This window comes from Mus musculus, chromosome 6 (assembly GCF_000001635.26).
Source record: "Mus musculus strain C57BL/6J chromosome 6, GRCm38.p6 C57BL/6J".
Lineage (NCBI taxonomy): Eukaryota > Metazoa > Chordata > Mammalia > Rodentia > Muridae > Mus > Mus musculus.
Window position 1 is genome coordinate 130,155,632 of NC_000072.6, and position 72,089 is coordinate 130,227,720.

Sequence of the window (72,089 nt, forward strand, 5' to 3'; positions counted from 1 at the left end):
AAACTTATTATTTTCTGGTATTGTTTTATCAGCGGAATGTATTTATTAAATCTGTGTTTAAAAAAAAAGAGGTAAAATCTCATAGGTCTCAGAAAGTAGAATTCTATAATGCCCAAACACCCCTGCACACTCAGGCATGATCTAGACAACATTGTTCATACCACTAGAGATCTAGAAATATTTCCTGTGTCAATCATGGATGAATCGTTAGAGAAAATGAAGCACATACACACAAAAATATTGCTTATCCTTTAAAGGAAAATGAATCAGCTTGACAGGATGATTTATGCCTATGACATGAGAACTCCTCAGAGAAAGACAGGAAGATCACTAACAGTTTGAGGCCTTCTTTGCCTAAACAATGACTTTCATGTCAGTCTTCTCTACATTGTGAGTTCCCAGTCATCCTGGGCTACAGAATGACATCATGTCTCACAACAAATCCAAAAGCAAGATGCTGACCTATGTGACAAACATCACTGAACTTGAGGATGGCTTGCAAAGTGAAACACACTGGGCATAGGGCCACATAATATGATTCCATGGAGATCTGTTTTTTTGTTTGTTTGTTTGTTTAAAAAACAAAAAACAAAAAACCGTAAAACAAGTTCTGTGAAGCAGAGGCATGGGAGATACCAGGGGGCAGAGCCAGACAATGAGAACTTGCTACTCAGAGGCAGTTAAACTCCTGACAGAATTCTAGATATGGAACACTCAACCACACACTTGTATATGCTTAGCATTGTGTCAAAGTCTGTGTTAAATTCTTTTATCTTAAGAGAAATAAGAGATAAATGAGAATGGTTTTGGTGTTGAAAGTCTGTTCTCCTCATTATGTTGATTCCACCAGTGTTGTGCCCACATGCCCAAATGTTCAAAGTTGAATACATTAAAATGTGTGCAGTTTGTTTTGCAAGATCCTCTCAATATGAATGTTTTGTTTAGAGAGTTGCTGGAAATGGCCATGCTTTATTAGGTAAGTTTATTTCCAACCTTCACTTTTCTGTGAAGAGGTATCAATGTGTAGCTCAGGTTGGCCTTGAAACTTCTGGGATGACCTTTTATTACTGAAAGTTATAATCCTCCTCCTTCAACCTCACAGTCATAGCGATTACATCACTATGCTATCCTATACAGGTAGTTAAGTTATTTTAAAGTAATGCCACAAAAGTTTTTCGATGGGTCTAGAATACTTCAAGGATTGTTTTGGAGCTTTTTTTTTTCCTATCACAGATTTTATTATGTAACAGTTTTAAATATATTAATCCTCACATAATGAGAACCATCCCATCCTACTGTCACAGAGTGGTGAGATTATATACAAGAGCACTTTGTTACAAATCATGAAAAAGTAGTTAATGATAATTGATAAACTGTGTCAGAAAAATGACCAGTCACTCGCATGGGCAAGAAAGGTTCTTTGTGACTCTTGATGTTTTCATTTTTCCAGTCTCATTCACTGTGTCAGTGGCAGACTTGCAACCTTTAAACACCATGGTTAAATTCCCTTGTCTGCCCCAGGGAGGGTCCCTTTTACAAATGGTACAGATCTCTCAAAACCTGTCAGATGGGAAACACACATGCACACACACAAAAAATATCTTCTAATAACTTCATCCATGTAAATGCTCTAAGTCCATTTTAGCATAAAAATTCATAAATATACTCTTACTAAAACCTTCCATATTCTGTCAGCAACAAAGTTGTAGACTTAGATTTTATGCTAGATATAAACAATCAAAATTATCAAAGGTACCAATTTGTAATTCCCTCCCCAGGGGGCAGTAGGAGTGCCAAACAGAACTTTCCTTCTAGAAACTATAAGGTTCTCCTAAACCAAATATGGATTTCTGAGTTTCCATATCTCTACATGAAGTAAGGAACCCCCAAATGATTAACCCACAGATCACAAGCATCTGAAGCTGCTGGATGTACTTCAAATCTTCCAGAGAAGAAATAATAGATAATAATGCAATTCTGTACTCATGGTATTCCTCTGCTACATACCTGTGTCTCGTGAAGAATCTGAAACACTCTTGGTTTCACTGTCCCATCTCTCCTGTTCTCTGTTGATGTATTCCAGAAGTTCATTGCTTGGCCTACAATCTATAGACTTATTTGTCGACATTTCTTCCTTTAAGTTGAAATCCCTTTGCATGTTGCTGCAGTTATGGTGGTGGTTGAGAGTTTCATGGATTTCTTGTTTGTGTTGACTATACTGAAAAACGAAATTAATCACAGATATAAAATAAAAATGCTTAAGAGAAATGCATATCAATATTTAATGTTAGAGGATAGGCTTCACGTGGAGAGCCAACACATATCATTATTTCCTTGGTATTTAACATTTATAAATTATTACTTCAATTAACTCATTATAGAAAGAGATACTTCAATTTTCTCTAAGTTAAATTTACTGTAAAATAAATTAACAGAGCTGAATAAAATTATGGTGGAACTAACTTCCATTCACTTCAATTTTACAGCACAAATTTGCAGATAATTACCTAAGTAAAATAATCAGTGAATATTTAGCAAACTATGAAAATGTGAACTAAAAAGAAAAAAAAAATCAAAAAGACAAAAAACAAAACAAAACAAAAAAACACAAACAAACAAAACAAACAAACAAACAAAAACTCACGTAAAAAATGGCACAATTCTTCTTTGAGCATATGGTTTGTAATATATTCACATACATAGTTATGTTTTGGCATAGCCTGAAACTGATTGACTTTGTTAATATAGAGAAATCCAATTAAACTTACCTTATTGTCTCTGTCAGATTAAATCTTTTTACGTATGCATAAAATATACTTTGAAGAAATATAAAAACAAGGCCATTGATTCTTTGCACAGATGTTTCTCAAAAAATGTTTATTTTAGATGCTTAATCATCTGAGCTGAGAAATTAAATGATCATCAAGTCCTCAGAAGGAACATGATCAAAAATGAGACTGAAAGGGCGAACTGTCAACAGTCCCAGAGTTAACAGATTAAGTATGAAAAGAAGAGTACACTGCAGTTATTCAGGAAAAAATATCATAACTCCAGAGATTCTGACGCATCCCCTCCTGATTATAGACAGAACAATGTACAGCATGTATTACGGCATAGTTCATGTCTAAAGCTATTCTCTAGGTGGAAGCTCAAAGAAGGTGCATCTCAGTTACTTACTCTTTGCCACAAACCCTGCAACAATTACCAGCCGAAAGGAACAGAGGATTCCAAGAGCTATCACAATGAGCTGCCAAGGGACTGAACACACTTAAATCAGCAAAACAAAACAATAAAAATCTCTATTAATAGAGTAGATCTCAATACTAATTACAATTTGTGTAGCATGGAAACAAGGAAATCTTTGCACAAGTCTATTATATGAACTGACTGAAAATGTACCCTCAAGATTGTAGATTTCTACCTAAAATGTAAGGATTTTAGAAATTTTACAGGTGTTCACAAAATTTTGAACAAGGCCTGAGCCTTACACAGTGAATCCTCCTGACTCAGATTAGAAGGAGCTAGATGACAGGCATGTGCACTCACCCAATTCTATAGAGAAAAAAAGTGCAATCTACAGATGGCATTCAAGGCATAGGTACTATCCAAGTACAAGGTATCAAGCTGAGGCATGCAGCCTACCAAGAGAGATAACTGAGGATGGGGAGGAAGGAAAGAGGGATGGATCTTTTTGAGAAATGGTAGGAAACCACAGTTGTTCTAGACATGATCTGTATGCATCACCATCCTTGAAAGTGCCTGTAATTCAAGAATCACTTTTTTCCTGTAAGTTCAAAATTGCTCCATATAATACTAAATATTTGGGTGTATCTAAGGTGTTGGGAATATGAAACACATGCCTGTGACTACCATTAATAAAAAAAAAAAGATAAAAATTGCAGATTGGAGTACAGCTGTACCAATGTGTATAGAGTAAATAAAAAGAATAGAAATTGAGATTTTCTCAATTTCAGTAATAAACAAAATTATTCTTTGATTTTTTTTTCAGGAAGTCCCCATGGGGTTTACTTATTCCTACATGGACGAATCCTCTCGTCCCCTCTCTCTGCATCTGCAACTTTTTCTCTAGAGAAAATGTCCTTTTCTGATGGACAATTGTTTTTTGCAAAGTGGCATTATATATTTGGATGTTTATGACAATTAAAACATGTTCTTCAAGAGTGAAAATATTGTTTCTAATGCATAGGCTTCATTTCCTTAGGATTTTGCTTCCCTATAAAATTGGTTTTTTTCTCCAGACCCTAGTTTGTCTGCCAGTATTAAAGTTTAGATGTTTATGACAATTAAAACACTTTCTTCATGTATGAAAATATTTTTTCTTTTGGGGGAGTTTGAGAAAGGTTTTCTCTGTTTTGCCTGGCTGTCCTGAAACTCACCCTGTAGATCAGGCTGGCGTCAATCCCAGATATTCACCTGTCTCTGCCTCCCAATTAAAGGGATGAAAGGCATGCTCCACCACTGCCAGGGAAAAGTATTTTTTTCTAATGCATAAGCTACATTTCTTTAGGAGTTTGTTGCTCTAGAACATTTCTTTACATAAAAAAAACTCTTTTTTTTTAATGTTAGTTTTGAAGTTTTCAGAATTCTTCTTGACTAGACTAAAGGAAAAAAAACCCTCCTAATAGTTTTTTACTTCTTGTTTCCCAAGAAATGTTTTCTTACTGATTACCATTGTTCTAATCAGCCCATCTGATTTATTCCCTTATTAGCAAACATCTAAAAGGTAGAAGGGTTATATATTTCTTTCTGTTTGATTTTTTAATTTTAAAACTTGATTGCTTTATTTTTAAACTTAATTTTGTACAATTTTGTACATAATAACCCTCCAACTAATACTATTTTCTTCTCTCACCCTTGTGTATAATTAAGCCCAGATGAAATGGAACATTTTACTTTTCAATAAAAGCCAGTAGGATATTTTCAAACTACTAAATATTTAAAATACATCTTTTAAAAAGTGATTTTAGACACTTAAAACACTTACCTCTTAGGCCAGCTTTTCTAGATCTCTGAGTCCCCTCAAGTCTCACCTGGCTGTTCAACCCTGAAGACTTGTGGAATCTCATAGTTGGGAAAGTGACCTCCTGCTCACTCATCTTGGGAATACGTAGAGTATGTTCTTTTAAAAAATATGTCCTTGAGTGATTCATAAAGAAAACATTAAAATGCCAACCTATTGGAAGGTACCTGGATCTAGTGATACAGAAGGTTGAGAAAGGGTGGGGTTTGACTAACTCACTTAATCATCCAAAAACCCTCAAATTCCATTACAGGTGAGAAACCTTTGCAGACTTGCATTAAAATTGTTTTTATTTCTAATGATAACAGCAGTTTATAGGAAATATAGAAGTATTAATGCCACAGCCCGTTTGTTCAAAATATCTAGCACATAAAAATGGTAGGTAAAAGTGCTACCACTGAAAACCATTGAAAAAAAATTAAACAATCTATTCAAATAACAAAGAGTCAAAGATTTAGGAATAAATAAAAATGATGCTTTAAAATTATTTACACATTTTGATATACACATGAATGCTAAATGATCTTTCAGTCATATATATATATATATGTATATATTATATATATATATATGTATATATTATATATATATATATACACACACACACACACACACATATATATGTGTGTGTGTGTGTGTGTGTGTGTGCGTGTATGTGTGTGTGTGTGTGTGTGTGTGTGTGTGTATCAGACTTTCCCAGACACTACTGCAGGTGACTCAAGAGACAGAAATATCTCTCTTAATGAAGCTCCAATCAGCTGAGATATCCTACCTCTCAACACAGCCTCAGTCTACACATTCCTCCGTATGGTTGGACCAGGTAAGTGGATACAACCAGAAAAGATCTTACTGAGTGTGATAATTCATGCCCAGAAAGCCAATACTGAATATTTTCTCTTATCTGAGGTTTCTGCTTCAGTCTTCAGAAAAGATTTGTTATCTTTAGTAACTGAAACAACTAGAAAAGTAGAAAGGGACCTTGCCCATGGAGTATGGGAGCAACAGGAAACAGCATAGAGAATAAAATACACATTTTCAATTTTAAGACCTTCCATCTAAATAGTCATGACACATATAACATACTCATACATAATGTTGCAAGAGGAGGTTATATGAAATTGTCAGTATGAAGCACACATGATCTAATGCCCATAAAAGATACAATGTGATGATAGATATCAATGTACTAGGAAACACTAAACATTTGTAACTGGCATTACCCTTACATTAATAACTGAGCTAAGAGCCAGCAGATAGGAAAGACAAGCTGCATGTGTGATAGCTTTCTTTTCTACTTTTTTAATTTATGAAGTTTTCTGAAGAGATTCACTGTCTTATTTCTTGACAAAAAAATTCTTCAATTACAGAATTTTTTTACAAATTTTTATTAATTAGTAGTGCTCTTCGGGTGATTGTATTCAAGCCAATGTGCATGTGTCCAGAAGACCATTTTACAAGGTGAGTTCTCCCTCTCCTCTTTCCTTTTAGGTACAAGGATCAAACTTGGGTATTCAGGGTATTCAGTAGCAAGCACATTTACACACTGACACATTTTACATAGATACTATTATCACAACTTTCAGATGGATAATATATAAACATTTAACCAAACTAAAGAGTCATGAACTCCATAGATTCCTCTACCTTAAATTCTTAGCACACAATACAAGTCCCAGCATACTCCAAAAGAAAATCACCAGTGCAGAATAACAGTTTTCACATGCTACCAGATTTAACCTGATATAACACAGCCAAAAGGTCTCTCAGCAATCCTGTTCTCATGTGACACCGCGTGAAATTCTCTAGAGTATATTTTATCATTTGTTAGAAAAACAATAAAAGCAGCTATTTTTACCTGTGTCTCCACCCTGAAGTGATGCCGGTAGAAAGAATGGATGCCTGAATTGGGGTAATGTGGTCCTTTACTTGTCTGTATCCCCTAAGAGGCTCCCAGAAGAAAGGCAGAACTAAATTTCCTCCAAGTGATACTTCATGTTTTTCTGCCCCTCCTCTCGACCAAACTGAAAAGAGGAAATTGCTTTTGAAAGCTGAGTCTGAGAGAAAATTAAAGGAGTAAAATATTGGGTCAGATTCTGCAAAGGAAACATCTATAAATGATATTTGAAGACAGAGAAGATGAGCACTCCTGCAGACAGAGCAAAACATGTGTCCCCAGCAAATCAAATGGGAAAAAGAGGGACTGAAGATTCTCTGCTCCCAATTTTTAAATTTAGTGCTGGGAATCATTTGTGCTTCTATTTTTTAATACTTACTTCTTGGTTTTAAATCATGCTAATTGCATCTAATTATGTATTAGAAATGCCGTTAGAACACATTTCCACTGGTAAAGTATTCCTTTACACTATTCAAGCTTTTTAATCATAGGTAATATAGACTGTGAACATTCAAGTCATTCCACACAGAGTGGTCTCCTGCTGGGGTTTTCATGGTGCTGGAATATCAAATCTAAGGCAGTGGACATGCTCAGCAAATACTCTTTCCCTAGGCTACAGACTCGTGCCTCAGTTTGGTTTTCTTCTGGTGTTTAGTTTTTGGTTTGATTTTGTGGTTGTTGTTACTTGGAGACAGTTTTTGTACCTTGCTATCACAAGCTGCTCTCACTTCACAGTCCTCTGACCTCATTCTTTTCTGTCTTTACATTAGAGCTACACAGTTTACTCCATCAAGTTACTCCATATTTCTGATATTAATTTTTCTAGTAAATAGTAAGCAGTTCTTAATTTTATATGCAATTATCTCAATATGATTAAAGCAATATGTATTTATTAATCGCTTACATAAAACAGAAATCAATTAGAAAACGATCCACTATTTAACATTCTAGTTCTTTTATAGTAGTTTGTTGTTTTTACTTTTAAAAGTACATGGAACATACTTTAGAAAATCATAAGAGAAATATTTTATGAATGAAGTCATGGGATTCAAGGAGAAATATATTTATAAACTCTAATATAGATTATCACATGGCATCTAGTTCATTTACAAACTTCCAGTTGCCATGAAAATATTCACAACTGATTTTTAGAGATGAGATGAGGTGATTTTTCTTCTGTGAATTTTGCCATTGGGTTTTTCATGAGAATTCCTGGAAAGAAGGTATTTCAGCCAGCTGATTTAAAGTATAGAGAGGTGAGGACAATGTCATTCTATGGGTTGAGGGACTATTTACCTTACCAGAGGCTAGCTCTAGCCTTTTAAGTAACCTGTGTCAGAACTAACATCCTGTGATTAATAGATAAAAGTTTCATGAAATCTATGAACAGAGCTGACCACTAACATCCATTTACCTGAAGGTTTAGAATGTCTTCTGATGACTTATAGAATCTTCTATTTTGCTGAAATCACCTCTCTGATGTACCCACCAATGTGTAATGAAATTGTCTTTCTTTATGATTTTCTACATTTAAAAATTCAAAACTTTATGAAACTGCTTCTACATTGGGGCATGGAACCATGGTCTCTCAAAATGTTTCCAGAAAACACTGTCTTTTATTCCGTTTAAGGTGAAAGCTGGATTTTGCATCAGTAGACCTTATTTGAAAGCCCTTGCTGTGCAAACATTGCTAGTGAGGTTGCACATTTTAGTGATGATTCACATGCTGGATACATTAGACACATCACTGGAATTGAGGGCACGGTTCACGGTAGGGCATGTACACAGTCTTGACCTCATACAACACAGTAATCATAATAGCAACAATAATAATACAAATGATGATGATAGTAACAAAAACAATGATAATAATAACAGAATAAAGAGAGGAGGTAAAAGATTATTTGACTTCAACAGTCTGTTGCTATGAGCTCACCCTTTTGGTAATATGTTTACATCTCTCACTAAATTTTACTTTCATTTGATTTTGTTTTTTCCAACTGGCTGGCTTGTTTTTGTTGAAAAAAATTTAAATTGTTCTTTAAATCAAGAGACAGTGATTAACCATGAACTGGGAAATGTGGATGGCTCAAGACTAGAAGAGGAACTGAAGATACACTGTCAAGCCTGATTGCTAGTAGAGTAGGTCAGAGCAGACCCCCTGATTCTCTCTTCCATTACTAAATTCCAGCCATCCTTAAATTATGACTACTCAGTGGCTTCTTTAGTTCTTTCTTTCACTCAACTTCCAATGTTTTCTCATACTTTACAAATTACCCATTTGCTTATCAATAGACAGTCCTGCCTGTTTCTTATATGAACAGAGTCTGTCTCCTTAAATTGTTTATTTTTTAGATGTATGAGAAGAACTTTTATATTGATCATTATTCCTTCATGTGTGTATGTTTACGAATGCTTAAGTGCAAACAAGCCATGTGGTATACAGAGGAAAACTTTGGGGGTTAGTTCTTTTCTTCTACGGAGAACTCACTGGAACATTTTTTTTTTCTGTCATCAGGCTATGCTGTAGTGCTTTTACCCACTGGAACAATTCAAATTCCAGTTTTTGATACTTTAACCCAAATATGTATGAGTTGACACTCAAGTCTGGCATTATCATGCACCTGACCTTCACTGAAACAGATGACAGACTTTACATCATCTCAACAGTGTAATAAAAGTTTCATGGATGCAGTATGTATGATTTCCTAATACCTCCAGCTAGTCACTTTTGTCTGTAACCACTAACCCTTGGGGAATCATTCTATTTATAAACTACACACACACACACACACACACACACACACACACACACACACACACACACACACACATGCACCCGCACATATACATACACACACACATACACATACACACAGCGGAGATGGGAGGTGGGGAAGAGAAGCAGCAGTGTTGAACGAAGTGGTCTCAGTGTCTCAGTGCAGACAGATGCTTGTGCTGTCTCAGCTTTCTTCAGAAAAGTTTCTGAAGAAGTCAGCTGACTGACTTAAGGACACTATGAATCTATACTCCAAATACATCATTAATTCATGCATGGAACATGGATATGATTGACACTTAAAAGGGCCTGGGTTTTAGCTTCCCATTAAGCATGAGTCTGCCAGCTGAGTGTCATGTGTGGAAACAACAAACCAAGCACTTGTGAATTCATGTGAGTCCCATCATTCACAGATTCTTTCACCACAGTACATCAGAAGTCCTGTTTCTTTATATGTTGCTGTGAAGGTTTAATAAGATACACAAATAGCATTTTGTTTTCTTGTGTGTGAGACAAGTCCTCACTATTTAGCCCTATCTGGGCTGGACTTTACCATATAGAACAGGTTGGCCTCAAAATCACACAGATTGAATGATTCCTTCTCCCAGGTGCTGGGATTAAATCTACTAATCACCATTTTTAGCTTCAAATAATGTTTTTAATCATAACCTGGCGAATGAATAGTAAGTTGCATTCAATATCAAACATTACCTGGGGGGCAACACTCCAGTCTTTGCTTACCATATTGATATGATCAAAAGACTGATACTTTATGCTTATGTTTTCATGTGGTCATCAAGATTGGATCACCTCCTTCTAAGGTTTAGAGTAACTGTAATCTGGAACACTGAAAGAACCTGGTAGATTTCAAGAGAAAGTTCTTTTTTCTCTTGAATTTTTTTCAGCATTTTAGTTTCCAGAAGCTTCTCTAAGACACAAATAGGCTAGATTTTCTAAGGGTGCTGGTGTTTGGAAGGACGGGATGGGGGGGTACATGAGCAAAATTGAGAAACTGACAATCTACAGCCTTGAGCTATTGCGGCTCTAGAAAACCCACATTCCTCCCTCCTCTGAGAGGTTTATGTCACCTTGCACACAGAAATATTAATGGTGCTTAGACCTTGCATCCTTATCTCTGCTAAGAGGGTGTCATCTTTAACACAGAGGCTAACCACATGCTCAGGGAACACTTCTTTGTGATTTCTGCATATTGTTTGCCTCTTTTAACATCATGCAAAGTCTGTGAGCAAGTGGGTCTCTAGTTGCATATATAGCAGAGGATGGTCTAATCGGCCATCAATGGGAGGAGAGGCCCTTGGTATTTCAAAGATCATATGCCCCAGTACAGAATATGCCAAGGCCAGGAAGGGAGCAGGAGTGAGTGGACTGGGTAGCAGGGTGGGGGGAGGGCATAGGGGGCTTTGGGGATAGCATTTGAAATGTAGATGAAGGACATCTGGGTTCTTTCCAACTTCTGCCTATTATAAATAAGGCTGCTATGAAAATAGTGGAGCATGTGTCCTTAATTACCAGTTGGAACATCTTCTAGGTATATGCCCCGGAGAGATATTGCTGGATCCTCTGGTAGTATTATGTCCAGTTTTCTCAGCAACCACCGGATTGATTTCCAGGGTGGTTGTACAAGCTTGTAATCCCATCAGCAATGGAGGAGTTTTCCTCTTTCTCCACATCCTCAAGAGCATCTGCTGTCACCTGAATTTTTAATCCTAGCCATTCTGACTGGTGTGAGGTAGAATCTCAACTGTTGTTTTGATTTGCATTTCCCTGATGATTAAGAATGTAGAAAATTTTTTCAGGTGCTTCTCAGCCCTTCGATATTCCTCACTTGAGAATTCTTTGTTAACTCTGTACCCCATGTTTAATGGGGTTATTTAAATTTCTGTAGTCCAACTTCTTGAGCTCTTTATACATATATTGGATATTAATCCCCTACCAGATTTAGGATTGGTTAAAATCCTTTCCCGATCTTTTGGTGGACTTTTTGTCTTATTGACAGTGTCATTTGCCTTACAGAAGCTTTTCCAATTTGATAAGGTCCCATTTGTTTATTCTTGATCTTACAGCACAAGCCATTGCTCTTGTGTTTAGGAAATTTTCCACAGTGCCCATGTCTTCGAGGCTTTTCCCCACTTTCTCCTCTATAAATTTCAGTGTCTCTGATTTTATGAGGAGTTCTTTGATCCACTTAGTCTTGAGCTTTGTAAAAGGAGATAAAAATGGATCTTCTACATCATAACAGCCAGTTGTGCCAGCACCATTTGTTGAAACTGCTGTCTTTTTTCCATTGGACGGTTTTAGCTTCCTTGTCAAAGATCAAGTGATCATAGGTGTGAGGATTTATTTCTGGGTCTTCAATTTTATTCCATCGATCTACAAATGTGGTACACTTACACAATGGAGTACTTCTCAGCTATTAAAAACAAAGATTTATGACATTCTTGGGAAATGGAGGTATCTGTAGGATATCATCCTTAATGAGGTAACCCAATCACAAAAGTAGTCATTAGATATTCACTCACCGATAAGTTTATATTAGTCCAGAAACTTAGAATACCCAAGATACAATTTGCCAAAAACAAGAAAATCAAGAAGAGGAAAGACCAATGTGTGGATACTTCATTCCTCCTTAGAATAGGGAACAGAATACCCATGAAAGGAGTTATAGAGACAAAGTTTGGAGATAAGGTGAAAGGATGGACTATTCAGAGACTACCCCACCTGTGGATCAATCCCATAATCAGCCACCAAACCCAGACACTATTGCATATGCCAGCAAGATTTTGCTGACATGACCATGATATAGCTGTGTCATGTGAGGGTATGCCAGTGCCTGGTAAATACAGAAGTGGATACTCACAGTCATCTATAGGATGGAACACAGGTCCCCCAATGTTAGAGCTAGAGAAAGTATATAAAGACCTGAACGGGTCTGCAACCCTATGGGTGGAACAAAAATATGAACTAACCAGTACCCCTAGAGCTCATGTCTCTAGCTGCATATGTAGGAGAAGATGGCTTAGTCTGCTCTTGCGAGCACCAGTTTGGCCAGCAAGAACAATGCTGCAACAGGATCTTTCCACACACATTTATTGGGAGAGCTTGATTGCAGAGGTGAAGAGACCCCAAGCCCAGAACTGGTGCTGCTTATATAGGCCTAGGAGAGGCGTGTCTCACACCTGGATTGGTTGTGCTTTGGTTATGCTTACCACCTTATTTGCATGCCTACATCTGATTGGTTAACTTCTCTCTCATCTGATTGTTTAACTTCCCTCTCATCTAATTGGTTAACTTGTCTCTCATCTGATTGGTTAACTTGTCTCTCATCTGATTGGTTAATTTCGGTTAATTCTCAAAACCTCATCTTGGCAAAAAAAAAAAAAAACCTTTATTGCCTATGTATGCATAGTGTCCAGCGGTGGCCAGCGCCACCCTGCAACAGCACATGTGTCTTCCCACAGTCTGCCATCATTGGGAAGAGACGCCCCTTGGTCTTGCAAACTTTATTTGTCATATATACAGGCCCAAAAAGTTTAAGTGGGTTGATAGAGGACCAGGGCAGGGTGAGGTTGTGATAGCCTTTGAAATGTAAATAAAGAAAATATATTAAAAAAAAGAAAAAAAAAAGAAAAAGAAATAGAAAAAGAAAAAGAAAAAGAAAAAAGAAAAAGAAAAAAGAAACAGCTTTAGGAGAGGTCCTTGGTATTGCAAAGATCATAGGCCCCAGTATAGGGGAAAGCCAGGGCCAAGAAAGGAGAGTGAGCAGGTTGGAGAACAGGGCAGGGGGGAGGGTTTAGGGGACTTTGGGGATAGCATTTGAATTGTAAATGAAGAAAATATTTAATGAAAATGCCTTAAAATAAAATTTAAAAAATAATAATAAAAAAATAAAAAAAGAAGAACTTTAGAGCTGGTAGCTCATTATAGTGGCCATAGTATTAATGAAAGATGAGTAGCTTACCAGTGTACTTGAGGAAGGAGGAATGTTATTAAGAGAGACTGAACACACAGTGGGTGTTTCTTTTTTGTTTGTTTGTTTGGACAGATAAGAGCATGCCTATAACTGTAAAGCCAAAGAGCCACATCTTTCTCTAAGCTTTGTACATTTGCGCTCTAAATTTATAGAAGAATGAAAACTGTTAGGAGGCACAATTAACATTGAATAGTGACTACCAATGGCATAGACTTGATTAACAGTTCAGTTTTGTTTCTTGAACCAAAGTGCAGCATAAACCATGACATACCAAACTCCCATCTCACATGACCATGTAATAAATCTTTGAAGTGAAAAACTAGAAGAAATATTTGTTTCCTGGAGCTTTATCTTTAAATTTATTGTAAAAAAAACAAAAACAAAAACAAAAAATAAAAACATTCATAAGCACACACACACACATACTCATACGCGCACACACACACACACACACACACACACACACACACACACACACACACATGTTCCTTTGCTGTAAAAGCCTTTATTTGTGAAAACACAATTGCACATTCCTATGTGTTGAGATAGACACAATCAGAATTCCACATTCAAACCTTCCAATCAGACCCTCAGGCCTCAGTTCTATCATTGCACAGCTGCAAGCCTCTCTTTCTGTGCCATGCTGAGGTGAGGGATACCTGGAGTAGTAACCAGACCACAGCAAAGGATGTCCTGATATCTTGCTTCACAGGGAGGACTGGTTTATACTGCCCAGCATCTCAACTCTTGATGATGTCTTTTCTGGTAGAATTTTAACTACTGTAGAATATCATAAATTTACAGGTCTTAAGAAAAGACAAAACTTCTATTTCGAGATTTCCTGTTTGTATTCACCCTGGGCGTTTGTACTCATAGCTGTTTTAACACTCTGCTTAATCTGCCTACATACATCGTCCTTGATAGAATCAAGCACTGAGAACAAGAAAATGAGAAAGATGATTCAGGAACGTAATAAGAATGATAAAAAGGGATCAGATAGGGTTTCCTGTGGATATCTGGGCTCCTGAATACCTAAAGATACAAATTACTGTTGGAGAAGTTAGGCAACAATCTGTAAGAAATTTGCCTCTTCAGAGCAGACTCTAATCCAGCTCCACTGAATTCTTTGTGGGGTCTGTGAGCTCAGCTCATCCTCCTTTAGCACTCTTTTAAGTTTATTTCTTTTTCTTTATTTTTATAATATGTGGTTTCATATAGTTCAGGATATCCCAGAATTAATATTTAGCTGAAACTGCCCTAAACACTTGATCTTATTCCTTCTAACTTTTGAGTTCCAAAATTTCAGGGTGATCTGCCATATGCAGCTATCATATCATTCTTTTACTTTTCATTTTGTGCTTACTTTGGTGTTCCTTCTACTTGAATTTCATGTATTTTGGGAACTGTATTTTGGGTACTCCTAGTTATTGGGTTAATATCCACTTATCAGTGAGCGCATATCATGTGTGTTCTTTTGTGATTGGGTTACCTCACTCAGGATGATATACTCCAGACCCATCCAATTGTCCAAGAATTTCATGAAATCATTGCTTGTAATAGTTGAGTAGTATTCCTTTGTATAAATGTACCACACTTTCTGTATCCATTTCTCTGTTTAGGGTCATCTGGGTTCTTTAAAGTTTCTGCCTATTATAAAGATAGCTTCTATGAATATAGTGGAGCATGTGTCCTTATTACATGTTGGAGCATCTTCTGGGTATACGCCCAGGAATGGTATTTCTGGAACAGGTAGTACTATATTCAATTTTCTGAGGACTGTGAAACTGATTTCCAGAGTGGTTGTACCAGCTTGCAATCCCACCAGTAATGGAAGAGTGTTCCTCTCTCTCCATATTCTTGCCAGCATCTGCTGTCACCTGAGTTTTTGATTGTAGCCATTCTTACTTTTCTTAGGTGGAATCTCAGTGTTGTTTTGATTTGCATTTCCCTGATGATTAAGGATGTTTAACCTTTTTTAATGGTTCTTCTCAGCCATTTGTATTCCTTAGTGAGAATTGTTTGTTTAGCTCTGCACCCCATTTTTAATAGGGTTATTTGGTTTTCTGGAGTCTAACTTCTTGAGTTCTCTGTATATATTGGATATTAACCCTATATTGGCTTTAGGATTGGTAAAGATCTTTTCCCAATATGTTGATTGCCTTTTTGTCTTACTGACAGTGTCCTTTGCCTTACAGAAGCTTTACAATTTTATGAGATCCTATTTGACAATTCTTAGAGCATACACCTTTGCTGTCCTGTTCAGGAAATTTCCCCCTGTGCACCTGTATTGGAGGCTTTTACTCAAAATCTATTCTACTATTTTTAACACCACTTCATGGTAAAAGTCATTGAAAGATTAGGACTCCAAGGCCCATACCTAAACATAGTAAAAACAATATACACAAACCAGTGGCCAACAATAAACTTAATGGAAAAAAAAAAACATGAAGCAATCCCACTAAAATCAGGAATAAGACAAGGCTGCCCACTCTTTCCTATCTATTTAACATAGTACTTAAATTCCTATCCAGACCAATTAGACAACAAAAGGAGATTAAAGGGATACAAATAGCACTGTAAACTGTTAAGAAGCTCAATATACAATTGTTAACTGTGTAGCTCGTGCACAGAACTAATAAATCTTTATATATGTTGTCTTAGAGTTACTAGTTTGAAAACAAATAGTATTCATACACCCCTTCAAGGTTCATAACCCTTTATAGTTAATAGCATTTACAGATGCCCTCATTGAGTCTTGGATGTCTCCCTTAACCCAGGTCTCTGTCTTATTCTGGACACTAAACCAAACAAACTTAGGAAGAAATGTATTATTTCATTTCACATGTTACTTCTGAATATTAAAGGAATATGGAATAAGAATGTAGGTGAAGGTTCAAAGCTGAAACTACAGAGGAACTATTTTCTAGATTTGAAACATAGCTCAGGTTTAGCTATTTTTTCATTTCTTCCTTTTTTAAATAATTTATTTATATATTCACCACTCTCTTCTCCTGCCATTCCTAGGCTCACATGTCCCTACCCCTATTAACCCTTTGCCATTTCCTCAGAGAAGGGGAAACCTATCATGTGTAAGAACAAAATACTCATAGGAGGGAGGGGCTTGGGAGTGAGGGAGGAGGGCAATGTGGAAAAAGGGTGACAGGATCAGGTGTTGGATGAGACTGGAGTGATGTACAACAGATCAGGAAATTAAACAGAGGTGTGTAGCAGTGGGGGATTGGGAAATGGGGGAAGCCACCAGAAAGTCCTAGATCCCAGAAAAGCAAGAGGCTCCCAGGACTGAAAAAGAATATTAGCTGAAATATCCAACAAAGGGCAGAGAGAACCTTTAGTGACCATATCCAGTGGTTAGATGTGGCCCCTAGTTGAGGGATGAGTCCACCCATTGTGAGTGCCCAACTTGCCAGCAAAGCAGATGCCACAACAGGATCCTTCAGCAACAAGTTTATTGGGAGAGCATTTACTGAGTAGGCAAGAAGACCCCTGAGCCCAGAACTGGTGCTGCTTATATAGGCCTAGGAGAGGCATGTCTCACACCCAGATTGTTTATGCATTCTACCTCATTTGCATGTTCCTCATCTGATTGGTTATTCTCTCTCAGTACCTCACTGAGCCTCATTATCATACCTCATTTGCATGTCTCTCATCTGATTGGTTATTCTCTCTCAGTACCTCACTGAGCCTCATTATCATACCTCATTTGCATGTCTCTCATCTGATTGGTTATTCTCTCTCAGTACCTCACTGAGCCTCACTATCATGCCCGGGCCAGGCAATCACTTGGTGAAAAACTTTGCTGTATATATGCACATTGGTTGTTTACCCAGACTTATGCATGGTGGCCAGCGGTTCCAGTGCCACCTTGTAATGGCATATGTGGCTTCCCACAACCCACCAATTGACAAAATTTTAGCCCAGAATTGGTTCTGTATAAAGGAAATACAGGGACAAATAATGGATCAGAGATTGAAGAAAATTCCATTCAGAAACTACTCCTTCGAGATGTGGATCCATGCCATATGCAGTCATCAAACCCAGATACTATTGCTTATGCCAAGAAGCGCTTGCTGACAGGATCCTGCTATAGCTGTCTCCTGAGAGATTCTGCCTGGGCCTGAACAATACAGATGCTAATTCTTCCAGCAAACCCACAGACTACAAATCATGGGGAGCAAAATGGAGGAGTTAGGGTAAGGACTGAAGGAACTGAAGGGATTTAAATCCCCATAGGAAGAACAATAATATCACCAACCATAACCCCATAGTTCTCAAACCAAAAACTACACATGCAGGGACCGTTGGCTCCACCTACATATGTAGCAGAGGATGGCCTTATCTGGCATCTATGGGTTCAGAAACCCTTTATTCTGTAATTCCCTACCATAGGGAAATGCTCTGATGGTAAGTGGTGAGGCAGAAGTGGGCATATGGGTGGGGGAGCACCCTCATAGGGTGTACAAGGAAGGAGAAATGGGGGATAGGAAAAAGGGTTTGCTAATGGGAAACTGGTAAGAAGATAAAGTGTGAAAAGTATATAGAGTATCAAATAAAAATAACAAATAATATAAAAACATAATAATTCATAAAAAAGAACCTGACCTGGCACCTCTAATTACAACACACACATCCTCTACCACTAAAGCCAAACAAGGCAGTCCAGATTGAGGAAGAGGATCCAAGGTAAGCAACAGAGCAACAACAGCCTTGCAGGGCCATGGCTATGGGGGAAAGAGGGGAGTGGGAGAGAACCTGTGTCCTGCCAGTGTTCAGGTGCTCTGTGTGGGCAGAGAACTGCACACTATACACATAGCCCTGTGTGGGTGTGTGGATGTGTAAAGCCACTGATCCCATCTAGGTGGGTGGTGGAAAAGGGGCAGCCCTAGCTACCAGGTTCTCAGCCTCTAACATCCTACCCTAGATACAGCAGAGGAACTGAGAACAGAATAGGGGCTTTGGAGTGACACTCAGGCCCAGGGATGAAGGGAAGGGAGGGCAGGGGTAGAGGGGGCACTGAATACTCCCCACATGGGTGAGAGTCTTTTGACAGGTCTGTGGCTAGATCACAGGTTGGCTTTCTAGCAGGAGGTAAGATGCTGCTCATTAGGGGAAAGCCTAACCCATCCTTCAAGCATGGCTGGACTTGATGAGCAGAGACAATCTATGGTTTTAGAGCTTTATTGTAGAAAGGCAGGGAGAAAGGAGAGAAAGTGGAAAGAGAGAGACTGGCCATGGCCATGTGGAGAGAAGAGGGAAGGGAAAGAGAGAAAGAGGTCTAGAGAGCAAGAAAGGTGAGAGATAAAGAGAGATATAAGGTGACAAGCAGCCCCTCTTATAGAGCATTGAGCTATCTTGCTGTTGCCAGGTAACTGTGGGGAGAAGTATATCTGGCTATAGTCAGATGACTGTGGTGGTGGAGTCTAGCCAGAATGCCAGAAGCTTGGGGCATTGCAAGACTGATAGTCATAGAATTATGGACAGGCACTTGATTCTGGGAACATGGTTCTCTTTTCCTTCCTTTGTAGATTTCTCTATTGGTTCACTGGAGCAAGCAACACTCAACAAAAATAGTCTGCCTAACACAGTCCCACCAGTCTCTTCTCTGATTCTTAGGGTACCCATATCAAAACCAAGCTGTATATCTGTTGAAAAATGTGTAGGGATCATAGATTCAGCCCTTGCATACACTTTGGTTGGTGGTCCAGTTTCTATGTTTACCCATATGTCCAGGTCAGTTGCCTCTGTAGGACTTCCTTTGGTGTCCTTGACCTCACAGGTTCTCTAATTTCTATCACCCTCTGTTCCAGAAGATTCCCTGAGTGTTGCCTAATATTTGACAGGGGGGACTCTCCATCTGTTTCCATCAGATGAATGAATGGCTGAAGATTTCTTCCCTTCATTCAGGAGACAGCTGTGCTAGGTCTCAGTCTGCTAGCACAGGAGAGTATCATTAATCTTGTTATAGTTTGAGTCTTTCCCAAGAAATGGGTATCAAGTTGGAGCAGTCATTTGTGGTCCATTCCTACCATTTCTGCTCCATCTTAATTCAAGTGAATCTTGTTGGCTGGACATAATTTGACTCAAGGTATTGTGTCCATTTCCCTCCAATGGAAGTCCCACTTGGCTACAGGAGGTCTCCACTTCAGTCTCCATATCTCCAGCTGCCAGGAGTTTCAACAAGGATGAACCACATAAACACTAGGAGCTTCCCCCACCCAAGGTCTCAGGCTATTCCCAGAGATGCCCTCTATTGGTTTCCTTTCTCTGACTTAGCCTTTTCCTGAACCCTCACACCCATCACACTGGATCCCCATCCCTATTCCTCTCTTCATCCACTTTCTTACCTAGTTAACTCCATTTATCCATCTCTCATGCATATTTTCTTTCTCCATCTGTGTGAGATATAAGCTTCTTGACTTGAGTCCTCCTTGTGACTTAGATTCTTTGACTCTGTGGACTGTAGCATGGGTATCCTGTACTTTATAGCTAATGTTCACTTAAAAATGAGTAATATGTTCGTGTCATATTTGGTCAGGATTACCTCACATGAGTTTATATTTTATGGTTCATTTTACTGTAAATTTCCTGATGTTATTGTTTTGAATGGCTATATTGTTTTCTATTGTTTAGATTTACGACATTTTCTTTATCCATTCTTTAGGTGAGGGACATCTAACTTGTTTCACATGTTTTGCTAGTACAAATAAAGCCTCCATAAAATATTTGGGAAGCCTTGTGATATATTGGAGCATATTTTAGTAAATGCTATGTATTTTCATTTGATTTTCTGACCATATATACTTCTTTCCTATCTCATTAATTACCTGATCCTGCCCCATTTTTCCCACCACCGCCTGTCTCCCTCTCAGGTTGCCCATCTCTCCCTCCTTCCCTCCCTCCCTCTCTCCCTATATCTTCTGTGATTTTTTTGTTCCCCCATCTATGTAGAATTGAAGTATGCATGCTTTGGTCTTACATCTTCTTCAGCTCCATATGGTATGTGGGGTGTATTATGGGTATTCTCAGACTTAGGGCTAATACACAATTATCATTGAGTAGGGACCATATGTGTTCTCTTTTGCCTGGGTTCCCTCATTCAGGATGGTATTTTCTACTTCCATCTATTTGTCTGTGCTTTTCATGAACTAACTGATAGCTTTATAGTATTCCATTGTACAAATGTACCACACTTTCTGTATCCATTTCTCTGTTGAGGGACATCTGGGTTGTTTCCATTTTCTGTCTATGATGAAAAGTCTGCTATAAACTTAGAGCAGCATGAGTACTTGTTATATGTTGGAGTATGTTTTGGGTATATGCCCAGTAGTGGTATAGCTGGGTCTTCAGGTAGAACTATTTCCAATTACATGAGGAACTTCCAGATTGTTTTCCAAAGTTGTTTTAACAATTTCTGCAGCACATATATAAAATTGGAATGATACAGAAAAGATTAGCATGGCCCCTGTGCAAGGGGGGTCTATTTTTTTTGTACTTCATTGTCTCACTTCTAAAGTTCATTTACAAAATATTAAGGTTTAAAAAAATCAACAAGCACACCTTTACCTCATCACTCAGGAGGCAGAAGCAAAGTAATCTGAGTTCCTCTCAGTCCTACAGAACGAGCTCCAGAGCAGCTAGGGTAGCACAAAGAAAAGCTGTCTCAGAAAAAACAAACAAAAACATCCAAAACAAAAAAAAAAACCAACACCCCAGAAAACATTAAAAAATTTTCAGGACAAAAAGACCTTAAAATGGCACCATCACTGAGTGCACCTGAACCTGAACATGGAGGAAACTCCTAGCATGACAGTATCCAGTCAGTGGAGAGGTACACGGCTCCCAGATTAAAAGAAGTTACTGCATCAATACTAACTGTCCTGAGTTTGATCATTTGGATACAGTTGTATAATATAAATTATTGTCCCTCGAATGAAATGAGGAACATGTGTGCCTCAATTTTGTTTGTTTGTTTTGGTTCTATGACCTAGGCTCTTGCTATATTCTTTTTTCAACAATTGTGTCTTGGCCTATTATTTGCCAGAATCACAGTGTAATCTACTACATTTAGCAAATTTCAAGTATTACCACCTTTTTTATAAGACCTAAAATTGTATATAAATTAAATTGGGAAGATAGGACAACATACGAGTTGGGCAAAAATAATCCAGATTCTTTGACCTACACTTGCAACTGTTCACCAAATTTGATATTATATTTTATGGACAAAGGAAACATTTATAGCATTGAAAAAAAGTTACACATGAAACAAAAATCAAAACAAAATTGTAATCAGCTAACATGAGAAATCAAAGACATTTCTTCTCTTAATTGTACTTTCTTTCTTTCTTTTTCTCTTTTTTTATTACATATTTTCTTCAATTACATTTCCAATGCTATCCCAAAAGCCCCCCCACACACTCCCCTACCCACCCATTCCCATTTTTTTGGCCCTGGCATTCCCCTGTACTGGGGCATATAATGTTTGCCTGACCAATGGGCCTCTCTTTCCAGTGATGGCCGACTAGGTCATCTTTTGATACATATGCAGCTAGAGTCAAGAGCTCTGGGGTACTGGTTAGTTCATAATGTTGTTCCTCCGTTAGGGTTGCAGATCTCTTTAGCTCCTTGGATACTTTCTCTAGATCCTCCATTGGGGGCCCTGTGATCCATCCAATAGTTGACTGTGAGCATCCACTTCTGTGTTTGCTAGGCCCCGGCCTAATCTCACAAAGGGACAGCTATATCACTGTCCTTGCAACAAAGGCTTGCAAGTGTATGCAATGGTGTCATCGCTTGGAGGCTAATTATGTGGTGGATCCCTGGATATGGCAGTCTCTAGATGGACCATCCTTTTGTCTCAGCTCCAAACTTTGTCTCTGTAATTCCTTCCATGGGTGATTGTTTCCAATTCTAAGAATGAGCAAAGTGTCCACACTTTGGTCTTCGTTCTTCTTCAGTTTCATATGTTTTACATATTGTACCTTATATCTCACTATACTAAGTTTCTGGGTTAATATCCACTTATCAGTGAGTACATTTCATTTGAGTTCTTTTGTGATTGGGTTACCTCACTCAGGATGATGCCCTCCAGGCCCAACCAAGACAGTTTGTCTTGCCTGGCAGTGGTGGCACATGCCTTCGATCCCAGCACTTGGGAGGCAGAGACAGGCAGATTTCAGAGTTTGAGGCCAGCCTGGTCTTCAAAGAGATTTCTAGGACAGTCAGGGCTACACATAGCAACCCTGTCTCAGACAAAAAAACAAGCAAATGAACAAACAAACAAAAACAATTTGTCATAACATTAATGGAAATTCAGGCTGTTATTTTAGGGAGGACTCTTTATTCAGTTTTATGGGAGTTTAAGAAATCAGAAAGAACACAATTCTGAAGGCTTTAGGGCAAAGCGAGCCCATTCACCCGAGTAGATGCGTCCTCTCTCCAACAGGATAGAAAATGACCTCTGTTCTGTCAAGATAGATAGGAGAGTACAGTCCCAATGTTCTTGCAGCTTTGTTTCTCTTCACAGCAGACTTTGTTCTGTAATCAAAATACTTGTTTGTTGGAGTCATGAATTATTACAAGAAACGAATAAGGATCAACTCATTCCATTTTTACCTTTAACTCTGGTTGGAAAGTTAATCAGGGAATTTATCCAGTTTCTTCCCACAAATACAGTAGTAGGGAATATTACAGTCAGTATCTTCTATTCTTGCTTTAGATAAAAATACACATCCTCTAGACTTAAAGTTCATTTTCCTTGTTTTCATGTCACTGAAGAGCAAAGACAAGAGTGGGCAACGAGTAAATTTTGAACATTCACTGAAAAAAATCATGATTTTAAAAATTCTATTGGCCAAAGTATACAGAATATATAGCCTAAGTTTAGCCTAAGTTCATCATGAAAATATTTTCTTCTAAGTTCATTATAAAGAAATGGTCTCTTATCACACCAAAACTCTAGATCACATTTAACACTCACAAGTGTTTAATCAGTGGTTAAATCTGATTTTCAATATTTTCAAAGAATTATTTTACCAATCTTGCTTTCCCATTTATATTTTGTCAATAAGAATGCTAGGACAATAGTAAAGCAGATGTGTTTGGCATACAAAACAAGGTTTTATAGGTTTGTGTTTTAAGGAGAAAGGGCATATTTGAAATATAGTCACAGATGAGTGCTTGTAACTAATATTTTTGCATTGTTTCCCTTTATTCCTAAGCACACCATAGCTAACGGGTCTTCACAGACACATAGTAATCTACTGAATTCCCTGTCTGCAACAGAACTCTAATTTCTGCAGGATGATATTTTAGGGACCATAACTATCTTTCTGTTAAAAAAAAAGTCAGCTATATAAAAAAGTAAATTATAACACAGACAAATTACCACAAAAACAGGAGCACTGTGCATTCTGGGACACATGGGCTACATAGCAAAATGAAGTAAAAAGGTAATTATTTAATAATTGATAATTAAGATTATCTTGTATAAATCAACAGAAATGAGATTTCTCCTCAAGTTGAGGTGTTAGGAGGAATTGGACAAATCTCAGATGGTCAGGGAAGCACTGTTGCTAGTTTTTCCCAAAAAGCAGAACTAAGGAATGTACTCAAAACGAAGATCCTCAATAATAAATTCAGCCATGCATTGTGGGACACAATCCATCATCCCAGTTGTGAGGAGATGACGGTAGATGGATCACAGTTCAAGGTTAACCTTCAATACAGAGGTAGTTTGAGGCTATCCTGGGTTAATGAGACTCTGTCACATGAGAGAAAGAGTGTGAAATCCACTGAAACCACATGGAACTGCCAAAGGATGAGTCGTTAGCAAAATAAAACATTTTGGAATTTTGGATTTAGGATGAAGAAAAATAGAATATTCATATTCATCAAATTTAGGAATGGTGAAAAAAAGAAATAATCAGATAAAATGAAAAATATATGTTTTGGATTCTGAGTGTTCAAAGACAAAGGAAGATTGTGAACTGGAAAATAGGTAATGGGAAAGAATAAAGGATGTGTAAACTTAAACCAAGTGTGTATATAGGCTTTAAGGAAAACCACTACTTAGTAAACTTATAGTTGACCAAGACCAACAGACTCCATATTTCTTTGGTGGTTTAGAGTCTTGTGTGTGTGTGTGTGTGTGTGTAATTTTTTGCGTGTATGCTTGTTTGTTTTGGAGGGGTAAATTTTGTCTTATTGTGATTTTGATTTGTGTTTTTACTTGCTTGATTTTATTTTACTTTTGTTGTTGGTTTTTTTTTTCAGAGATAGAAATAACATGATGTTGAGTCTGTAGTAAGGTAGGGAGCAATAAGGCATATTCAGTATGAAGGGAAATAGATCAAAATATAAAATGTAACTATAAAAGTTACATATTCTATAAAAATGTAACTATAAAAGTTACATTTTCTATAAAAATGTAACTAATATGAGAATTAAAATTTAGAAAAGCATTACAATTACAGAAGATATTAGTTTTTAAAGAGAAACCAAAGTACAAGGCAAAGGATACCTACAGAGAAATTACTGCCTGGTCAGGTAGATGACAGAGTTCTCCCAAACAGCACAGGCTATTGCTCCTGCCCTTGGGTTTCATAACTATGTGATAAGGCCTTGTTTCTGAAGATACTCCTCATTTTGATATCAGGAACCAAGAATTCAATTTCAAACCAATTTGGAAATAACTTCCCCTAGGAAGGCTTTCAAGGGGTTAGTAAGTTATCTAAAGATTTTAGGGGAGAAAAGGTATGAGTAGTCCTATCCTGCACTGGACCTTGTATGCTACAATGGTGACCTGCTAGATAAGACATGTTATAGGATCAATAAATGTATTCTTATTGGAAATGAGGCCATTACCATGGGAGGCAAGCATGCTTCGTATTGTAAACTAAATCAGAAATCCAATATTGGGAAGGTCCAATGCCCCACGTTCAAACTTGCTATAATCTCTCTGCTAAGTGAGCAGTGGTTAACATTTACACATATAGCCTAGACTTGTGATGCTCTCAACCTTCATCAGAGAAGCTTCTTTATTCGGTGAGGCAGAGTCCATGAAGTGTGTCAGACTTGGCCAAACTGCTTTGGAGAAGTGTTTATGTGCTGAGCCCTAAAGGAGACATCTATATCAACGTCTTCCTTTCCATGCCACCAGCAAGTCTCAGGGAATAGCAGGGAAGAGAAAATAAAAAAGGTAGCACCAGAGAAGAAGGAAGGCTTTGTTAAATTCTGCCTTCTAGACTTCTAGACAAGATTAATTTTTTTTTAGAATTTAGTTCATTTTAGAAACCATTATTAGGTGACAGCTGCTGAAAAAGTGAGATTCACTTCTTTATTGAGTGTGTGGCTATTGTTGGATTTTCTGGTTCCAGTGCATGGCCTACAACCATGCACCTGTGGACAGTTAATTAGTAAGGTAAGAAGTTATCATGGGACATGTTAGAGATTTGAGTAGCAGTAGGGGCAGATATGTTCATATATTATTTGATGTATATATGGTACTAAAGAAAAAGTCATATTATTAAGAAAGTTAATCAGTAAACAGATTTCTACCAGAGTGTAGATAAAAATTAACTTGAGATTCACACAACACACCTTTAAATGGAAGGAAAGCATTCATATGTATGTATATATAAACATGTACTTATATTTTAAATAACTGAAAATAATATAAGCTAACTACAATAAAAATGTTAAATGAATATCTGTTATACTCAGACTCATTGTATCTGTCATGACCATTCCATCACATTACACCATCTTAAGTTGTTGATGGTCTAGTGCCCTTCCCATGTTAGAACACACCATCCTTAGATGTATGCAATACTAAGGCACTTTTGGTCAACTCCTCAACTATATATCTTCCTTTTGTAACACTTGATCAGGAACTGCCTTATACAACTTGTCCTTACTTCTGAGCTCCATAGAAAATGAGGAAAACCATGAGAAGTAAAGAAAAGCCTTTGCAGACAACCCTCTCAATCCCCAAGGGATGGTTAGAGTCTGAAGGGATCAGAAACTCACAGTTTAGATTGGCCATTGTCAATCCATGCCCATTCCTTTTTTTTCTTATCATAAGACAATCCAATCCAGTAACTCTCTGGAATAACATGGCGTTGAAGGAATTTCTGTATAGGAAACAATGTAGCTTATCATGAAATTTCTCTATGTTGGATGAGAGAACAAGTAGGAAGAGTTCCTACCACCCGTATCTCACTCTCTGCTGTCCTATTCTCCCACCACTCAGTCTCATCATATTCATTTTCTAAATTGACTTCCTATTTATATCAAATTGAGGTCAGTTCAATAAACTATTTAAAATAAAAACTTCAAGTGTCCTCGGTTCATGATTTGATTTGGGACTGTGTTTATTACTGAGTCTCAGAATTTAAACAAGGTTGCTCTTGAACTCAAAATATTCCTACTTAATGCTGGATTTTTTTAGATTTATCATTTTTTGACTGATGCATAGATTCCTTTTATTGCATCTAAAATGTGTGAGCTAAGCAGAGAATTCTCAACAGAGAAATATTGAATGCCCAAGAAGCACATTAACAAACATTCAAAGTTCTTAGCCACTAGGGAAATGCTAGTCAAAACAAACCTGAGATCATGTCTTACCCCAATAGGAATGGCTAAGTTAAAAAAGTTAGTGATAGCACATGCTGACAAGGATATGAAGAAAGGGGAACACTACTACAGTGATGATGGGGGGACCACTTGTAGAAATCAATTTGGTGGTTTCTTAGGATACTGGTAATAGTTCTATCTCAAGAAACAGTTATACTACTCCAGGGCATATACTCAAAGATTCTCCACCATTCCAAAAAGACTCATTGTCAGATATGTTCATAGCATTTTTATTCATAACACCCAGAAATTGGAAACATCTTAGACGTCCCTTCACTGAAAAATGGATAAAGAAAATGTGCTACATCTATGCAATGGAGTACTCTTTAGCTATGAAAAAAATCATCATGAATTTTGAAGGCAAATTGATGGAACTTAAGAATATCATCCTAAATGAGGTAACCAAATCCTAAAATGACATTCATAGTATGTATTCACTTATCAGTTGATACTATACATAAAATGCAAGTGTACATGATACCCTCCACAGAACCCAGTGGCTGGAAAAAAGAATGCCAGAAGTAAGAATGCTTGAGTCTCAATTGGAATCAGGAATGGAATAATCATAGAAGGTAGATGGAGGGAGGGAACTGAGTGAAAAATTAGATCAAGGGATCAATTACGGTTCAGAAACTGTTGTGCTTCAGGGAGAGATGATGGCCTGATGGGAATGAGAATGAATGGAAATATGAAAATGATAGGGGGTGGATGGGGACATCTCCCAGAAAAGATGGATATCAGTGATAGGGAAAGTACACAAGAGTCAATGGGGGTGTCCTTAGCTGTATCTCTATATAACATGGGTAGGCTGCCTCCTGTGGCCAATAAAGAATTCCTGAGGTGTGACAGGGAAACAACATACCCGCAAAACTTCCTTCCTAAACTTACCCCTTCTACAAGAAATACAGGGATTGGGATTGGATGAAAGTCTAAGGGAATAAACAACCAATAACCAGCTTAACTTGAGTCACATCCCATGGAGAATCATCAATCCCTGACCCAACTAATGATACACAGCTATGCTTGCAAACAGGATTATAGCATTGCTGTCTTTTGTGAAGCTTTGTTCACAATCTGAGTCGTACATACACAAACAACCATAGCCAAACAGTGAATGGATCTTGAGGACTCTTAGGGGAGAACAAGTGGAAGGATTGTAGGCTCTGAATGGAATAGGATCTCCATAATAAGACCAAGAGTATCAACTAACCAAGACCCTTGGGGTTCTCAGAAATGGAACCACACACACACACACACAAAAAAAAAAAAAAAAAAAAAAAAAAAAAAAAAAAAAAACCCATACATGGGGTAGGAACTCACCCTAGCTGCTTGTGTGCAGTTTGGCCTTCAGTGTAAGTTATGAACAAGTGGAGTAGGCACTATCCCAAAGAGTGTTGCCTGTACAAGGGTTAAGTTCTTGTAACTGGGCTGTATTGTCTAGCTTCAGTGGGAGCACATTCACCTAACCTCATGGAAATATATTGTCCTTGGTTGTGGGGATACCTAGGGGCCCCCATCCAATCAGAGGAGAAGGGTGGTTAGCGATGGATTATGGATCAGGATTTAAAATGAATAAATAAATGACAACTATACTACTAGTACTACTACTAGTACTACTACTACTACTACTACTACTACTACTACTACTACTCTACTACTACTGCTACTACTCATCTACTACTACTACTAAGGCTGCTGCTGATAATATTAATAATAAATTTTAAAAATTGGTTAGGTTTCCTATATCAAAAGGAAAATTACACTAATTTTGACATCAATATCCATTTAGAATGTCATTTAAACACCATTAACTTGATGTATAAATATCATACCATATTATAAATAAAAAAAATTTGCAAAGTGATCCTGCAATTATTTTTCTAGAAAAATCTAGTCTTCATATTTGAAAAGATTTCATAAGCAATAATTTAAAGAGGGAATGACAGAATCGTGGAAACTTTATTTTATTTTAAATAGTCATTTCTAAAATGAATATCTTTTTTACAGGACATAAAAATAATATGCAGTAAGTATTGAGAACAGTTTCAGTGGAAATCACTAAGGAGTTAACTGGTCAACCATTTAATTCTACATTTCTCATATCATTTCATTTTGCAGACAGGACCAGAGCAAAACTGCTTTCCCTGTTGTCATCTGATTACTTATCTCAGGCAGCCTCATTTCTAGGTTCCAAAGAGCAAATCCTAAAAACAGGGGTTTACTTGGCACTATATGGAGATAAATGACTGTCAGTAACTGGATATGCTATACCAAAATATTAAACTTCATCTGGGAAAGAAATGCTTTCTGAAGGATTCTCTTGTACACTCCTGAGAAAGGTAGGAGACTGAAAGATACAAATGTCTTTGTAGTAATGAGTCTGCACTTAACAGACTTGTGTCCCACAGTTCACATTACAGGAAAAATCATTTACAAATGAAAAAAAATTATCTGGTACCTCATTATTCAGGGTTAGTGACAGAATCTAAGAAAATAAGGGGCAAGTAAGCCTCCACAGTACCAGTTCATCTTCATCTTCTATCTTCACAATGGGAACGCTGTAATGCTGGCAGTTCGCTTTACATCCACTCCATGTAGTTTTGTTCATGATGAAATAATAACATTTAGTACCATAGCAGAACCAGTGTTTAACACCTCTGCCTACAACAGAGAAGGTAAATGGTTAACCTTTCTATTTTCTGGTATTGTGTGATCATCAGAATATATTTGTTAGCCTGTGCTTTTTTTAAAAAGGTAGTAAAATCTCATAGTTCTCAGAAAGTGAAATTCTATAATGCCCAAACTCCCCTGCACATCCATGATCTATGCAACATTTTTAATACAACTACAGATCTAGAAATATTTCCCATGTCAATCATGGATGAATCAATAGAGAAAATGATGCACATACACACAAAAAAAAGTTGTTTATCCTTTAATGGAAAGTGAATCAGCTTGACAGGATGATTTATGCCTATGACATGAGAACTCCAAAGAGAAAGACAGGAAGATCACTAACAGTTTGAGGCCTTCCTTTCCTAAACAATGACTTTCATGTCAGTCTTCTCTACATTGTGTGTTCCAAGTCATCCTGGGCTATAGAATAACATGTCTCACAACAAACCCAAAAGCAAGATGCTGACCTATGTGACAAACATCACTTGAGGATGGTTTGGAAAGTGAAACCCACCGGGCATAGGACCACACAAAATGATTCTATGAAGATCAGGTTTTTTTAAAAAGCCTAGTTCTATGGAGCAGAGGCTTGTGAGATACCAGGGGCCAGAGACAGACAATGAGCACTTGCTACTCAGAGGCAGTTAAACTGCTGACAGAATTCTAGATATGCAGTAATTCGTTGTGCCCACACTTGTCTATACACGTGTATGCACTTAGCATTGTGCCAAGATCTGTGATAAGTGATATTACCTTAACAGAAATAAGAGACATCAAATGCCAGGTGGGGTGGCAAATGCCTTTATTCTAAGCCCTTTGGAGGCACAGGCAGGCAGATTTCTGAGTTCGGGTCCAGCCTGGTCGAGAAAGTGAGTTCCAGTACAGCTAAGGCTACACAGAGAAACCCTGTCTCAAAAAACCAAAGAGAGAGATAGAGATGATAGAGAGAGAGAGAGAGAGAGAGAGAGAGAGAGAGAGAGAGAGAGAGGGAGGGAGGGAGGGAGGGAGGGAGGGAGGGAGGGAGGGAGGGAGGGAGGGAGGGAGAGAGAGAGAGAGAGAGAGAGAGAGAGAGAGAGAGAGAGAGAGAGAGAGAGAGAGAAAGTGAGAAAGAGAGAACAAGAGAGATTTTGGTGTTGAAAGTCTGTTCTCCTGATTATGTTGATTCCATCAGTGTTGTGCCCATATGCCCAAATGTTTAAAGTTGAATACATTAAAATGTGTGCAGTTTGTTTTGCAAGATCCTCTCAATATGAATGTTGTATTTAGAGAGTTGCTGGGAATGCCCATGCTCTATTAGGTAAGTTTATTTCCAACCAATACTTTTCTGTGAAGAGGTACCAATGTGTAGCTCAGGCTGGACTTGAAATTTCTGGGATGACCTTATATTACTTAAGTTATAATCCTCCTCCCTCAACCTCAGAATCATAGGGATTACAACATTATGTTGTCCTAGACAGCTAATTAAGTTATTTTAAAGTAATGGCACAACGTCTCTTCTATAGTTTGGAATACTACAAAGATTTTTTGGAGCTTTTTTCTTTGTTTGTTTCCTGTCACAAATTGTAATTTATTCATTTTTTACATCTTTTTATTAGATATTTTCTTCATTTACATTTCAAATGTTATTCCCAAAGTCCCTTATACCCTTCCCCCTCCCTGCTTCCCAACTCACCCACTGCTTCCTGGCCCTGGCATTACCCTGTTTTGGGGCATATGATCTTCGCAAGATCAAGGTCCTCTCCTCCCATAGATGGCCAACTAGGCCATCCTCTTCTACATATGCAGCTAGAGACACAGTTTTGTGGGGTACTGGTTAGTTCATATTGTTGATCCTCCTATAGGGTTGCTGACACCTTTTCCTCCTTGGTTACTTTCTCTAGCTCCTTCATTAGGGGAACTGTGTTCCATCCAATAGATGACTATGAGCATCCACTTCTGTATTTGCCAGGCACTGGCATAGCCTCACAAGAGAGAGCTATATCAGGGTCCTGTCAGCAAAATCTTGCTGGCATATGCAATATTGTCTGGGTTTGGTAGTTGTATATGGAATGGATCCCCAGGTGGGGCAGTCTATGGATGGTCCTTTCTACTGTCTCAGCTGTGAACTTTTTCTCTGTAACTCCTTCCATGGGTATTTTGGTCCCCATTCTAAGAAGGAACGAAATATCCACATTTTGGTCTTCCTTCTTCTTGTATAATGTAACAGTTTTAAATCTATTAATCCGGAAATAATGAGAATCATCACATTCTATTGCCACAGAGTGGTGAGATTGTATATAAGAGCTCTTTGTTACAAATCTTGAAAAAATAGTTGGTGATGATTTATAAACTGTGTCAGTAAAAATGAAAAATCACATGAAAGTTTAAGACAGGTTCCCTGTGACTCTTGATCTTTTCATTTTCCCAGCCTCATTCACCGTGACACTGACAGAATTGCAACATTTACACACAATGGTGAAACTCCCTTGTCTGCTACAGGGAGGGTCCCTTTTTACAAACAATCCAGCTCTCTCAAAATAATGTCAAATAGAAAACACACTTACACAAACAAAAAAATGCTTCTTTTAACTGCATCTATCCAAATGCTCTAAGTCCACATTAGCATAAAAAGTTTATAAGTACACTCTTACTAAAATCTTCCATGTTCTGTCAGCAATAAAGTTGAAGACTCAGATTATCCTGTAGACCAAAACAATCAAAATTCTCAAGGGTACTGATTTGTAATTCTGTCCCTAGCAGGCAGTAGGAGTGCCAAAGAGAACTTTCCTTCTAGAAATTATAAGATTCTCCTAATCCAAATATGGATTTCTGAGTTTTCATGTCACTACAGGAAGTAAGGAACCCCCAAATGATTAACCCAAAGATCACAAACATCTTAAGCTGATGGATGTACTTCAAAGCTTCAGAGAAGAAATAATAGATAATAATGCAATTCTGTACTCATGGTATTCCTCTGCTACATACCTGTGTCCCGTGAGGAATCTAAAACCGTCTTGGTTTCACTGTTCCATCTGTCCTGTTCTCTTTTGATGTAATCCAGAAGTTCATTGCTTGGCCTACAATCTATAGACTTATTTGTCAACATTTCTTCCTTTAAGTTGAAATCACTTTGCATGTTGCTGCAGTTATGGTAGTGGTTGAGAGTTTCATTGATTTCTTGTTTGTGTTGACTATACTGAAAAACTAAATTAATCACAGATATAAAATCTAAATGCTTATAAAAATACATATCAAAATTTAAGTTAGAGAAAAGGCTTCATGTGGAGAGCCAACACATATCATTATGTTCATTGGTATTTTAACATTTATAAATTAGCTCTTCAATTAACTCATTATAGAAACAGATACTTCAATTTTTCTCTAAGTTAAGTTTACTGTAAAATAAATAAGAAAGTTGAATAAAATTATGGTTGAAGCAACTTCCATTCACTTCAACTTTACAGCACAAATTTACAGATAAATACCTAAATTAAATATTCAGTGAATACTTAACACACTATTAAAATATGCCCTAAAAACACGTTAAGAAATCTCACAATTCTTCTTGGAGCATATGAAGTATAATATATCACATGCATAGTTATGTTTCAGCACAGCCTGAAAGTGATTCCCTGTGTTAATATAGAGAAATCCAGTTAATTTTAACTTTAATGTCTCTGTACAGATGACCTCAGTATACATTGAAGAAATATAAAAAAAAGGAAGTCATCAATTCTTTGCACAGGTGTTTCTCAAAAAAAATGTTTACATTAGATCCATAATCACCTGAGCTCAAAAAGTAGACTATCACCCATTCCTCAGAAGGAACATGACCAAAAATGACAGAACAGGGGAACTCTCAGCAGCCCAAGAGCCAACAGATTAAGTATGATAGAGAACAGAACACTCCACTTTATTGGTAAAAAATATAACACCAGAGATTTTGACTCATTCCCTGATTATAGGTAGAATCATGGACAGTGTGTATAGCTGCATAGTTCATGTCTAAAGCTTTAGGCAGAAGGAAAAGAAACATATCCCTCAATTACTCACTCTTTATCGTCAACACTGCAACTATTACCAGAAGAAGGAAACAGAGGATTCCAAGAGCTTTCACAATGAGTTGCCAGGATACTGAACACTCTTAAATTAAAAAAAAAAAAAAAAAAAAAAAAGAGCACATCTCAGTACTAATTATAATATTTTGTAGCATGGAAACAAGGGGAAATTTTGCACAAGTGAATGATACAAACAGACTTAAAACATGCTCTCAATATTTTGATTTCTACCTAAAATGCACCCATTGTAGAAATCCTATGTGTGTGAATTTCCAGAAAATTTTGAACTTATTTCAGGCTTGACCTTGTTTTGTGAATCCTCTTGACTCATCCTAGAATAAGCTGGTAGCAGGCATGTATCCTCACCCAGTTCTACATAAAGAAAGGTACATTCCATAGGAGGCAAGAAGGCATAGATACAATTTAAGTACAAGATGCCAAACTGGAGCATGCAGTCCACAAAGAACAATAACTGAGGATGGAGAGGAAGAAAGAGCAATGGATGTTCTTGAGAAGTGGTAGGGAACCATAGGTGCTCTGGACCTGGATACATCCTGATCCTTGAAAGGGCCTATAAGTCAACTATCTCTGTCCATTTATGTGTGTTTTTGCTCACTGTAATAGTAATATTTTGTTTTATGTAAGGCATTTGGAATCTGAAAGTCCTGCCTTTTGTTACCACTACATCAATGAAGAAAAAGATGTCAGCTTGGAGCACACATGGTATAGTGTAAAACGAGTAAAAAAAAAAAAAAACATTAAAAAGTGAGATTTCTGCTTTTCCTTGATAAATGATATTTTCTTCGACATTTTCATGAACTATCACTGGGATTTACTGATTTCCATCCCCACAATCTTGCCATCTCCTCTTTTGTCATCTGAAACTAATTCCAGTAGGAGATTTCTTGTTTGGATAGACAACTGTTGTTGCCTGGGGCATTAGATGTTGGGGATATTTTAACAAGTTCCTTTGAGAGGGGAAAAATTGCAAAAGCTTTCTTGCCTTGGGAATTTGTTTCTCTAGAACATTTGGTGTATTTCCAAACTCTACTTTTTCTGATAGATTTAAATTTTTCAAAATTCTTCTTGACTACTATAAATAATAAAATACCTCCTAATGGTTTTTCATTTCTTCTTGATTCTCAAGAAATTTTTTTTCTTACATATCTCCATTATTCTTCTCTATCCATTTTATTTCTTTTGTAGCTGGCTACAACTAAATGTAGAAGTGGGGCCATACATTATTGTTTCTTTTTAAAAATTGAAACCTGATTGTTTTTTTTTTATAAAACTTATATTTGAACAATTTTGTAGAGGATTACCATCCAACTAATGCTCTTTTCTTCCCTCCCATCCTTGTGCATAACCAAGCCCCGATGAGATGGATCAATATAGTTTTAGCTAGAAACTAAGAATATTTCTAATTTTTAAAAGTTTAAAATACATTTTAAAAAATACATGTGATATTAGATACTTTAAATACTTACTTCTGTTGCCAGCTTCTCTGGGCCCTTGAGTCTCCTCATGCCTTACTAATTTCTGCAACCCTGAAGACTTATGAAGTCTCACAGTTGAGTAAGTGACCTCCGGCTCATTCATCGTGGGAGTACAAGAAGTCTGTTCTCTGGTAAAATGGAGATTTCAGTGAATTTTAAGAAAAATGATAAAATGTTCACCTATGAGAACATAACTGGATATGATGATACAGAGAGATTAAAAAGGGTAGAGTCTGAAAAACTCACTTAATAATACAAAAACCCTGACATGGACTGATCCCAATTTCCATCACAGGTAAGAACTCATGGTAGATTTCTGTTAAGTTTATCTTTCTAATGGTAATAGCAATTATTCCTAAGAAATATGAAAAAGATTAAAACTTTACTAAATCACTCTACCATTGATAAAGCCTATTTGTTCAAACTATTCAGCACAGAAAAACACTAAAAAAGTTATTGAAATATGTTTAAACAATCATTTCAAATAAAGACTCAAATTTTAGGAATAAATAAAAATGTTGTTTTAGAGTTATTTATATATTTTGATAATACATAAATATTAATTTTTCAGTATTTTTATTTATGCATTACTCTCAGAGTTTCCCAAAAATTAATTGAAGATTAATACTGCAGGTGATCCAAGGCACATAAATATCTATTGGCTTGAAGCCCCAGTCAGCTGAGATGTCCAACAACTTCAACCAGCCATATTCTATACATTCTTATCCATGGTTGGACCTAGTAAGTGAATTCAACCAGATAAGTTCCTAATGAGTGGGATAAAACAGACTCAGAAAGAAAAATGAGGTATATTCTAACTCATCTGAGACTCTTGGCTCAAAGTTGTCACAAATGTTTTGTAAATTTTAGTAACTGCAGCAAACAGAAAGGTCATAAACGGGCATTGCCAGCTAGGGTCTGGGAGCAACAGAGAGAGCTTTAGAGGATACAATGTGAACTTTTAATCTCACATCATTGTATGTACATGCCATGTCACATATAATAAATACTCACATGATGTTGCAAGAGGAGGTTATATAAAAATAAATTTTGCCTCTATGCAGTACACATTGGCTGATGCCCATGGATAACGTCTGATAGTAGACATCAATTTATTTGTAAATGCTATTTATAACTGATATTACCCATTACCCTTACATTAAAAACTGAGCTGAGGGCAGCAGATAAATACAAGATGCACATGTGAGAACATACTTATCTAGTTTTTCAATTTATGAAGTTTTTATAATTGATTCACAATTTGCTTTGACAAACCAAGAATCCTTCCATTACAGAATATTTTTTTTGAAAATTCTCATTTATTATTATTGCTCTTCTGTTGGGTGAACTGAGGTGCACATGTCCTGAAGACAATTTTATTAAGTGAGTCCTCCCACTCCACCTTCATGTGAAGTCCAGGGATCACATTAGGTGGTCAGTCAGCCTTGTGTAGCAAGTACATTTACACACTGACCCATTTTATCTGGATACTATTATTACATATTTCAGATGGATAATATATGAACATTTGATGCAGTAATAGAGTAATTAACTTCAGAGATTCCTCTACCTTAATTTCTTAGCTCACAAGTCACAGTATAGTCCTAAGAAAACAATTAGTGCAGAATAGCAGTTGTCACATTCTGCCAGAGTTAACCTGATCTAACACAACCAAAAGTGCTTCCCCATCAATCCAGCTCTCACATCACACCACCTGAAAGTCTCTTGAGTATATTTGATCATTTAGTAGAAAAATAAAAAGGCAGATACTTTTACCTGTGTCTCTACCGGAGTGATTCTGGTGGAGGGAAAATTTGTCTGAAAAGTTGGCGTTTTTCTGGTCTATATCTCCTATGAGTTTCAAAATTGAAAGACAGAGCTAAATTTCCACCGAGTGATACTCAACCTCGTGATTTTCTGCCCCTCCTTGTCAACAAAGCAAAAAGAGGAAATTGCTTATTGCAATCTGAAACAACATATAGTATTGGATGGACAAAACAAATGTGAATAATTTATATTTGAAGATAGAGAAGACACACTCCTGCAGAGAGGGGAAAACATTGTCTTTACCAAAACAAATAGGAAAAAGAGGTACTGAAGTTCATAGGCTAATTTTGTCATAAACTGTTTGAAATTTACTCTTATGTTACTATTTTTTAGTTACTCCTTGATTTTGAATTATGCTAATTGCAGCTAAGTATATATTAGGAATGCTTTTAAGCACTCACATTTCCACTGCTGAAGTCTTCCTTTTTGATTTTCTAGATCTTCAATCATAGATAATATTTCCTATGAACATTGATGTCATTCTGTATGGAGTGTTTTAATGCTGATGTTGTCACGGTGATGGGAAATCAAATCTAAGACAATGAACATGCACAGCAAATATTATTTCCCTGAGCTACAGACTCAGGATTTGCTTTTATTTTGTTCTGGTGTTTGTTTTTTTTCTGTTTTGTTTTGTTTTGTTTTGTTTGTTGTTGTTGTTTGAGATGTTTTATCTTACTATGTAGCATAGGCTGACATTACACTCACATTCCTAAGTTCTCACTCCTTTCTGTCCTAGAATTATAGCTGTACGCCATTACACAAATGTATTCCAGGTTAACAAACAAATAACAAGCATTTAATATATATATATAAAATATATATATATATGTAAAGATTTTAAAGCCATATATAATTACTACTTTCTTATGTACAGCATAAATTAATTAGCTAACCCACTACTACTGAATATCCTAGTTTTTTTATATTAGTTTTGTTGTTGTTAGTTGAAAAATTATATGAGATATTCTTAGAACATAATAACCAAGACATTTTATGCATGAAGTTCTCTGATTCATGGAGATATAATTTTAAAGAACTCTAATATAGGATATCAGATGACATCTAGTTTATTTCATTCTATTGGTAAATAGTGAAAATACTTACAGTTGATTTTTTAGAGAGTAGATGAGGTGATTTTTCTTCTATGAGTTTTGCCCTTTAGTTTGTGATGAAAATTGTTGGAAAGAAGCTGTTTCAGCAAAGACAGATTGAAAGTCCAGAGAAGAGAGGACTTTGTAGTTTTGTGGATCTAACAAGTAATTGTCTTACCAGATGCTAGGTTTAGCCCTATAAATAACCTGTGTCAGAACAAACATCCTGTCACTGGCAGATAAAAACTTCATAAAATCTATGAACCTACCAGACCACTACCTTCCACCAAAATGAAGGCTAAGAATGTCCTCAGATGTCCTATAGAAAAGTTTTTCCCATATTGCTGCAACCTCCTCTCTGATGTATCCACCAATTTATGCTGAAATTGGCTGGATTTATGATCTGGGTACTTTAAAACTCCAAAATTTCATGAATCTGCTTCCACATTGGAACATGGAGATATGATCACTCAAAATTGTTCCAGAATATACTTTTATTCCATATAAGGTGAAAGCTGATTTTTGCATCAATCACCCTCCATTGAAAGCTATTGATGTGCACATTACTAGTGAGGCTGCACATGCTGAATACTTCAGACACTTCACTGGGATTGAGGGTACAGTTCAGTGTAGGCCTTGCTTGGCATATACAAAGCCTTAATGATATATAATACAATAATGATAATAATAATGATAATGATAATACTAATACAAATGACAATGATAGTAGCAAAAACAATGATAATAATAATTGAATAAAGAGAGGAGGTAAAGGACTATTTGATTTCAATAGTCTGTTGCCATGATAAAAATGTATAAGTCTCTCACTAAACTGTACTTTCATTTGATTTTAGTTTTTTTCAACTGCTGGCTTGTTTTAGATGAAACAGTTTAACTTGTTCTTCAAATCAAGTGACAATGGTTTTTCCAAGCACTGGGAAATGGAAGGTGATTTGAGACTAGAAGAGGAAATGAAGATGCACTGAAAAGCCTGACTCTTAATACTGGTGTGTGTGTGTGTGTGTGTGTGTGTGTGTGTGTGTGTGTGTGTGTATTATGAAATAGAGTTTGAGTGCATACTTGCCATGTAGTGCACATGGTGGTCAGAGGACAACTGTGCAGAGTTATGGGGAGATAGCTCTTTTCTTCTATCAAGTATTCCATGTATCAAATTTCAGGATATCATTAGGCTTTGAGTGGCCAGTGCTTTTACAATATTTTTCTTCTTCCTTTTTTTTTCTTCTTCTGCTTTTACACTTTGAGATATTTCAAAAGTCCAGGTTTGGGGTCTTTAAACCAAATATCTCTGAGTCACCATTAAAGTCTGCCATTATCTTGCATCCAAGGTCCCATGAAACAGATGATAGACTTTAACTTATCTAAAAAGTGTAATAAAAATTCCTTGAGTACAGTGTGGATACATCCATAATAACTTCAGCTAGTCTTTTACTCTACCCCCTTTCCCAGGGGGTACACCCTGTATAGCTCTACACACACACACACTCACTTAGAGAACGTGGGAAAGAAGTAGCATCAGTGTTGAAGAAATTGGTTGCAGTGTCCCTGTGCAGGCATATTCTTGTGCTGTCTCAGCTTTCCACATGAAAGACTCAGCAGAATTACTTAAGGACACTTTATATCTAACAGTGAGCCTATGCTTCAAATACATCATTAACACCTGCACAGGATATGGATACAATGAGAACTTAGAAGGGCCTGGGCCTTGTCTTCCCACAAGTCATGAGTCAGTGAAATGAGTAGACATGAGTGGAAACACCAACCCAGGCTCTTGTGACTTCTTGTAGGTCCCATTGTTCAAAACTTCTTTGACCACACAAATTAGAGCAGACATTTCTTTACAAAGTTGCTTTGAAAGTTTAATAAGATACACAAATAGCTTTTGTTGTGTTTTGTTATGTCTGAGACAGTGTTTCACTATTTAACCCTGGCTGGCCTGCACCTAACTATAGGTACATGGTTTGCCTGAGTCTGTTTCCTAAATTCTAGGATTAAGGTAAGAATCAACATACTCAGTTTCAAATAAAGTTTGTAATGATAATCTGGCAAATGGGTAGAAAGATGCATTCAAAATTGAACATTATTGTTTGCAGTGCAACACTCCACATTTTTTAGCCTAAAAACTGACCAAAACACTGAGTCTTCAAGCCTGTGCTTTTCATAGTCAAGAGTGTGTCACAAAATTCCTAGGCTTCGAATAATTGTAATCTGGAGTATAGACAGAAGCTCATATATTTCAAAAATCTTTTTTGAGCCTTCTAGTTTCAAGAAGCTACTCTAAGACACAAAACAGTATAGATTTTCTACCTGATCATTTCAAAGAGTGCAGGTGTTTTAAAGGACAGGACAGGGAGAGTGCATGAGAAAAAGTGAGAGGCTGACACTTCTACAACACTGCAACATTGTTGTTCTAGAGAACATACTCCTCCCTCATCTGAGAGGTTTATATCACACTGTCCATAGAAATATTAATTGTGCTGAGACCTTCTTGCATGCTTATCTCTGCTTAGAGGGTCTCATCCTTACAAGGACGCAATCCACATAGAAAGGGCAATCCACATAGAAAAGACATGTGTCTTTGTGCTTTAAGCAAATTGTTTGTCTCCTCTAACATCATGTAAAGTCGTGTAGCACAAACTTCAGAGCTGTTTGTTCATTACTGTGACTACAGCATAATCAGTAGCATAGAGACCTTCCAGTGTGCGCAATGAAAAAGGAGGGTAGTTAATAGAAAGTGAACATAAAGGGGTTTCTTTGTTTGTTTGTATATTTGTTTGTTTAAACAGATATAGGAGTGTGCCAAAAACTACACAGGCAAAGAGTAGCAGCATCCTCTAAGCTCTGTGCAACTGACCTCTGAATTTATAGATGGATATAAAATGTTAAGGAACACAATTATCATTGAAAGATATAGTGACAGTAGTTGTGGTGAAATTGAGTGACAGTCCAGTTTTGTTTCCTTCACCAAAGTGCAGCATAATACAAGAAGTAGTGAATTAACATGACCGGCTAATAAACCAGAGGAGTGAGAAAAGACAAAACATTTTTGTTTTCTTAAATTCTGTCTTCTAAATATATTTTCATGAAAAAAGCAGCCTACAAGCAAAACCACACATAAACACAAAAAGTACATATACATATACATATACATATACATATACATATACATATACATATACATATACATATACATATACATATACATATACATATACATATACATATACATATACATATATATATATATATATATATATATATATATATATATATATTCCTGGTTTTTATGTAAAAGATTTTAGTTGTGAAACCACAATTGCCCAATCCTTTATGTCAGGACAGACACAATATTAATCCCACATTCACACCTTCCAGTCAGCCCGTTGGACTATAGTGCTATCATTGAACAGCAGCAAGCTGCTCTTCCTGTCCCAGGCTGAGGTGAGGAAAACCTGTCATAGTCACAGCCCACAGGAAAGGGCTTATCACATGCTTCACTGGGAGGACTTGCTTATCCTGGCCAGTATCCCACCTCTTGGTGTATCTGTCTTTTATGATGCAACATTTACACCATGAAATATGGTAAACTTCACAGGTCTTAGGAAAACCACAAACAGCTCTATTCTGAGATTTCCTGTGCTTGTATACACCCTGTGCATTTATCCTCAAAGCTCTTTTAACTTTCTGCCTTATATGTCAATACATATAATCCTTGATGGGCTCAAGCACTGAGAGCAAGGAAATGAGAAGATGATTCAGGAATGAAATAAACATGATAACAGGGGCCCACAAAAGGGTTTCTTGTGGATATCAGGACTCTTTAATACCCAGGGATACAAGTATTCACTTTTGGAGAAGACAGTAAGGCAAAGTTCCATAAGACCTTTGCCTCTTCAGTCCCTTTTCTCTCACTGTGTCATACTTCAGAGAAGAGACTTTTAAGCAGCTCGACTGCATCCTCTGTGGAGTCTTCAGGATCAGCTCATCTGCCTTAAAGTTCTCATTTTCTTAAATTTATTTCTTTTTCCTGGTGTATGGTCTGCTGTAGTTCAGGATGACAGTGCAGTTGAGACAGCCCAGAAACACATGATTTTATTCCCCCTAACTTGTGAAATCTGGGATGACAGGGTGATCTACCATATCTGGCCTTTGTATCATTTGTAGTTTTGATTGTGTATTTATTTTTTCTTAATTTGATGAGAAGTTTTATGCTGGATCATTATCCAATAAGCCTAGGAATCCCAATATTAAATTCAAAAACCTACCTGAAGTTCAACTTATACCTTATTCTTTGTAACAAACAGCTCTCACTCATTTTAACTAAGATATAGGAGAATAATAGCACAATATTCAAATAAACTCAGATATCATGCATAGACTTGATAACAGTATGGAGTAGACATATTGTTAGTAGCTACTCTTCAATAGTGCCCAGATTAGATTTGCACTCCCACATTTAACATCTAAGTGAGTTTTTTAGTCTAATGACATTTTTTCTGGTTGCTTTTTATTTCAAATCACTACAAATTTGAACCAGCTAATGTTAGTGCAAGCATTTCCAGGCATCCAACATGGGCGAAGAAACAGCTGCTCCCTGGGAACACTAAAGTTTTTCCATGCCACACCAAGACTACTGAGGGCCACACCCTTGTGGCCCAACCAACTACTGGATTGTCCCCAGGGAGTGACAATGATTGCAAAACTACTCCAATTGATGAGACACCAACCATGAGAACCAAGCAAATACGTGTGTCCTCCACTCCACATTTTGTTTCAACTGTTGTTAAACTTATAGTAATACATATCTAATAAAACCTTATATGTTGTATTAGGTTTACTACTTTGAACACAAATGTCCCTAATAGGCCTGTTTAGGTTCCATGTATTCAACATAGTGTGCCACATCTAAATCTATCTTCTTTGATTCTTGGGTATCTCCCTTATTTCAGGTCTCTGTCACATCCTGGACACTGAACCAAACAAACTTCAGAGGGGATGGCTTATTTCATTTCATTGTTGCTATTTTACAGACTATTAGAGGACTATTATCCAATATATACAATGAACTGAAGAAGTTAGACTCCAGAGAATCAAATAACCCTATTTAAAATGTGGTACAGAGATAAATAAAGAACTCTCAACTGAGGAATACCAGATGGCTGAGAAAAAAAAAAAAAAAACAAAACAAAACTAAAGAAATGTTCAGCATCCTTAGTCATGAGGAAAATGTAAGTAAAGACAACCCTGAAATTCTACCTCACACCAATCAGGATGCCTAAGATAAACAACTCAGGTGACAGAAGATGCTGGCGAATATGTGAAGAAAGAGGAATACTCCTCCATTTTTGAATGGATTGCAAGCTGGTACAACCACTCTGGAAATCACTTTGATGGTTCCTGATAGAAGTGGACATAATACTACCTGAGGACCCAGCAACACCACTCCTTGGCACATACCCAGAAGATGTTCTAACATATAACAATGACACATTCTCCACTGTGTTCATAGCAGCCTTAATTATAATAGCCAAAAGTTGGAAAGAATCCAGATGTCCCTCAACCGAGGAATGGATAGAAAAAATGTGATACCTTTAAACAATGGAGTACTACTCAGCTATTAAAAACAACAAATTTATAAAATTCTTAGGCAAAAGGATGGATCTGAAGGATAACATTCTGATTTAAGTAACCCAATCACAAAAGAATACATATGACATGCCCTCACTGAAAAGTGCCTATTAGCCCTGAAGCTGAAATATCCAATATACAATTCACATGACACTCAAGAAGAAGAAATACCATAGTATGGATCCTTTGATCCTTTTTAGAAGAGGGAACAAACTACCCATGGAATGAATTACAGAGACAAAGTATGGGCTAGAGACTGAAGGAATGACTATCCAGAGACTGCCTTACCTGGGGATCCATCCCATATACACCAACAAACCTAGACACTATTGTGTGTGCCAAAAAGTGCTTGCTGGGAGGAGCCAAATATAGCTGTCTCCTGAGAGGCTCTGCCAGTTCTCAACAAATACAGTTATGAATGCTTACAGCCATCCACTGGAGTGAGAACCTGTTCCCTACGAAGGAGGTAGAGAAATGAGTTGAAGGAATTTGTAGCCTCCTAGGAGGAATAATAATATGATCGAAACAGTATTCCCAGAGTTCCCAGGGGCTAAACTATCAACCAATGAGTACACATGTTAGAACTCATGGCTCCAGATGCATATGTATCAGAGACTGGTCCAGTTGGTCATCAATGGGAAGAGAGGCCCTTGGTCCTATGAATGTTCTATGTCCATGTATAATGGAATGCCAGGGCTAGGAAGCAGGAGTGGGTGGGTTTTTGAGCAGCACAAGGAGGAGAGAAAAGGGGGAGGGGGCTTGAAGGGGAAACTAGGAAAGGAGATAACATTTGAAATGTAAATAAAGAAAATATTTAACAAATATAATTATTATAAAATATTTCCTGTCTAGCTTGGGTTACATAGTAAGTTCCAGGACAGTTAAAGGAACAGTATAAGACTCTGTCACAAAACAATTTAAAATGATTTAAATGTCATTAGGAGTAAGAGAGAAAAATACAAAACTATGTGTTCACATATAAATACAAACATCCTTTAAATAAACAGTCCAAATGCTTTGGAAGAAGGAAGGAATGTCACAATACACTTGTAGGGATAGGACATATATGACATGAAGATGCCACTCATGAAGTTATAGCATCTGTGGTTGTTTGCTTAGAATGTGCACAATACTGATCTTATAGGCTCTCATTCATAGATAGAACCAGCTAATAAGACTGCACAGGAAGTACTGCAAAGGAAGCTACTGTCTCTCAGTGGCGTTTGGGGGAGAGAAAATCACTGTCTTCAGCTATGTAACCTCTCTTGGCTCCTCTGCCTCCGGTTATCAAGCTATAAACCATGTACCTTTGAGTGGCCAAGGTTAAGTCCAGTGGGTCACAAAACAAAACAAAACTACAAAAAAGTCATGATAGAGGGATGATGCTTTCACAGGCATAGGGTCAATGGTGTGGGAAGGGATCAGATTCAGGGAGATAAGTATGACCCTAATGTATTAAATGCACTTGGGAAACTGTCAAATACTAAATAATTTTATATAAACACATCTTCCAAGCAGAGAAATCTATATAAGGTGGATAAGAAATATACCAAGAACAAATGTGGTAAACTATATTTAACAGTCAATCAATAGTGAATACATTTGTCAATGGGTAGAGACGAAATATTGAAAAGGTAGGTAGATGCAATTTCAGTTTGTCTAAACAATATCCAGTTAGATGTTATTGTAATAAAGTATCTAATATTGGTCCATTTGTGAAGAAATGGCTTCTATAAACTTACATTCTCATAGGATGGAGATACAAGACTGGAAAACAAATATCATAGCTATGGATGTTTACCAAAATAGATAGATGATAGATCAATAGATAGATAGACAGATACATAGATAGATACATAGATAGATAGATTAATAGATGGAAAGATAGATTGATAGATAGATTGGATTGAAAGATAAAACATAAATGTATAAAATATATTTCACACAGCGACAAATAAAATTGGCATTACAACTTCATACAAAATTGTATAACTTGGAATCATATGATATGATCACATGTCAATGGAGGAATATCATGGTTATTTGTATAACAGGAAAGTGCTGATTAATAAAAATGAATCACTGAATTTTGAAAAAAATATGAGCTAGTTAAAAACATCAATATTAATAAAACATAAGCAGAGAAAATATAGTCAAAACCTAATCTGTACAGAATATGCTACACTCTTAAATAGGCCATACTAATTTACACTACAAGACTGCAAATATCTACCTGCTTGTGTCAGGCTCGAAGAGCATGGGGCAGAAATGAACTTTGGCAAGTAAAGCATTTCTATGTTAGGTCTTGGTGGATATCTTACTCTGTCTTGATATTACTGTGATGTAACACTACGATGAAAGTAAATTGGAGAGAAGGAGCATTTTGTTTGCATTTCCACATCACAATCTGTTACTGAAGAAAATCAGGACAGAAACTCAAACCTGACAGGAACCAGGAGGAAGAAGCTTATGCACAGGTCAGCGAGGGGTACTTATCATAGGTATAGACCCCATGGCTTGCTCAGCCTTCTTTATTAGAGTACCCAAGACAACTAGCCCAAAGGGGGCAGCCACAATGAGACTGGCTTTCACATACACATCATTACATGAGAAAATGTCTGCACGCTTACCTATAGCCAGATCTCATTAAGGCACTTTCAGAATTGAGGTTCCCTCCTCTGATAAGATTATGTCTTGTGTCATATGCTCATAAAACTACTGGGCACAACGGTTGAAAGGGAGTGCATATTTGGTACAATTCCTTTTTTTTTAATTAATATTTTTTATTACATATTTTCCTCAATTACATTTCCAATGCTATCCCAAAAGTCCCCCATACCCTCCCCCGCACTTCCCTACCCACTCATTCCCATTTTTTTTGGCTCTGGCGTTCCCCTGTACTGGGGCATATACAGTTTGCGTGTCCAATGGGCTTCTCTTTCCAGTGATGGCCGACTAGGCCATCTTTTGATACATATGCAGCTAGAGTCATGAGCTCCGGGTTACTGGTTAGTTCATAATGGTTTTCCACATATAGGGTTGCAGATCCCTTTAGCTCCTTGGGTACTTTCTCTAACTCCTCCATTGGGAGCCCTGTGATCCATCCAATACCTGACTGTGAGCATCCACTTCTGTGTTTGCTAGGCCCCCGCATAGTCTCAGAAGAGACAGGACATTTGGGTCCTTTCGATAAAATCTTGCTAGTGTATGCAATGGTGTCAGCGTTTGGAAGCTGATTATGGGGTGGATCCCTGGATATGGCAGGCTCTAGATGGTCCATCCTTTCGTCTCAGCTCCAAACTTTGTCTCTGTAACTCCTTGCATGGGTGTTTTGTTCCCAATTCTAAGGAGGGGCATAGTGTCCACACTTCAGTCTTCATTCTTCTTGAGTTTGGTGTGTCTAGCAAATTGTATCTTATATCTTGGGTATCCTAGGTTTTGGGCTAATATCCACTTATCAGTAAGTACATATTGTGTGAGTTCCTTTGTGAATGTGTTACCTCACTCAGGATGATGAACTTCAGGTCCATCCATTTGGCTAGGAATTTCATAAATTCATTATTTTTAATAGCTGAGTAGTACTCCATTGTGTAAATGTACCACATTTTCTGTATCCATTCCTCTGTTGAGGGGCAGGCATCTGGGTTCTTTCCAGCTTCTGGCTATTATAAATAAGGCTGCTATGAACATAGTTGAGCATGTGTCCTTCTTACCAGTTGGGACATCTTCTGGATATATGCCCAGGAGAGGTTTTGCTGGATCCTCCGGTAGTACTATGTCCAATTTTCTGGAACCGCCAGACTGATTTCCAGAGTGGTTGTACAAGCCTGCAATCCCACCAACAATGGAGGAGTGTTCCTCTTTCTCCACATCCTCACCAGCATCTATTTGGTACAATTCTTATTTCTTATGACTTACTATAGATACATATTGTTACATATACACTCCATCTTTAAGACTTGATTTTTTTTCAATGTCAGGATCAAACCCAGAAAGAAATCCCAAGTTAATAACCACTTCAAAACTGAAGATCACAGGAAACTACACATGACTATACAGCATGATATTGACCATGTGGATGTAGTGAAAATACAAATACTGACAAATATGAATGTGGATCAGAGAAAATAACATATCACTGGACAACAATAAATGCCTTAAGTTTAATCAATTTACTAAAATTCTATCAAATCAATTGCTTCTCCTTTTAAAAAATATTTATAAACTATATTCTTATTATTACTACCATCATTATCAGGCTTCATGAGACAGTCTCACTCTAAATCAAATGATGTTCAAATGTACTATATAGCCTAGGTATCCCTCAAATTCACATTTGTAGAAGGTTTATATTTCTGAGTCACCATATCCAGCTAGCCTCAGTACATTTTACTGTATCTATGTAGTTTCAATTTATTATCAAATGTATCATAGAGAGACAGAGATAGAATGAAAGCATATTTGGAATATGGCAGATTCTATGAATTTTTTTAACTAGCCTAGCAACCAGTCATGAAGTATGAAATTGTATTTGACAGCAAACAAAATCCTTTTTCTAAAGATAAATTTATCTACATGCAAGAAACAACAAATAGAGCCGGGCGTGGTGGTGCATGCCTTTAATCCCAGCAGTCGGGAGGCAGAGGCAGGCAGATTTCTGATTTCGAGGCCAGCCTGTTCTACAACTTGAGTTCCAGGACAGCCAGGGCTATACAGAGAAACCCTGTCTCGGAAAAAAAAAAAAAGAAAGAAAGAAAAAGAAAAGAAAAAGAAACAACAAATAGTAACTTACCAACAAACAGACTTCCACAACAACAAATTAGTTATTAATTGTGCAGTCAAAGCTCTGAGATATAAATGTATCCTAGTGATATTGCTGTGTGTTTCCTATTTATAGGGTTCTCTATATGGTTCTGTGTATCATTCAGGAAAAAACTGAATCCTCAGGGTATTGGAGCAAAGGGCGACCATTCTCCAGACACAAACTACTCTGTGTGCTAGGAAGTAAGATGGCCTCTGCTGTGTTAACCCAGATTTCAAAAGAATATTTTTCCCTGAATAGCTCATGTCTCTGTTCACACAGGAGACTGAGACCTATGATTAAAACTTCCAGTTGGTTACTAGTCACAAATCATCACATGAAATAAACAAAGATGATATTTCATTTTTACCTTTCCTTCGCACTGCACATTGATGCAGGACTTAGTCCATTCTCATTTCACAGATACAAGTATGTCTTTTACCACAGTCATCATCATAAAGAACTGTCACACTGAAATGTACACTGTCTCCCTTTTTCTGTAGTGATTTCATTACCATCTAATCACTATAGACAAACAATCAAATAGGCAGTTATTAAAATTTGAAGCTTATACTGTTGTAGGTCATGAGTTATGAAAAATTAAATTAACAATGATGTATATAATATAGAATTATATATATATATATGTGTGTGTGTGTGTGTGTGTGTGTGTCTATATATATCCACATACATCCACACAAAAACAGTAATCATATTAAAAAAGGTATAAATTCTCTCTTGAGCACAAATTATTTTCTTATCTTTTTGATAACACTAATTTTGTCAGGTAAGCAAAATTATTCTTCAGCATTTGAAACAATAAGTGATGATTTTACATTGTTGTTATTTTTCTGAGATATATTTTACAGTGATGACAGAGAAAAAGGAAGAAATAAATGTATGCGACATCCCATGACATAGTCTTAGATGCCCGATTTTAAAGAGAAATATGAAGTGTGTAGGATAATTTCAAAAGACAGTTGTGAGTACTATATTGAATCTTAATTTCGAGTTCTGTACATCAGAGCAATCAGGTCTACATTGAAACATGGTGATTGAATGTCTTCCCTGCATTCAACACAACTGCAATCTCTGCTGTTTAGTGTATTAGGTGCAAACCCTACCTTCTGGTAAAAAGGAACCTTAAAAGTTGAATAGAAAATAAAATAAAGGAAAGGTGATACATACTTATGAACTCAGTATTTGGGGGTAAACACAGGAGATAAGGCTTTGGGAATCTGAATGACTAGTGTTACAAAACATGACAGAATTGGATTTTGAACAAGAACGTGGTCAAATATTAACTAATAATTAAAATTTCATTCAATATATTTGTGAAAGGAAATGATGTTGATCCCTATATAGACTAAGGTTCAGTAGTGGTGTGACTCCAAAGCAAAGTGTTGCAGTCAGCCTTTCTCATAATAGGCATGGCAAGAAGAATAATGAATCTATGGAAAATGATCATTCAAACCCTACGTAATTAATGAGGACAGATGCAGTGTAGGACAAATATAGCCTCAGCATTTGGGAGGCAATTGTAGGAGCATCAGGAGTTCATGGTTGGCTTGGGCAAATGACTTTGAATCTAGGTTGTGTAATGAGAAGGTATATCAAAGAATATGAAGCAGGGGTAAAACCTAGATAACTGAGATGGCAAAGGGAAAATCTTCAAAACAAGCCCGTACTATTGAGCCCTAGATATAAGTTTGAGGTAACAGACTATTTAGAATTACCATAGAACAAAACAGGAAGATAAATAGCCAAGTGGCTCATGAATAATAGAAAAGAAGGTAAAATAAAATAGGAATGAGTGTGCACATTAGCCAGCCATGAGATTTGATAGGTACAGTCAAAAAGGCATTGTAATGAACATGAGCAAAGACAGAAAGGATCTGGAAGACAAAAACAATTCACAGATACACAGGAAACACAACATCTGAATCATGACCTCTTGACTTTACCTCAGATAGTGATGCCCACCTATAGCTCTATACATGAAACATAAGTCTGGGTTCCTCATTCGGTTCCTTAGCATCTCACGTTGTAACAAAAGTAGAGGTTATTGCATCTTCTCACTGGAGAAAGAAATGTGGAAGTCACAGGAACCTTCATACCACAAAACTTCCAACCCTAGTAAACCCACTACCAGCAGGGAAAAATTATATAGCATAGTAATGGTTTATGAAGCTCTCAACCTGGATGAAGGTATGTTATCAGACTCCAGTACTTCAATCCAAATGTTATCTGCTGCCCGTATCTGACTCTATATGGTGCTGTAGATTATAAACAAATTTGTTAACTGTGTGTCCAATCACTGTCAATTGTAGAATTGTAAGCTACTGGTAGAATGAACAGTTGTAGCCTTTTTGAAATGATGCATTATTCAGAAACTTTATATTGTTGTCTACTTTTATATAAAAAAACCAAATTTAATAACAATTTATATGATATAACATATTAATACATCTGATAAGGTATAATCTATTCCTTAACAACCCCTATGACAGCCTTCTTGATAGTATTCTTGGAGAGAAAAGGAAATTGTTTTCCTTCTGATTTGGAACCTAGCTGTCTTCTCTGCCAGGTCACATTTATACTAGAAGGGAGCCATGCCTGCCAACTTCCCAGGCACTGAATGGAAGAAAGATTACTGAGAAAGTTATCAGTGTGCATGACATTCCTCAGATAGGTTCTGCACCATTGTGAAGAAATTCAATGAATGACACAGTGAAAATGTAACCGTTATCAAACCCCAGCACATACAGGAGATTCAACCTGTAATGTTTCAGATATTAGGATTACAAAATAACAGATTTAAAATAAGTATGCTTGGTAATTATCAAGAAAAAAAATGTTAAGACGGGTAACATAACATTTGGAGACATGAGAATCAGGAGTTCCAGTGTAACCTAGCTGAAATGAATTCCTATCACAAAACAACAACAACTACAAAAGTTTAAAATATTTTAAAAGATATAAAAGAATTCTTTGTCAAAGATTGTGTCCATAAGGGTGTTGTTTTATTTCTGAGTGTTCAATTCTATTCTCTTGATCTATTTGTCTGTCTCTGTACCAATACCATGCTATTTGTATTACTATTGCTCTGTATTATAGCTTGAGGTCAGAAATGGTGATTCCCCAAGAAGTTCTTTTATTATTAGAAATTGTTTTTGCTATACTGGGTTTTTTTGTTTTCCCATAGAAAATTGAAAATTTCTCTTTCAATATTTTTAAAATTTTCTGTTGGAATATTGATGGAATTGCAGTGAATCTATAGATTGCTTTTTGTAGAATTGCTATTTTTACTATGTTAATCCTACCAATCCATGAGGATGGGAGGTTTCTCCATTTTCTGAGGTCTTCTTTGAATTATTTCTTGAACAAGAAACATGAGGGCAGAGGAAGTGAGCAAATTGGTTGGGAGAGGTGATGAGGTGGGGCAGGAGAAAAGGTGAAAATTTCAGGTATTGGGGAAGAGAAGCAGGAATGAAGCCTCGAGGGCCAGCCAAATGAACAGAAATATACAACTTTGGAATGTGGGGATGGGTGAACCCTTTAGAATGTACCAGAGACCTGGGAAGTGAGAGAATCTCAAGGTTAATGGGAAGGACTTTAGATGGAATAACCAACAGTGGGGAGAGAGAACTTGTGGACTCCACCTTTCAGTTGAAAGTCTGGGTATCAAGTGAAGGGACTGGATTTCTGTTGCACAGCAAAAATTCTGACTCAAAATAATTCCCGACTAAAAGAACTGCAGGGACAAAATTGGAGACTGAATAAAAGGAGGTTCAGTGACTGGCACTAGTTGGAACCCATCTCAAGGGGAGACTACAATGCCTGACACTCCTACTGATACTGTGATGTACTTACAGATAGGAGCCTAGCAGAGCAGCTCTCTGATAGGCCTATAAGAAGCTGACTGAGACAGAAGCAAATACTTACCTCTACTGAATGATCTGAAGTTGTGGACCTCTGTAACTGAATTAGGGAAAGCCTGGGAGAAGTTAAGTAGGGGCATAACCCCTTAAGAAAACAAGAAGTTGCAACAAACCTGGACCACATGAGAACTCATAGATACTCATCCACCAAACAGTCAGCATACAGTAGTTGATATGAGGTTCCTAACACATATAGAGTAGAGGACCGCTTTGTGTGGCCTCAGTAAGAGAAGAGGCACCTAACCCTTGAGAGATTTGAGGCCCCAGAGAATCAGGAGTCATTATGGGGTGTGGGAGTGTGTGGGGTGTGGTTCTGGGGACAACTTCTTGAAAACAGTAGTGGAGGAATGAGATGAATACTGTCAGAGAATGGACTTGGAGTGGGTTAACAGTTTGATTGTAATAAAAAACTAAGTATAATCAAAATAAATTAATAACATTTAAAAAAGATATAATAGACAACTTAAAATATAATAACTATGAATACTACTTTAAGATAAATACAGAATTTTTGGGGGGAAATCAGTATTTAGTTATTCTAAAACAATCAATAAGCCAGAGGAATGAAAGTGTGTGCTAAGAAAGCAGCAGGGCAGATTCTGAGCATGAAAGGATCAAATGGAGATGAGAAATGAAAGACAAGGGACAGGAAATAATAGAAGATGAGTTAACAAAAACAACAGGTCTCAAAATGCCTTATGCAGAATCACTAGTTACAAGGTTATAGTTGACAACACAAAACAGATTCCTTATGTCTTTGGTAGATTGTGTGATTTACTTCTTTGGTGTGGTTTGCTCTTTTGTTTTGTTTTGTTTTGTTTGTATGTTTGGTTATTTGATTGATTTTCACATTTCTTTTGTTTTGGTACTCACTGATAAGTGGTTATTAGGCAAAAAAGTACATAATTCTCATGATACAACTTACAAGCCACATGCATCTCAAGACAAGGAAGTCCAAAGTGTGGGTGTTTTAGTCATTCTTAGAAGAAGTATCAATATATTCATAAGAACAAATAAAGGAGACAATGTGTGTAGCAGTAATGGAAGGAAAAGTCATCCAGAGACTTCCCCACGTGGGGATATATCCCATATACAGTCACCAAAGACAGACAGTCTTGTTCATGCCAAGAAGTACATGCTGACAGGAGCATGATATACTTTTCTCTTGAGAGGTTCTGGCAGAGCATAACAGAGACAGATGCTCACAGCTGGTCATTGGACTGAGCACAGGTTCTCCAATGGAGAAATTAGCAAAAGGATAGGAGATGATGGGGTTTGCAACTGCATAGAAAGAACAGCAATATCAAACATCCAGACCCCCTTCCCAGAGCTACCCAGGTACTAAAGTACCAACCAAGCAGTATAAATGAAGGGACCCATGGATCCATCTTCATATGTAACAGAAGATTTCATTGTTGGGCACCAATAGGAGAAGAGGCTATTGGTCTTGATGCCCCAGTGTAGGGGAATATGTTGGCAGGGAATTGGGTGGGTAGAGGAATACCAACATAGAAGCATGTGGAGGGGCAATTGGATAGAGGATTTCAGGGGAAGGGGGAAGCAGGGAAAGGGGGTAACATTCAAAATATAAAGAAAATATCCAATAAAAAGTAAAAACAAAATGTAAATAAATAAATAATATATCCAATAAAAACAGAAAAAAGTCCCAGTTAAAACATACCACTGCCCCCCAAATTCACAGCTCTCAAATCCACATTCTTGCAAACAACAGCATGGTCAAGCCATTCTCAAAAATACCACTCATGATACCAACTTCTGTCTTTGTGTTTTATTGTTGGAAGGAAATAGTAATACCAATGCAACACATAGAAAGGACAATATTTTATTGGGACTGGGTTATAGGTTATTATGTTCATTCCATTACTAACACTGGAACATGGCAGTATCCAGGCAGATGTGGGCTGAGAGGAGGAGCTGAAATTTCTACAGTTTGACCCAAAGGCAGACAGGGGTAATTTGTCTTTCACATGGCCAGGTAAATAGTCTCAAAGCCTACTCCCACACTGAAACAGTTGCTCCAACCAGGGCACACCTCCAAAATTACCACAACTCCTAATAATCCACTTCCTAGGTTAAACATATTCCGACTACCATACCTGGGTACACTCAAACATGGTCCAGAAGCTTCATTTTATAATGGGAAGTAGTCAGTACCAAGCAGCGTGGTAGGTCATAGTCACAGTGGAAACAGAATATGTTCCCAGCACTATAGGGCAATTGTCATAAACCTCTTCCCCAAACACAACCAGCAACAGTCAAGGAATAGGAGGGATGAGGAAGTAGCAAGAATGTAAGAGCCAGGTGTTTCAGAAAAGCTCTGTGACATGATCACATGTGGACATGACAAAGCTATTTCACACAGGACAGACAACACAGCAGCTGTGGTTACATATATGCAACTACACAAGATCAAGACAGCTAAATTCCTGCATAGATGGGGAGGACCCTCTGCCCTTAATGAATCACTATTGTTAGGTTATAGGTGCTGCAAATAGACATTAATTCTTTTATGAGTGTGTGGTCATTGGTAGTTTTCCTTGCCCAAGTAGGTGCCCTACAACCATGGACCAATGAACATTACTAATTAATAAAACATGGTTTAGAGTAGAACATGTTAGGGCACATGCAGGGAAAGTTTGAGGGGGCAAGGAAGTAATGGTTAAGATACAATCAAATTTGCTTTTATATCTATTAGATTTCCAAGAAAAATAGATACTACTATTAAGGAAGATTGATGAAGCTTTCCACCATGTCAGAATGAAGATAAACCTTAGTGTTTATAAATTACAATACCTTGAAATGGAAAGAAGACATACATATGTACATTATAAGAATTTATTCTTCTGTTTCTAAGTGACAGTTGTCCTACTAAGCGGTGCCTCAGTGATGGGGAATGCCTTGTGTGTAGCCAGCCCTCAGCTCATGGGAGGCAGAATGAAGTCTTTAATAGTGGTCCAGTCTATGTATTCCTTTGCCTGACCAGAAAGGGAAATGGAGTGTTTTGTGGAAAATATTATGATTCCTGGTCCTCACTTACCTTCATAGTGTCCACACGCCAGGCAAGAAGGAATAGGCAGAGCTTGGGAGGTGCAGAACTGTTCTGATTCTGTGTGAGCAACAACCGGAGAGACAGGCTGTAGGAGAAGTCATTTTCTTCAGGAGATTTCATCTCCTGATTAAGATGAACACCTTCTCAGGGACTTCAGAGAGATAAACTTTGCTTGTTCATACTGGTTTATTTGATGGTGTATGTGAATGCCTATACTTTTATTTGTGGTGAAACAGGAATTTAATAGCTTCTGTGTGAAGGAAGGCCCAGGAAGGCAGTTCACTGGCTGAATATTAGGAGGTTATGTCCATACTTCCTTACCTTGAAGAATTAAAGACATCTGGCTCTGGGCTTTATTAGTTGTGAGACCTTTAATGACTGCTTTATTTCTTGAGGGGTTATAATGCTTTTTCAGTAGTTTCTTCTGATTTTTACTTACCTCTGGTATCTTTCTAGAAAAATTTCCATTTCCTTAAGATTTTCCAATTTTGTGGAGTGCATGCTTTTGACATAAGTCCTACTGATTCCTTCCCCTGAAGACATCACATCCTGAGGAATCCCAGAAGATCAACAGCACTCAGAGCATTTATTAAGAACCCACTGAAAGTACCATAGTTGGTGCTAGGAGCCCAATGGTCTTGGGGCACATCACCCCCCCCCAAACTCCTGCCCATTGAATACCACTGCCATTCTGCTGGGAAAGACTGCTAGCTAGTTTGCTCCCCTGAACATACCACAACCTGAGGTATCCCAGGAGATTTGCTGCACTCAGAGCATTGGACAGACACCACAGCCTGAGACATCCCAGTTCAACAACTGCAATGAGAGTAACTGACACCACAGCCTGGAGATATGCGAGGAGTTAGTATGCACACACGGCAATTGGGTAAAAACCACCAGATTCTGAAGATATCCCAGAGGTTCTGTGGCATGTAGGCAACAGACACAACAGACTGAAAGCCTCCCTGACATTCTGGTACACACAGGGAAACAGAAAACACATTCCATACAGGTCCCCTCCCCATAACAGCTTGACCACATCTTGGCTGCTCCTCCAAAGACCCAACAGTCTGAAGGCCTCACAGGAGATCTACTGCAGCCAGGTCAACAGATCAGCTCTGGCCCTCTGAAGACGCCCTCTCCCAGACATCCATTTTGAAGGCCTGACAGGAGTCTTCTACAGCCAGGGCCACAGGCCAAACAGGAAACCTGAAGTAACCCAAGGGAAAAAGCAATCTCCACAGAGTAACCCAAACCAGCACACACCAGGGAATTTGTTCAATGTCTTTTATTATTTCTCCCCTTTCCTTTCTGTTTTAGTTTATTTGGATTCTGTCTCTGTATCTATTGGATAGGTTTGCTAAGCATTTGTTTATTTTGTTGATTTTCTAAAAGAATCAACACTTGGTTTTGTTATTTTTTGTATTATTTTCTTTGTATCAAACTAATTGATTTCAGCTCTGATTTTTATTATTTCTTATCTTTTACTACTCTTTTTTTTTTTTTTTCTGGAGCTTTCATGTATACTTTTAACTTTTTGTAAGAGAACTTTCTAATTTCATTGTGGTGGCACCTAGTGTAGGCTTTCTGGTGTTTTTACTGTTGAAGTTCAGCTTTAATTCATGGTATTCTGATGAGACACAAAGCACCATTTCAATTTTCTTTTACTTGTTGAGGGTTGGTTTGTGACTGAATATAGGGTCAGTAAAGGAGAAGGATCCATGAGGTGCTAAGAAGAACATACTTCATTTTGTCTTTGGGTGAAATATTCTACAGATGTCTGATAGATTCATTTCATTCATAGCATCTGTTAGTTTCATTATTTCTCTTCCTAGGTTCTGTCTGGATGACCTGTCACTTCATGAGAGTCAGGTGTTGAAGTCTCCCACTATTAATATGTACAGTTTGATTAGGGATTTAAATTTAGAAATGCTTCCTTTTAAAATGTGGGTGATATCGTGAATAATTATTCAGAATTGAGATAATCATCTTGTTAGAAATTTCCTTTGATGAGTATCAAGTTTCAGTCCCTGTCTCTTTTGATTAATCTTGACTGAGAGTCTATGCTATAAGATATTAGAATGTCTACTGCAGCTGGCTTTTTGGGTCCATTTGCTTGGAAGTCTTCTTTTCCAGCCATTTACTCTGAGGTAATGTCTATTTTTATTGTGGAAGTGTGTTTCTTGTTTGTAACAGAATTCTGGGTAGTATTTTTGCATCCATTCTGTTAGCCTGTTTGTTTTATTGAGAAATGAGCCCATTGATATTGAGAGATATTAATGACCAATGGTTGATATTTCTTGTTATTTTACTGTTGGGGGCTTTAGTGTGTGTGTGTGTGTGTGTGTGTGTGTGTGTGTGTGTGTGTGTGTGTGTATGTGTGTGTGTGTGTGTGTGTGTGTGTGTGTGTGTGTGTGTATGTGTGTGTGTGTGTGTGTGCATCTTTTCCCTTGTTTTTGCATGTATGGAGTTACTTACTTCCTGTGTTTTCTTGAATGTAGTTATTATCCTTGGGTTGGAGTATTTCTTCTAGTATTTTTTAGGCTTTATTTGTGGGTAGATAATTTTGAATTTGGATTTGTCTTGAAATACTTTATATTCTCCATCTGAGGTGATTGAGAGTTTTGCTGGATACTATAGTCTATGTTGAAGTCAGGATTTTTAGAGGTTGCAACATTTCTGTCCAGGCCCTTCTAGCATTTAGAGTCTTTGTTCAGAAGTTCATTAATTCTGCATGGTCTGCCCTTTACCCCTTTCTTCTTTTCATATTCTTTCTTTGTTCTGTAGATGTCTGTTTTGTTTACTAAGTGGGAGAATTACATTTTCTGGTCCATTCTATGTGTTGTTCTGTAGACATGTGTATTTTTATACATATTGTTTTCTTTAGGTGGGGATTTATTTTCTCTGACTTGTTGAATATATTTTGTGGGCCTTGGAGCTGAGACACTTAAATTTCTTCTATCTCTATTATTCTCAGCTTAATTCTTTCAATGGAATTCTTGATTTCCTGGAAGATTTGTGTCAGGAATTTTTTAGAGTTTATTTTGCTTCAATTGATTTATCAATATTTTCTCTTGTGTTTTTACACCTCAAATTTTCTCATCCATCTTTTGTACTCTGTTGGTGATGCTTGCATCTGTTGTTCCTCTTCTCTTCCCTAGATTTTCCATATCTAGAATTCCCTAAGTTTATCTTTTCTTTATTGCTTTTGTTTCTATCTCTCTTTATTGTTTCTATTCCTTATGAGGAAAAAAAAAAGTGTTCCTGTTGTGGCAGGCTTCAGATTAGTATTTTTGGTTTGTGTGTATTTGGATCTACAGGTCTGTATGATTCAGGATGTGCAGGTCTGTTGAACAGCCACAGAGCTGATGAAAATGAATAGATGAGTGGATGTAAAATGGAGCTCCCCCTGATATAGTTGCTAGCCAGGGCAGCTCAGCTTGCTGCAGAGGACTTGACAAGCAGGGAAGATGGCTGGTGAAGGGCTATATTGTAGCTCTTAACTGTGCTTCAATTAAGATAAATTATTTTATTCATAATGAAAAACTCAGAAGACAACTGGTCTCCCTGGAGTGTGGCACACATGTGAGCACAGGTAAGACCACACTTTCTGCTCAAAGGGACCCATCTGGAGACCTCAGGCCACAGGAACCAAGAAATGACTTGGGACATGAGCCTTCCGATTTCTATTTGTGCCCTGAACTGAACCTGTGCCACAGCTCTCCATAGCCAAACACTGCCAGGACAGAGCTGCTCTTCCAGGAGTGCTACACATCTGTGAGCACAAGTATGACCAACACTTCTGCTCAAATTCCTGGACGAAGAGTCACCCACCCAGAGCCATCAGGACCTATGAACCAAGGAACAGCTGAAGACAGGATCCTGCTGGTTTTCATGTGCAAGTAAAACTGACCCCATGCCACAACTCTCTTATGCAAATTCCACCCAATAAGAGCTGGTCTCTCAGGAGTGCTGACACTTAGGTTGACAGGAGGGATGAGCCATTGTCAGAGACAACAAGATTAGATAAAATGAGAGATAACCAGATGGCATGAGGCAAGTACAAGAGCAAACTCAACAGAAACCAAGGATACTTGGCATAATCAGAACCCTCTTCCCCACCCCAGAGAACTCTGGATATTCTAACGCACTAGAAAAGCAATACTATACTTTAAAAGCACATCTCATAATGATGATTGAGGATTTTAAGAAAGACAAAAATAACCTCCTTAAAGAAATACAGAAAAACAGAGGTAAACTGGTAAGAGATGTAAAAAAGGATACACAACAATTTCTTAAAGAACTACAGGAAAACACAAACAAAGAGGTGAAGGTATTTAACAAAACCATCCAGATTCTAAAAATGAAAATAGAAACAATAAAGAAATAATAAGGGAGACAAAAATAAAGGAAATAGGTCAGTAGTCAAAGATACAAACACCACCAAAAGAATAAAAGAGATGGAAGACAGAAGTTCAAGTGCAGAAGATACCATAGAAAATATTTACTCCATGGTCAAAGAAAATGCAAAAAGGTCCAAATACCCAAATCCAGGAAATTCCGGACACAATGGGAAGACCAAAACTAAGGATAGTAGGTATAGAAGAGCGAAGATTCCCAACTAGCAGCTAGTAAATATCTTCAAAAAATTATAGAAGAAAATTTCCCTAACATAAAGAATGAGATGCCCATAATCAAACAAGAGACCTACAGGTCTTGAAATAGACTCTACCAGTAAAGAAATTCTTCCTGTCATGCAATAATCAAAACACCAAATGCAGAAAACAAGATAGAATATTAAAAGCAGTTAGGGAAAAGGCAAAGTAACATATAAAGGCAGATAAATGAGAAATAAATCAGACATCTCTCAAGAGACTATGAAAGCTAGACAATCATGGGGCAGATGTCATACACACCCTAGGAGAACACAAATACTAGCCCAGCTTACTACACCTATGAATTAAACAAAATTACAGAATATCTTTCCTCAAATCCAGCCCTACAAAGGATAATACACAGAAAGCTCCAGCACAAGGAGGGAAACTGCACCCTAAAAGGAAGCAAGAAATTATTCTTCTTTAATGAAACCTAAAAGAACATAGTCACACAAACATAATTCCACCTCTAACAACAAGCATAACAGGAAACAACAATCACTATTTCTTTCTCTTAACATCAATGGACTCAATTCCCCCAATCAAAGTCATAGACTAACAGAGTAGATACATAGAATAGACCCAGCATTTTGATAAATACAGGAAACACATCTCAGTGGCAATGATAGTCAGTACCTCAGAGTAAAGGGCTGGAAAATTATTTTCCAAGCAAATGGTCCCAAGAAACATGCTGGAGTAGGCATTCTAATATCGAATAAAAGCAACTTTAAACCAAAAGTTATCAAAAAGATAAGGAAGGACATTTCATACTCATCACAGGAAAAAATCTACCAAGAAGAAATCTCAATTCTGAACATCTATGCTCCAAATGCAAGGCCACCCACATAAATAAAAGAAACTTTGCTAAAGCTCAAAGCACACATTATACCTCACACAATAATAGTGGGAGACTTCAACATGCTATCCTCATAAATGGACAGATCATGGAAACTGATACTAAACAGAGATACAGTGAAACTAGCAGAAGTTATGAACCAAATGGATCTAACTGATATTTATATAATATTTTATCTGAAAGCAAAATTATATACCATCTTCTCAGAACCTCATTGTACCTACTCCAAAACTGACTTTATAATCATTCACAAAACAGGCCTCAGCACATAAAAGAAGATTGAAATAATCCCATACATCCTATCACATAACCATGGACACAGGCTTATCTTCAATAACAACATAAACCAGAGAAAGCTCACATACATGTGGAAGCTGAACAACACTCTACTCAATGATAACTTGGTCAAGGGAGAAATACAGAAAGAAACTAAAGATGGTTTAGAATTTATTGGACATGAAGGTACAACATACCAAAATTTATGTGGCACAATGAAAGCAGTGTTGAGCAGAAAATTCATAGCTCTAAGTGCCTGAAAAAGAAACTAGAAAGAGCATACTTAATAGCACACCTGAAAGTTCTAAAACAAAGAGAATCAAATACACCCAAGAGGACTAGATGGCAGGAAATATTCAAACTCATGGAACTGGAATTAATTAAACTCAGGGCTGAAATCAACCAAGTAGAAACAGAAAGAATTGCCCAAAGTATCAAGAAAACAATGAGCTGGTCCTTTGAGAAAACCTTTCTTTCTTCCTTCCTTCTTTCCTTCCTTCCTTCCTTCCTTCCTTCCTTCCTTCCTTCCTTTCTTTCTTTCTTTCTTTCTTTCTTTCTTTCTTTCTTTCTTTCTTTCTTTCTCTCTCTCTCTTCCAATCCTTTCACCTTTCTTTCTCTTTCTCTTTTTCTTTCTCTATCTCTTTATTTCTTACTTTTTTTCTTTTTTTTACTTTCTTTCTCTCACTCTTTCTTTTCAGTGTTGTTTTTTATTATTATTAAATATAGTCTAATAGGAGTAACATTAAAAAAGGAGACTTCAGCTGAGAAAATGCCTGTATCTGATTGTCTAGTATGCAAAAGATCATTAAGTACTTTTTGACTGATGATTTACTATTGCAAGTGCCATCCCTGGACAGCTGGAATAAGAAATCAGTCTGCACAAGATAGTGATTCTATTCCTTCATTATCTCTTCATCAATGCCTGCCTCTGAGGTCATGTTTGATTTACTGTCCTGACTACCATTCATAATGTACTGTAAGATATAAGATGAAATAAACTCTTTACTCTCCCCTAAAATAAAGAAGAAAGAAAGAAAGAAAGAAAGAAAGAAAGAAAGAAAGAAAGAAAGAAAGGAAGAAAGGAAGAACAGAAGAAAGGAAGATAGGAAGAAAGGAAGAAAGGAAGAAAGGAAGAAAGAAAGAAAGAAAGAAAGGAAGGAATGAAGGAAGGAAGAAAGAAAGAGAGAAATAAAGAAAGAGAGAGGAAAAAGGAAGGAAGAGAAAAAAGTAAGACTCAGTCTAGTTATTAAGGTTCTTTATTTACTTTTATTGGAGTTTATGCAAACAAATAAATCAGATAAGCTTTGGGGGACCAGAGTAGGTCTGTTCAGTCTCCACAAGGAAGGAAGATGTCCTCTGCTCTGTCATGTCATTTTTCAGAGAACATTCCCAAAATCTTCCAGATTGTCTCTCTCTTTGCACTGCAGTAAGTCCAATGGTCAAAACACTTGTTTGTAAGGAATAATGAATTATTGCAGGAAACAAATGTGAGTAAAAAAATTTCATTTTTTTTACCTTTTACACTCATTGGAGAGTCAATGAGGAAATTTATCCAGTCTCTTACCACAAATACAGATGTATGATTTATCACAGTCCCCATTGTCTAGTCTTGTTTTAGATAACGACATACATAATCCATCTCTTATATTATATTTCGTTGTGTTCAAGGCACTGAAAAACAAAAATAACAAGGGGCAACTCTTTAACTTTGATCATTCACTGAAATGTCATGATTTAAAAAAATTCTATTCACTAAAGAAGACAGAATATTTAACATATTAATCATAATTTTAGCACTGGAATATGTTCCTTTGTGTAAGTTCATTAAAATGAAACGATCTCTGTCACACACACACACGCAAAAATCCCCATCTTTTTTTGTACTCGCAATTTTTGGTCAGTGAGGAAATCTGATTTTCAATATTTCCAGGAAGTTATTTTATGCTAAACCTGCTCTCCCAACTGTTGATATAAATGCTAGGATAAAAGTAAAACCATATGTATATCACACAGAACACAGTCTTATATGCTCATGGTGTAAGGAGAAAGGGAAAATTTGAAACACAATCAGAGATGAAAGCTTGTAACTATACTTTTGGATTGTTTTCCCCCCTCTCATTCCCCACATCCTACATAATGGACCTTCACAGAAACATGGCACTTTGCAGGGTGATATATTACAAGACATAAATAACCTTTTAATTTTGTTTAGATGCTGCAAGATAAAAAAATAATTAGAACCGAAAGCAAATTAGGCCATATGCTGACACAGAATGACTGTAAGTTCTCAGACAGCCTTGGCTATGTAGAACAAGTAGAAGTCAAAGCATAATTATTTAATAAATAAGATCTTCTTTTATAAACCAATATGCATCATATTTCTACTCAGGCTGATATATTAGCAGGGGTTGGATCAAACCTCACATTTTCAGAGAAGTAATGCAGCCATTGTTTTTCCCTAATAGAGAAATCTGACTAAAGAACACACTCAAAATGAAGATCTTCAATGTTAGATTTATCTAGGACTAGTGGACACAATTGTAGTCCCAGGATTTTAGAATTGAAGGTAGGAGGATTCAAGGTTCTGTGCTAACCTTCCATACACAGGGAGCTTTAGGCTTGACTCAGTTAATGACACTCTTCCAAAGAAGGGAAGAAAGTGAAAGCCACCATTACTACATGGGAATGAGATTTCAAAGGGACCAGTCGTTAGCAAAATATATCACTGTCTTTGAACTTTGGGTTTAAGATGAGGAGAAATTGAATATTGATACTTAACATAATTAGGGATGTAAAAGTAATAAGAAATAAAATTTAAACCAAGTGTTGTTTTGAGCATAGGCATAGCAGGTAAAATACATTAGGAATGGGTATGCACATGAAATAGTTATAAGACAGTCTAGTAGGCACAGTTAAGGAATCATGTGTGAATGTTGAGTAAAGGCAAAACTAAGAAAGAACCAGAAGATTGCAGTTCATAAAAGATAATGACTAAAAAGAATTAAAATTTATATGCACACAGTGATTCAGACATGAATTCACATGACAAGTTTTATAAATTTCAAATATTCATAATTATCAAAATTTGTAAACATGTGTTCATATGTGATAGAAGAACATTGTGGAATATTAGTGCAATACAAAAGTGCTTTGTGCCTGGCGTTGATGGCTCACTCCTTTAATCCCAGCACTCAGGAGGCAGAACCACCTAACTAACCTCGATCCTTGAGATCACTCAGTCACTGAGACAACAACCATTCAGCATAAATGAGCTGTTCTGAGGCCCCCTACAAATATACAGCAGAAGCTGCCTGGTCTGACCTCAGTGAGGGAAAATGTACCTAACCTTAGAAAGATAAGAGGACCCAAATAGTAAGAAGGTCTAGTAATGTAAGTGGGGTGGGTATGGACATCCTCTTGGAGACTGTGGGAGGAGGTGTGGGATGAGGAGCAGCCAGATGGCAGATCGGGAGGGGCATAAAGACTGGACTGTAAAAATTGATTTGAGAATCATAAAGAAAAAAAGAAAGAGAGAGAGAGAGAGAGCAAGCAAGAAAGATTAGAGAATCATAAATAAATAAATAAATAAATAAATAAATAAATAAATAAATGATTTAACTTCAAAGAAGAGTTACAGTTCCAGAAGATATGATTTTAAAATAAAACCAAAGTGCAAAGCCTAGGATTCCTCCAGAGGTTTGACTTACTAGTCAGAGAGACAATAGGGGTCTCCTACATAGCAAAGGTTATTGTTACTGTCTTTGGTTACTTCACATAACTATATGGTAAGGCCCTATTGCTGAATATTTTCCACACATTAACATCAAAACAGATAAATTAACCTCAAGCCAATAAGGAAATGTCTTCACCAGAGATGGCTTTCTAAGTGTTATTAGGTGCTTTGCATTTTGCAGGGAAGGAAATTTATGAATAATCCTATCGTGCACTGGACACTGCATCCTGAAATGCTGATCTGCTGCAGAACAGGAAGATGTGCCCAGTACTACTATTGTTATAGGATAAATAGATGCTTTGTTATTGGAGCTCTGGACTTTACCACAGGGAAAACATGTTTGGTTTTGGAATTCAAATCAAAAGTTTGAGATTGGGAAGTTCATAGAACCTAGGTTAGAATTAGCTACAGTACTCTGCTATGTACTCAGGAATTAAATTGTATTATTTTTTTTCCACTAAATACATTTACTGTTAAAATATTTTAACTCCAAATACAACTGTTGAATTTGCATTGAGTTATAATGACAATTCATGTTTCAATTGAAATGTCAGGGCTCACTGGACACTGTTACAAAACAATAAGCCTTTGTTCACTTTTCAATGGTCAGTTGTATTAGAGTCCAACAAGTACCTGTGAACTGGATCTCTGTGGGACCCCAAATCGATAAAGGTAAGTCTGTTTTCAAAATCTACTGCAGCCATTCTAGAAACCCTGATCAAGGTTTAATAGATGCACAAGGACAAATAAGGACCCTTATGGTCTTTAACATTTGATTGACTGAGGATACAGTTAAAGCTGAGCCAGTGCTAATCAGAGAGCGGGGTTACTGATGGAAAAAATAAGCGACTAAGCAATCCACCAGCAGTAGAGGACAAAGCACCTTCACAGTCACCAGCAGCAACACTCACACTGGATGGCACACAGCAACCATCCACAGGTGACACAAATACACCAAAGCATCAATAGTTTTACCCACAGAGTGGCAACTGGAGTGCACGGGCAGGCCCTAATTCTACAAAGCTTAGAGTGGGAGCTTCAAAACACCTCTCACGGTGTACAGAAACACCTAGAAGGCTTCCCAGGTGACGCTGGCTTGTCTTGTGGAAGCAGAAAGGCATTGGTTACTGTCGCTGACACAGCTTAAAAGAACCAGCAAGTTACAAGATAAAAGAAATAAACCTAAAACAAAACAAAAACGTAGGTCTGTGTGAAAAGTAAAAAAAAAACAAAACAAAGCAGAGTAAAATAAGTAATAGCTAAAGAAATAGTGGGTCTTTGGGGTCAACCATATTTTTAAGGCATGTTAGTACACACTTTCATTTATCTAGTTCCAGGCTTTAAAGAAATATTGATGGGCCAGCTCTCCTCTGTACCCTGCCATTTCATGTGCTGACAAGTGTCATTTTCCTGTCCTTCAGTTTTTATTCCCATCTTGGCAAACATCATGCACAACTATCAGTCAGACTTGCACTAGAGGAACAGGGAGAGGGGGTGGCACAATTTGGCCTGGGGAAGTGATGCCCTGTCATTATGAAGGGCTGGTGTAAATACTGCCTGCCCAAATGCCTGGCAAATGCTCCCACTTCACACCTTGCCAGGATTTCTCAGGCTTCACACCCTTTACATGTTTTCATGGGCCATCAATAACATAAAGCTTCTAATACACAATATCATAAATTGCTAATCACCATGGGATTCTAAAAAGTAGAATGAGTAGGACTAGTTAAAGTCCTTAGAGGTTTCACACTAATATTTGTACTTCAGCAGACAAAACATACTTCTTGAATTCAATTTTTTGATATGTCTGAGTCAAAATCAACTTTTACATAATAGACTTGTTTTCAAGAAAACTGTTATGGATTTTTGTCGTATAAAATGTGGTACTTCCTAAGTGGAGAAAATGGTGCTGAAGACCATGAAGTTAAATTGCCTTCTTATCCTTCATAGTTTGGGCCTAAACCTGGGTTTCTCTCAACCTCCATCAAAGCAGATTCTTTAACAGTGGGTAGAAGTCAGTGAAGAGAGGTGGAAATTGGTCAAAATGCTTAGGAGAAGCATTTTGTGCTCAGCCCTAAAGAAGACATCTACATCAACTTCTTCCCCTCCATACTATCAGCAAGGCTCAGGGAACAACATCAAAGAGGAAATAGAATGTAGGCACCAGAGAAGGGAAAAGGCTCTGTTAAATGCAGTCTCTGGACAAGATGATTTCCATAAAGATGGGCACGACATGTTACATCTTGACTAACAAATTTTCTAAGTTGATAAAGGCTGGAAAGAAGAGATTCATTCCTTTTTGATAATATTTCCACTGCTGGGTTGCTTTGCTCCAGTGCATGACCTATAACCATGCACCATAATTACAAGACACGAGTTAGCAGGGCACATGTTAGAGCTGATGCAGAGATAGCCATTAGGGCATAGTGGGGGATGACATGATCCCATTTTATATTATATATGTGAAGTACTGAAGAAAAACAAATAATATTAACAAAGAGAATCAGTGAAGAGTTTTCTACAATATTATAAATAAACATAAAACTTGGAGTCTACAAAAAACCTGGAAATGGAAGGGATGCATACATATGTATGTATATATAAACATTTCTTATATTTTTAAGTAATCAATAATTATGTAATTGAACAACAATAAAAGTGTCACATGGATGTCTGAGAGACTCAATGTATCTGTAATGATCATTCAATCACTTCACATCATCTCAAGTTGTTTACTTTCTAGGGGCCTTTGCAACTTAGAAGACAAAGACCTGAGATGTATATAGTATTAAGCCTCTTTTGGTTATCTCCTAGACTATACATCTTCCCTCTGTAATGCTTGTTCAGACTCTGTCTTATGCAACTTGTCCTTACCCCTGAGCTCCATTGAAAATGAGGAAAGCCATGTGAAATGAGAGAAAAGCCTTTGCATAAAATCCTCCCAATTCACACACCAGTGTTAGAGACTGAAAGGCTCAGAAACTCACAGTTTAGATGGGCCATTGTCAATCCATACCCAATCTTTTTTCTTATTGTCATATGACAATCCAATCCAGGAAATGTCTGAAGGAGCCAGGTTCTGAAGGAACTTCTGTAAAGGAAACAACAGACCTTACAATAAAATTTCAATCTGATTAGAGAGAACAAGAAGGGAAATTTCCCAGCATTCCTGTGTCATTCTCTGCTGGCCTATCCTTCCACTGCTCAGTTTCACTGTGTTCATTTTCTAAAGTGGATTCCTACTAAAGCACATTTAAATCAAAACACTGTCAGTTTAATGAGTTATTTAAAATAAAACCTCCAGGTGTCCTGAGATACTGTGTTCATGGCATTATTTGTGACTATGTTTCTTAGACCTAGACTCTCTACATACCTAGCCTATCCTTGAACACATAATCTTCCTGCTCAAGGCCCATAAAAATTTATAGATCATTAAAGAACTTCTAATACTCTATGAAATTAGTTAAATGTGAATTCTGGAATACTTCATAAGAATTTGGAAAGTGTTCATTTGGGAATTAATGCCCTGTCTTCAAAGAAGATTTATAAAGATGAACATTGCTCTGTAAAACACTGTGCATTAAGATCCATGCTCCAGGAAGGATGCAGAAGTGACAGTACTGAGGATATATGGAGATATTTGCCAGTATTTAGTGTATTTTACATGTGACACCTGAATTACAATATGCCTAATTAATTGAGTAATTATATTTTAAAATATGAATGTGTTTAAATGTAATTGTTAGTGTGTGTGTGTGTGTGTGTGTGTGTGTGTGTGTGTGCTTCCGTGTGATTTCCTCATTTTTGCTGGTATGAATTTACTTATCTACTGTGTTTTCCTTTATACCGTTATTTATCATGTTAGGTTGGATTTTTCCTTCTTGTATTTTCTATATAGCTGGATTTGTGGATAGATATTGTTTGAATTTGTATTTGTCTTAAAATATTTTCTTTTCTACATCTATGGTGATTGAGAGTTTTACTGGGTACAATAGGCTACATTGTCAATTACGGTTTGTCATAAGTTGGAAGAAATCTGCCCAGACTCCTTTCACTTTTTGAGTCTATGGAGAAGTTGGGTACAATTCTGGTCGTTATGCCTTTGTATGTTAGCTACCATTTTTACCTTGTTGCTTTTAATATTCTTTATTTCCTCTGGAGATTTTGTATTTTGATTATTATATGATGGGAGTGTTTTCATTTCTGGCCCAGTCTAATTGGCATTCTAAAAGCTTCTTCTATGTTTATTGGCATCTCTTTCTTTAGGTTAGGAATGTTTTCTTCTATGATTTTGTTGAAAATATTTGTGAACTTAGAATTGGGCTCTTTAACTTCCTCTATTCCTATTAATTTTAGGATAGATATTTTCAAGGTATGCCAGATTTCCTGGTTGTTTTGTGTCAATTTCTTCTGTTGTATCTTCTATGCCTCAACTAAACAGAAAATTCTCAACAGAGGAGTCTCAAATAGATGAGAAGCACATGAATAAAGGCTCAAAATCTTTAGCCATCTGGGAAATACAAATCAGAATAACTTTGAGATGCTATCTTACACCAATCAGAATGACTATGATCAAAAACAAGTGATTTCTCATCCTGGCAAGGTTGTGGGGCAAGGGGAACACTCCTCCATTTCTGATGGGAGAGAAAATTGCACCACCACTTTGGAAGTGCTTTTGGTGGTTTCTGATACAACTAGCAATATTTCTACCTCAAGACCCAGTTTATCCTGGGCATATACTCAAATTAAACAGGAAATGTCAGAATCTTGGAAATTTTGTTTTCTTTTAAATTGTCATTTCTAATGATGGATATCTTTTTTTACAGAACATAATGATACTATATAGTAATGATTATGGATAGTTTCAGTGAAAATAACCCTGGGACTCACAGGTCAAACTATGTAATCCCACATTTCTCATATAATCCAATTTTGCAAACAGTCCCAGGGCTCAGCTACTTTCCCTGTTTCCATCTGATTTCTCATCTCAGACTGCCTCACTTCCATGTTCCAAGATTAAACCCTAGACAGAGGGGGTTTTCTTGGCACTCTAAGGAGATAAATGACTGTCAGTATTAGAACATGCTGTACCAAAGGATTAAACTTCATCTGGGAAAGACATATTTTCTGAGGGACCTCTTGTACACTCCTAAGAAAGTGAGGGGACTGAAAGATAGAAGTGTTTCTATACAAACCAGTCTCTATAGTTTTGTTCACATTACAAAAAAAAAAAAAAAAAACAATATACAAATGTTAAAAAAAAATTGAATTCAGTATCTAATTATTCAGGGTTAGAGACTGGGCCTAAGAGAATAAATGGACAAGTAAGAGTCTGCAGTACCAGTTCATCCTCATTGTCTATCTTCAGAAGGGATAAGCTGGAAATCTGGCAGGTCTGTTTACATCCACTCCACGTTTTTCTGTCCATGTTGAAATAATAACATTTTATACCATAACAGAACCAATATTTTTCAAAACCTCTACCTGCAACAGAGAAGGTAAATGGTTAAATGTATTGTTTTTTGGAGTTCTGTTATCAGAACAATATATTTATTAAGCCTTTGGAAAAGAGTAAAATTTCACATGGCACAGAAATTGAAATTTTCTGATGCCCCTAAACCCCTGCATCGCTATGCTAGGCTGATTCATTTCCCTATAAAGGATAAAGAGTTTTCTTTTTTGTGTATGTCCTACATTTTCTCTACTGATTCATTCATTATTGACACCATAAATATTTCTATATCTCTATAATATTACCAGTGGTCTTTCGAAGATCAGATGTGCCAGTACAGGGGAATGCCAGGGTCAGGAAGCAGGAGTGGGTAGGTTGGGAAGTAGGGTGGGGGAAGAGTATAGGGGGCTTTGGGGATAGCATTTGAAATGTAAATGAAGAAATTATCAAATAAAAAAAGAAAGAAAAAAAAAGAAAATACAGGGCATCATGTGACCCAGTCTGACTTCAACCTTACTATATAGCCAAGATGATCCTGTACTCACCCTTCCCCTCTGCCTTGGAGATGGGTCTTTTGTGAACACCTATAGAAATTAAAGTGTAAATGATGTGAAGAAAAAAGAAGAGAAATAAGAGACATATGACAGAGGTTTTAGTGTTGATTGACTCTTCTCCTGATTATGTTGATATCTTCAGTGTTGTGCCCATGTGTTCAAATGTTAAAAGTCGAATACATTGAAATGCATGAAATTGTTGTGCCCATATGTTCAAATGTTAAAAGTTGAATACATTGAAATGCATAAAATTTGGTTTGCAAGATCACCTCAATATGAATATTTTGTTTAGAGAGGGGCTGGGAATGTCCATGCTCTATTAAGTAACTCTATTTCCAACCTTCATTTTTCCCTCATGCTGGCCTGGAATTTTCTGGGATGTCCTAATATTTCTGAATGTTAGAATCCTCCTCTTCAACCTCATAATTATAGGAATTATTTCATTATTATTATTTACAGATAATTAAGTGGTTTTTATTAATGTGAGAAAAATTTTTCATGGGTCTAGAATACTTCAAAGGTTGTTTTGGAGTTTTTTTTTCCTGTAACAAATTTTTTAATGTATCATTTTAAAATATATTAATCCTGACACAATGAGAATCATCTTATCCTACTAT

General features: G+C 37.0%; 2 protein-coding genes, 1 long non-coding RNA gene, 1 other non-coding gene and 1 pseudogene across 12 annotated transcripts in view; 2 read left to right on the top strand and 3 right to left on the bottom strand.

Annotated features, from left to right (window-relative positions):
- Positions 1 to 5,117, bottom strand: part of Klra14-ps (killer cell lectin-like receptor subfamily A, member 14, pseudogene) — an 11,643-nt pseudogene extending 6,526 nt beyond the window's left edge. Inside the window, exons 1-3 of one of the 2 annotated variants that reach the window (NR_104106.1) lie at positions 5,006 to 5,117; positions 3,180 to 3,258; positions 2,008 to 2,228 (exon numbers count right to left, since the gene is read on the bottom strand). The product of NR_104106.1 is annotated as a killer cell lectin-like receptor subfamily A, member 14, pseudogene, transcript variant 2 (transcript). Of the gene's footprint in view, positions 1 to 2,007; positions 2,229 to 3,179; positions 3,268 to 5,005 lie in introns of both variants that reach the window. The other variant, NR_104105.1, reaches the window with a different exon arrangement.
- Positions 5,118 to 21,120: 16,003 nt separating this feature from the next.
- Gm23552 lies at positions 21,121 to 21,224 on the top strand. Its single transcript, XR_003956560.1, has one exon. It is a non-coding gene; the product is annotated as a U6 spliceosomal RNA (small nuclear RNA).
- Positions 21,225 to 22,994: 1,770 nt separating this feature from the next.
- Positions 22,995 to 38,743, bottom strand: Klra9 (killer cell lectin-like receptor subfamily A, member 9). 4 transcript variants are annotated; one of them, XM_030255202.1, is made up of 10 exons: positions 38,502 to 38,743; positions 37,796 to 37,927; positions 37,344 to 37,418; positions 35,559 to 35,695; positions 34,067 to 34,156; positions 32,999 to 33,217; positions 29,880 to 30,019; positions 26,753 to 26,856; positions 23,339 to 23,494; positions 22,995 to 23,260 (listed from the first exon to the last, which is right to left on the bottom strand). In XM_030255202.1, the coding sequence occupies exons 4-9, from the start codon at positions 35,668 to 35,670 to the stop codon at positions 23,359 to 23,361; spliced, it is 801 nt and encodes a 266-aa protein (XP_030111062.1). In that variant the 5' UTR covers positions 35,671 to 35,695; positions 37,344 to 37,418; positions 37,796 to 37,927; positions 38,502 to 38,743; the 3' UTR covers positions 22,995 to 23,260; positions 23,339 to 23,358. The 4 variants fall into 4 exon arrangements, with proteins under 4 accessions (XP_030111062.1, XP_011239537.1, XP_011239535.1 ...); XM_011241235.1 differs by lacking the exon at positions 37,796 to 37,927; XM_011241233.1 differs by lacking the exon at positions 37,796 to 37,927 and having other exon boundaries at positions 37,344 to 37,493.
- Gm52487 lies at positions 35,838 to 48,278 on the top strand. 3 transcript variants are annotated; one of them, XR_003956527.1, is made up of 3 exons: positions 35,838 to 35,862; positions 43,537 to 43,734; positions 48,115 to 48,171. It is a non-coding gene; the product is annotated as a predicted gene, 52487 (long non-coding RNA). The 3 variants fall into 3 exon arrangements; XR_003956526.1 differs by lacking the exon at positions 35,838 to 35,862 and adding an exon at positions 37,544 to 37,658 and having other exon boundaries at positions 43,456 to 43,734; positions 48,115 to 48,278; XR_003956528.1 differs by lacking the exon at positions 35,838 to 35,862 and adding an exon at positions 37,544 to 37,658 and having other exon boundaries at positions 48,115 to 48,278.
- Positions 48,279 to 62,973: 14,695 nt separating this feature from the next.
- The window catches only part of Klra7 (killer cell lectin-like receptor, subfamily A, member 7), a 14,718-nt gene continuing 5,602 nt past the window's right edge, over positions 62,974 to 72,089 (bottom strand). The window contains exons 4-7 of one of the 2 annotated variants that reach the window (NM_014194.5): positions 70,808 to 70,950; positions 68,454 to 68,557; positions 63,249 to 63,404; positions 62,974 to 63,154 (exon numbers count right to left, since the gene is read on the bottom strand). In NM_014194.5, the coding sequence (NP_055009.5) occupies positions 63,269 to 63,404; positions 68,454 to 68,557; positions 70,808 to 70,950 (383 nt within the window). In that variant the 3' untranslated portion in view covers positions 62,974 to 63,154; positions 63,249 to 63,268. Of the gene's footprint in view, positions 63,155 to 63,199; positions 63,405 to 68,453; positions 68,558 to 70,807; positions 70,951 to 71,463; positions 71,503 to 72,089 lie in introns of those variants that run through there. The other variant, NM_001110323.1, reaches the window with a different exon arrangement.

Bases quoted from the DNA above. Each gene is read 5' to 3' on its own strand.
- Klra9 (XM_011241235.1), bottom strand. From the start codon at position 35,670: ATGAATGAGCCGGAGGTCACTTACTCAACTGTGAGACTTCATAAGTCT. The intron at 26,857-29,879 runs GTACTGTGGAGG...TTTCCTATACAG, and splicing joins TAGAAGATGAAGATGAACTG to AAATTCCTTCAACGCCATGT. The intron at 23,495-26,752 runs GTGAGTTTCTGA...TTTGCTCTTCAG, and splicing joins GACAATGGCCAATCTAAACT to TGACATGAAAACAAGGAAAA.